General features: G+C 39.3%; 2 protein-coding genes across 8 annotated transcripts; one reads left to right on the forward strand and one right to left on the reverse strand.

The window, feature by feature from the left end:
* Nucleotides 1–20,416: 20,416 nt before the first annotated feature.
* On the reverse strand, nt 20,417–36,340 carry LOC127482470 (cytochrome b5). The gene is given in 6 exon segments (XM_051812834.1): nt 20,417–21,531; nt 22,400–22,434; nt 24,526–24,555; nt 26,265–26,393; nt 36,018–36,181; nt 36,184–36,340. Coding segments are annotated over 6 exon segments (579 nt in total). The 5' UTR covers nt 36,326–36,340; the 3' UTR covers nt 20,417–21,452.
* Nucleotides 36,341–37,357: 1,017 nt separating this feature from the next.
* On the forward strand, nt 37,358–59,047 carry CUNH18orf63 (chromosome unknown C18orf63 homolog). Of its 7 annotated transcripts, none has more exons than XM_051812714.1 (15): nt 37,359–37,631; nt 39,689–39,858; nt 40,514–40,592; nt 42,023–42,079; nt 43,449–43,560; nt 44,625–44,666; nt 45,520–45,596; nt 46,946–47,055; nt 47,670–47,766; nt 47,860–47,945; nt 48,501–48,678; nt 50,131–51,183; nt 52,170–52,286; nt 53,521–53,572; nt 57,582–57,629. In XM_051812714.1, the coding sequence occupies exons 2-14, from the start codon at nt 39,725–39,727 to the stop codon at nt 53,539–53,541; spliced, it is 2,163 nt and encodes a 720-aa protein (XP_051668674.1). In that variant the 5' UTR covers nt 37,359–37,631; nt 39,689–39,724; the 3' UTR covers nt 53,542–53,572; nt 57,582–57,629. The 7 variants fall into 7 exon arrangements, with proteins under 7 accessions (XP_051668677.1, XP_051668676.1, XP_051668674.1 ...); XM_051812712.1 differs by lacking the exon at nt 53,521–53,572 and adding an exon at nt 53,853–53,940 and having other exon boundaries at nt 37,360–37,631; nt 57,582–57,705; XM_051812711.1 differs by lacking the exon at nt 53,521–53,572 and having other exon boundaries at nt 37,360–37,631; nt 57,582–59,047.
* Nucleotides 59,048–72,089: the final 13,042 nt, after the last annotated feature.

The raw sequence follows: 72,089 nt of genomic DNA on the forward strand, positions 1-72,089 counted from the left end.
TTCTGCAAGACACAATTCTTTCTGCATTGTCTTTTCTCGTCAAGAGTGATCCTGCGTGCTTTCTCAAAGGCATCAGCAGCGTTATACATAGTGTGTCTCCAGACCTCCCGGTTGGAGGACAGAGTAGACCAGTTATGTTAATCAATATGACCAAGGTTGAGATGTTGTTTCAGGGAGTCCTTGTATCTTTTCTTTGGGGCTCCTCTCATGTGGCAGCCAGTGGCAAGTTCACCATAAAGCAGGATCTTAGGGAGGCGGTGGTCCTTCATCCTTGAGATGTGCCCTGCCCGTCACAGCTGTGTTCTCAGCAACATGGCCTCAATACTTGTGACTGCTGCTTGTTCTAGAACAGATGTATTGGTCACACAATCTGACCAGTGGATGTTTAGGATTGTACGGAGGCAGCGTTGATGGAAGCGTTCTAGGAGATGTAGGTGGTGGCGGTAGATGACCCATGATTCAGATCCATATAAGAGAGTAGACAGCACTATGGCTCTGTAAACACTGATCTTTGTACTTTTCTTCAGGTGTTTATTTCACCAAACTCTTTTATGAAGCTTTCCAAAAGCACTATATGCCTTTGCTAACCTGTTGTCTATCTCTCCGTCAATCTTACCATCTGAGGAGATGAGGCTACCTAGGTAATTAGACTGCTGGACTGATTTGAGCTCTGATTCACCAGTGGTGATATGGGGATGATGGAAGGCTTCCTGAGGTCCTGGTTGATGGAGAACTTCAGTCTTCTTTAAGCTGACTTCCAGCCCAAAGAGCTCAGCAGCGTCTGCAAAGCAGGATGTTAAACGCTGCAGAGCTGCTTCTGTGTGGGCGACAAGGGCGGCATCATCAGCATAAAGCAGCTCCCAGACTTAAATCCCATGATTTAAGGTCTTGGTGTGGGCCTTCAGTCGCCTTAGGTCGAATAGGCTTCCATCAGTACGATATCGAACGTAGATACCGTCCTGATCATCGAGGTCTGCCGTGGCCCTTTGGAGCATCATGCTGAAAAAGACTGTGAATAGGGTTGGTGCAAGAACGCAGCCTTGTTTCACACCATTAGTTATTAGAAAGGGCTCAGAAAGTGCATTGCCATATCTGACTTGGCCGTGTTGATCCTCATGGAGTGAGATGATCATTTTAAGGAACTTGGGGGGGCAACCTAAACATTCCAAAATCTGCCATAGACCTTTTCTGCTCACAGTATCGAAAGCCTTGGTGAGGTTGACAAAGGTTACATAGAGACCTTTGTTCTGTTCCCTACACTTCTCTTGCAGTTGTCTGAGAACAAATACCATGTCTGTGGTACTCCTGTTGGCTCTGAAACCACATTGGCTTTCAGGTAGAATTCCTTCTGCTATAGCAAGTATTAGTCTGTTCAAGAGTATTCTTGCCAGGATTTTGCCAGCAATGTAGAGCAGAGTAATACCACAGTAATTTGAACAGTCTGATTTAATTCCTTTCTTCTTATATAAGGTGATGATGACTGCATCTCGAAGGTCTGCCAATACCAAAAAGTGGTAAATGGCAATAAATTAAAGGGAAATGTGTTGTAACTGAAATATTTGCAGGATGTTTATAAACAACAGCCAGGGACTTTCCAGAAATGCAAAACAGGATCATCTTTTTCCTGAAGAAACTAATAAACAAGGGCAGAGAAAGGCTAGGGGATTCTTATGCAAAAGATACAGTGGAAAGTCACCAGAAGTTATTTAATTAGAATTTAAAGAAAAATTAATTTTCATAAGCAGAGGGAAAGTTCTTGAACAACCTCTGAATACAGGTGAATTATCTTTCACCCAAAGTTACCCTTACAGAAGTTTTCACCACATACCATAACTTTGAAAAAAATGGCTGAACAGTACTGTCACAAAAAAAAAAAAAAGTCATTTAGGATCACAGTATAATGCCAGCTGGATGAGAGCTCAGGGCACCTCAGTGGACCTTGTGCTCACAGCGGGACCAGTTCTGAGGTCAGACTTGGTTGCTCAGGGCTTTATCCTCTTCATCTCCTTGTTACCATCATGGATCTTTTCCCCTTCAAAGTAAGAGAAAGAAAAAACAAGAGAAGAAGCTGTACTGATTCAAAGAGAGGAACCATCTAGGTCAGGATCCTGTCTCCAGCAGCGTTCCATCAGCTGGAGCATCAAAAGCTGCCTTCATTGATGTTCTTCATGTGGGTTCCCAGGCATCTTCACCTGATACCCCAGTGCTATACTGGGAGGGAGGGTGGTCAGTCCCTCTGTAACCTAGTCATACCAGCCATGATTTTATACTACCGAGGTTCCTCCTTTCCTTTCCTGGATTGTTCCATTCCTTCTTTTGATTAATTAAAAAACATACAGTACTGGGCCTATAGACCAACGGTACCTGGTGTCTGATTTTTAGATTTCAAATATGACGAAAAACCCATACTTAAACATGACTGGATAAGGAGCAGACATGTCATTGCCTAACCGATAATAACACAGGCCTTGCAAAATACAGGTTCTTTTCTGACCTTCGGAGAGAGAAGTTTGCATGAAAGGACAACTTCAAATAAACATATTTTTCACAAAAATAAGATTCTATGAGGGATAAACATTCATACTACAGAAACTTTACATGATTTTACAATACGTTTGATCCTCCAGAAAATATTAACTGCCATGTTTAACAGAGAAAGAAGAACTTCTAACTTTAAAATGCTACTAATTTAAAATTAATTGGTAGATCATCAACTGCAGTAGCAAAGGCCCTGGCAGTGTTTAAAATAAGTACTCTCCAAGGCTGCAAGAGGGATTTCTTGCAGAAATCTGAAGAGAACTGCACAACAATGGTACTGTTCAGTACCTTCTCTAGGACATACACAGTGTGGAACAGACATCAGAATCTGTCTTGTGCAAATGCCAGCAAGCTTACTGCTTGCCTTGGTTTTGTGTAGGATATCAACTTCTGATGTGGTAAAAATGTTTACAGAAATGTTTTTTATTTATGAAAATTAGGTTCCAGGATTAAGGGTAACTCATTCTGGCTGCAAAAAACATGTATTTTTATAGCATCCATTTTCATAGCTGTTACCTTAAATATTTTTCATCTGCAGTTACAAACTGTTTTCCCCCTGGGTTTGAGAGAAAATGCTCTCTCAAAATCGCCATTAACTCATATTGATCAGCAGCTTATAGATGGGCCACTTGTGTGACTGAACTGCTGCCATGTGTGCTGCCATATTGTAAAGAAATTTTGATAGCATTTTTCTCGTCTGTGTCCTTGGGAGGTGATGGGTTGTCCTGGTTCACTCTGAGCTCCTGCCAAGGCCTAGGATGGGAGTCTGCTGCCTGCAAATAATGGAAGAGAATAAATCTCAAAGAGAAAGAATTGCTGGGCTCTTTTTTATGTGATTGATTCGATAGTTTGGAGCATAGAAATATATTATTCCTTTGTGTAAAAATTAATAGCCCCTTTCTTTTGCCACAGGAGTAGTAGCTGCTTGCCTCATGGATTCTGTCCCCTTTTTCAGCTTATTTGTCAGGAATGTGTTTAGATGAGGAGCACTTTGGATCCTAAACTTTAGTTGAACAAATCATGATTAATGCTTTTGGGACATTTCATCATGGTTGTGTTTTATACCCTCCTCTAAAACATACAGGGTATGTTCACCCTTCTCCAAAACATCTCTGATTCTGTCATGTGCAGTGATATGCCACTCATCTCTGGGAGTTGCTTATTTTTATAGTTTCGTATGCCTTGACTTATAGTACTCTAACACAATTAAATATCCACTGAAATGCATTTGACAGTTTTCTTCTCTTTGTATTTATCTAAAGCTTTTGTGGTTTGTTCTTCTTGTTCCCTGATACAGGAGTTAATCAACATGCCAAACAAAGCTGCTTTGGCTGCTAAAATGTAAAGCTGGAAAGCACTTAAGAGTTGATCCAGCTTTCCTGATTTAAGGAAGGCTATTGCATGCCTAAAGTCAAAATGGTTATGAGAACAATTCTCGCCTTAAAGAAACTGAAATCATGCAACATGGCATAGATGTAGTTAAAGAAAAGTACTGACACAGAATAGGTATTTTGGCTATCATTCAGCAAAAAAATAATTTGGCCAAAATCTACTTTTATATTTTTTTTAATTAGGTTTTTATATATACTTGGAGACATCAGTTTGTTTTGAACAGACAGGCTTTGAGCAAGTGTGAGAATGAGGCTTCATACCTGCCCTGTCTCTGTGATGCATTTTGAATCTGCTGAGTTTACAAGGTCAAATAGTTCTTACATAGCCAGTCCTGCAAAGCCTGCCAGAGAGCTGTCAAATTAGGGGTTTTTTCTTGGCTTTTTTTTCATCTTCACTAATTAAGCTTTCACAGGAGAGAAGGCTTCCATGTTCCAGCAGCAGCAATTGCATCCTACTCTTTATTAAGCCTTTTAAACTACACTGAAAACTGTGAAGTGGCTTGAGAGTTTTTGACTGGCTTCCTGATTGCAAATAACATCGATTCTTGTCCCAAGTGCACTTGCAGGAGAAAAATAATTTGTTGTGAGCACTTAGTTTATGGGTCTTGCCTACGTTAGGGATTTTTTAGACAAAAATCCCCAGTTGTTGCAAGTAAAGCTGCGAAGATACACAGCTAATATGCTGCTGAGATGCCCTTAAGTTTTGTATGGTAATATATCCAAAATTAATATTTGGAGATGTAATCTCATTAGAGGGAATGTAAAAGATCTAATTACAGGTGGGTTTTTTTACATCAGTATTGTGATGCTAACAACAACTGTAAAACACAGAAATAATTCATTTTAATTTCTAAAATATGCATAATTGACTTTGAATATAGCCTGTATGCAAATTTACTGAAACAGAAGACACAATTCTTCTTGTCACATGCAAAAGAATAATTGCTCTCTAAATATAATTAAAATTCTCAGAGAAACTAGTCCAAATATTTAATGATTTTCAGGTCTTGCTAAGAGATGCTGATTATATTTCAGTCTTCCAGCTTTGGGAGCTGTTTTTGCTGTGACTATTGCATGTTTGCATAGATATCTCATGACCACTGAGACTGAAATCTAAAATTAACAGGGCAGTGGGGGTTTTTTTCTAATTGTAATGACCACAGTGCACAGGATGTGCATAGTATCTGAAAACTATAATGTCCCTCCTTCTTCTACCTCCTCTTACTGGGTTTGCAGAAAATACATTTCAAAAACATTTTCAAAATACATTTAAAAAATCAGTAGAAGCTCTTTAAATATTTGTTAGCACTGTCTCTGCACATGCTGAATATTCTGTGAATAAAACCACGTTAAATAATAAGAGTATAATGTATGGAGAGAGAGATGGGGGCTGAGTGAGAGACAAATGACTGTAGGAGCAAGCTGGAGTGAAGAAATGAGGTGATGTATAATGTCTTCAGGTAGATATCTGGTCCCTGGCCCAAGCTAATGTCATCTATCTCAGCAGGACATGGAGAAATTGCTGAAGGTGACCTGAAAAAGTGATGGAGGTGAGAGGTTACAGTGGGAGAAACTGGGTTTCACAGCAGGCTTAGGGGAAGGTATGTGAGCAAGGGGCAGATATCACAGCTGATGTTTGCGTTGTGGACTTCTGGGTACCTTGTACCTTGCAAAGCCAAGAAAGGATGGGGTTCCACTTTGGTAATGCCCTCCAAAGTTGAGAGCATCACCAACAGCAAAACTGAGATGGGATGCAGTGAGGAAAAAGTGATTTGAGGCAGGCTGTTTATCTGAGTGGAGGTAGGGAGAGGTGGGGAAAAGGATATAAAAGGGAAGGTAAAAAGGTGATCCAGAAAGGAAAACAATAGGAGAGAGGCAGTTGCAGAGCAGCCCAGCACTACGCCACGGGCTCACAGGTCTGTTCAAGAAGTCTCAGCCCAACCCCCTGCTCACAGCCCTGAGATCAGGCCTAGTGGCTGAGGGCTTTGCCCAACTGGGTCTTGAAAAACTGGGGACTGCCAAAACCAGAGTGCTTAAACTACTTTGTCTCGCCCACGTCACATCTCACCTGTGCTTCCACGGCCTAGATAGCCGGAGGCAGTGAGGTGCTTCCCCCCACAAGCAGCTAGTGGTCCCAAACACTGGAACTCACTGGACATGGACTTCCCCTACCAAAGCTACATGTTATGACAATACAACCCTCTAAAACTGTGTTTCTCATGTCCCCAGTGACTATCTGTAAGCATCTTCATCCCTTCTGCCCCGCCTTGCCTCCCCTCTCTGGTCATCTGATGGACACAGACACAGGGCAGGGTTTAACCAGAAGTGAGTGGCTGTACAAGTCAGGATCAATGAAAAGTTTTCCACATCTCACCTCACTTTAGCACTTTGCATCAAGCCTTTCCTAAAGAACTAAGGATAGTATACAAGAAAGTGGTTTTAACCAGGATACAAGCCATTTATGTAAATCAGGCTGCCTATCCAGCGTTTCAACACTTAGTAACTTGTGACTAACTCATGATTTAACTCATTAAAAATTTTGGTACCTAATCATTTAATCACTCACTTCTTTGCATTTGTCAAATTAACCGAGACTAGAGAGGCCTCATTTCCTTAGTTTTCATTTTTGATTGACTCTACATGAAAAACTCTGGGACTGCAATGCCAACATCTCATCCTTAGGCAGCAAACTTTATGATTTAACCACAAGAAATATAAATGTAGCCATAAGGCAGTAAAAGACCAAAAGAGGTGATCAAGTCCATCTCCTCCTTCATGGCCAGGGAAAATTACACCTAAAAATAAACTATCTAACCTGAAGACCTTTGGCTGTTGCAGCTCCATAACCACCCATCCAGCCTCTTCCACCGTTTCCTGTTGTTACTGCAGCACTGTTGGACCTGCGATCCCCAAATATCTTCTGATCCTTTCCTGTGCAGTCACAGTACTCAGTGATTCCTGCCCAATTATACTACCTTTCTTTTATCATCTCACTTTTATCATGATAAAAGTCGTGCCTATCTCAACTTTCACAATATTTTTTGAATTCTAACCTTATTCACACCTTCAGAAGAAAAGAAGAGGAAATCTTCACAAGAGACACCTCAAGCAAGGTGTAAATTACCTACTCTCCGATCTGGCTTGAGACACTAGTGAAGGTGTGGCTGGGTTTCCTCCATGTCAGCCTCCCACAAGCACTCTGTGTCCACACAGACTGTGATCCTGCACTGCTGCCCTTCCGGGCATGTGTTAATGACTTTTCCTTTGTAGCTATCTAGTTTTTTTTACAAGTAGTGTCAAACTTAATATCTCCAAAACCTTTTTCCTGCTGCCAAATTTATTTGACAATAGCCAATAATTTCAAAATTGTACAGGGGAAATAATACAGACTTCTGATGCCAGAAGTGATACTTCTTTGGAAAAAGCACAAAAAATAGCAGAAGGTTGGTTAATGCATTTTGTGCCCACATTAATTAAGTAATTTCTTCATTGGTTTAGGAAAATTAGATGAATCAACATCTAAATCTAATAGTTTCAGCCCTGAAGCACCTATTTCTGCTATAATTTTAAAACCCTGTCATAAAATGGCAACTCTTAAAATAGTGTCTCAGGCTTGAAGAAGATGAGATATTTTCTAAACCCTAAGAAAACAACTGATGAAAGAGTTACTTGTTCCACGAGAAAATACATTATGATACTCAGTTTGGTTTAAGAAGTAGCAGTTTTTTACTCAGAATAACAACCCGAATGTGGAGGTGTATTTAGTGAAAAACTTTGTTTCTAATTTTAAGAAGTTGCTTTGGGAGTTTTTGGTGGTGTGGATTTTTTGGTGGTTTCTGCGAGGGGTTTTGTTTTGAGTTTGTTTTGGGTTTTTTAGTTTGTGGTTTTTGGTTTTTTGGTTTGTTTTTTTTGTTGTTGTTTTTTTGGGGGTTTTTTTTGCTTGATTGGTTGGTTTCATTTGGTTTTCGTTTGGTTGACTGGTTTTTGGTTTTTTTCATGGTAGAGAGTGCACTTAGTCTTCATAGTATTCTAGACACGATAAACTTCTGATTCTCTTTTCTTCCCCTCTCGAAGTGTCTGTTTGAAAGGAAGGGAGACACAACTACTCTTACTGTGCCAGTACTTTAGATATGTCAAATAATCTGTAGTTTACATATTTCATCACTAGAGGGAAATCCATTACAGTGCTCTCCTCAGTAATGCTGGTAAGCACACTGTTCTCTAGAGTTGCACAATGTGCAACAGGTTTGAGTTTGAATGCAAAAGCCAGCACCTTCCCCTGGCCCAGCTCCAACTCTCACATCCCTGAGGGTGATCTACATTGCTAAGAGAGAGAAAGAAACAAAACAGAAGTGCTAGTGAGGGAGCAAACCTGATTTTCAGTACTGGCTGTTAGGGATTTTATAATACATTTTATCTTTGACCTCATTTGGTAGGAGTCAAAGAGAGTCAACGAGACAATAGAAAAGGGTTGCATGAGCCTGTGCCATTTTGCATGACCATTTGGCCATTTCTAGTTCAAACATTTCATATTAGCATAATACATTGCACTTGTCTCCAGAAACACCATCTAATGCTATTTTTACTATGACCTTCTGAGGTCAAGCGCTACAGAAATAGGTATTGCGTGTGTATCTGACATTAATTATGTTTTTAATCAAAAACTCATTTTTAATGAAACAGAGGTACCACAATTCAATTCTTACTTTTTTTTTTTTTCCTTTTTAAACAGTGTTATGTTCCTTACCCATCAAATATTTCATCTGAATATCAGGACATTTTAAACTGTGAACTTCATGCTGTGAATAAAAGAAATAATAAAGAAATTTCTGAGTGATTTCTTGACAGACAAATCTTCACTTTTCCATCCATGCTTTCTGGGTTTTCCTTTTCTTTTGTTTTCCTCTCCATTGCAATACTACATACTAATAGCTGCTTCACTGCTCTGGCGTCCTACTCACAGGTGCTGAAAGATAGAGTAAACCTTTGGATTGACAGAGGGTTACATTCACTTATGCCAGGAACAACCTAAGCTCTGATCAGGCTTCTATATAATTTCGCAATTATATTGTTCCTTTAACCCATTTCAAAGTGATTTTCATCTTCTAACACAACTTTCTTTGAGTGCAGTTGAGCATTAGATTACAAAATTCCCAGGCTTCACAGATGACTGCCTGAACCTAAGCCTCATTAAACCCTCAGAGATCAGACTGAAGAAACACTTGCTATAAATCTAGTTTCAAACAGCTGTCAAAATTCATCTAACTTTCAAAGTTTCTTATTCTGTTTCAAAAACTGGAGTAGCTCTGTGTTTGCATATTGAAAAAACAACACACAGTAACACCTCATGTGTCCTAGGAGGCTTTTTTCTCCTAACAGTATTTCATCTCCTATACACAAATATTTTAATGCACGTATTTATCCATTTAAAAAGGACTTAGATGGGATTTAAGTGCTATTCCTAGATAACAGCAACTAGCAGAGAAAAGAAGATGATGAAGGGTAGCAGGAATAGAGGGAGGAAAAGAAAAAACTAGGGAAATCGCAAACAGGTTATCAACAAAGGCTGATCAAGTCATGTTGGTTGAGACTTCAACAACCTGCCTCCACACTGTCTTAGGCCACCACCTCTGTCATGTTGCTGCAGGTCACTTTTTGCTGTGCGGGCAGGCAGGACTTCTAGATTTGCCTGCTTTGGAGTGAGAAATGCCAAAATACCAATAATTCCGGACTGTTTCTAGATTTTTATTTCCTCCAGGAAACAAATCTCTAGGAAAAAAGAAATTTAACTTGCAGAAACCTATAAGTAATGGCCCCTTACTCACATGGGTTGGCTGCTCTATAGCTGACTTGCCATATTTAAATGCTTTAGAATAGCAAGATAAATTACAATAATTTTCTCTACTCAGTGATTTAGCCAAAATGCCCTATGACAAATTTAATACTGATGCTTTCAGTATGAAAATTATGTCCTTAGCCTGGAGCAAAGGAATAACCTCTGTCATATGCATGCACATATACAAACTCACAGAAAAACCTCAGTCAGAAGGATCTTCCTGATCTCTTCTAGTCTGATCCCTGCTCAAAGCAGGACCAACCTTGAAGTCAGAGGCAATGTTAAAATTAGATTGGATAGCTCAGGGTCATGTCTAGTCAAGTTCTGATTATCTCCAAGGATGGAGATATATGCTCTTTCCATAATAAACCCATGGCTTAGATCTAGAGCACAGGCAGCTCAAGGACTTAACCTTTTGTAGTTTATCTGCAAAATAAATTAAAAACCCTAATGGAAGGGATCATGTAAAAGCAAAGACACTTCATCCCATTTGCTAGACCCAGATCTGCATTTGGATTATAATCTACTGTTCTGTGATTAATTTCACTTTTCCAATTCCAGTGTTTTATCTCATCCTAATATCAAAAAAATCATGGATATTCTTCCCCCTAGGAGGAAAAAATAATTACATTATATACAGATATGCAATTTAAGGGCTAAAATTAAAATTGTATCAAGATATTTCCTTTTAGGTTCTCTCTCACCCACAGACTCTGCAAAACTTCTTTTACTGATTAATAGACTTCTGGCAATCAAACAGTCCAAAGTTTTACTGGCAGGACTGAACTCTTTTGCTCTTTAGCAATGATGAACCTTTTCAAAGAGCTGTAAAAGTAATTAGTTAGGCTTTTTAATAAATTACCTGGGGAAAAAAAATCTTTTTCACCAGCTCAGCATTATCAGTAAGCAAAATTATAAAATCAATTGGTGAAAATATAGGTTCATTTCAAGGTAAGATTTCAAATGTGGCATTTGATGTGTTCCACTATTAGTTTGGAAGGCTATGCAAAATGTTGACATTTTGCATTATAAAATACAATTACTTAAGAATATGAATTGTTTTGAGAAAAAAAGGCACAAACAATGTTTTAAATACACAAAATACTGAATAGCTACATGAAATTTTTCAGATAAGTAGGACCCAAAACTAGAAAACAGGAGCTGCTGTACATTATGCCAGAGTAATTTCAGATGTTCTTGACCCTGCTAAAGGTCTCCCTCTTCACCACCGAAAGTTGCTGAGCCCATAAAGACATTGCCCTGTCTCCATTCTTTATCCATCACAACCACGGGCCACTGCAGAACTCTCACCCATCATGAAGATGGGCTTGTACTAATATGCTGATTTGTAAACTGAGTTTTATACCAGCTGCCATTGGCATAAAGATGACACCTCTAGCAGAATGGGGCTAAATCCACCAGTACCGCTCTGTCAGAGCTATTAGGATTAGCAGCACACATTACAGGATTTTTCCCCAAATGAGAAGATTCCAGATTCCTTCTTCTTTTACCTGCCTTTCATCTCTTAGAAGAAAAGTTTAGTCCCACCTACTGTGCCAACAGGCAGGGAAATGGAGAGAGACTGCCCATGTAGAGCCCAAATCAGTTCACTATCTCCAAGACAGTCTCAGTATTCTCTTGGGTTTTCTGCTCTCTGGTGTCTCTGGACTTGGCTTAGGTCTCAGGGAATACATTATTCTGAACGTTTTTCCTTCCCGTTTGGATACTGGACCATGACAATGGCTCTTAGGCAACAGAAATAGTTAATTAAGCAGCAAAACTCTGAATGGAGTTGTCATGTAACAGGGTCAATTTAACTCTTTTGCCTTGGACTCTGTCCTGGGACCGTTGCCTTCACATAGTCCAGAAGGACATAAAGTTCAAGTAAACAAAAGATTATTGGTCTGCTTGGGCAACTGTGAAGGAGAGGAAAGATAAATTAAACTGCCTGTATAACATAAAAAGATTGATTGTTATTACTAGTGCAGGGCAAGGATAGAGAAAGGGTAAGAGGTTTATCCGAGTTCTGCAGTGACAAAAGATAGAAAAGGCACCAAGAGCAAGCCTTTCCCACTTACATTTATATCAAAATTATTCTACACATAGACACCGAGTTAAAAAGATTACTGAATGAGTAGGAAGATAAAAGTTTTTTATAATTTATCCCTTTTTTTAGAAGAAATCAAAACCAAATGTAAAGACCACACTTAAAATCAATATCCTCATGTTCTTTTCTGTTATTACATTTCATATGTACAAATAATTTTCTAAGATTAAAAAGTATTTTGACCTATCATTACACTGAAAAAAAAAAGATTTAAGGGTTTTTTCCACTTCTTTCCTCTTTAAATGTTTTAGTAAATGGTAATTTTTACAGAAGAAAACACGACACTACTGTAATTCAAGATGTCAGCTTCATTATATCTCTACAGTTAAGCCCACAGCCTGACATAACTATATTCCTCATCACGGTAGAAAACCTTTTTGACAGTTAATGAACTTAAAAAGATTCCTGCAAGGATCCCAGCGTATGGTCCCAGAGTGCAACTTTGTGATGCCTTGCTTCTAAGGCCATAGCATTTCTCCTCATTAACATTCGCTTGCGTGACACAGCTGATCCTGGCACATCTTCAAAGGAACCCCTCAACAGCCTCTCAAAACTCTCAGGGAAGTGTTTGCACTGAGTGCTTAGCAGTCTTCAGAGGTGCCTGTGAAAGGAGTCTTGCAAATAAAGCCATACTAACAGAAAAGGAAGAATTATGGAAACACAATAGGCAGCCCTGAACCATCACCTTTTATGACCCAATATACTACAGCCAGACATGTGTTTAAAAACCATCAGCTATAGCTTCTAAACCCTTGGCCACTGTGGGAGTCAGCAAATGCCTTCAGCCAACAAGCCAGCATTGGCAAGCAGTGAGAAAACACACAAGAATACGAAATCTCCTCTTCTGTGCAGCATTTCTTCCGCCTCTGAACCCTGAGCACTTAATAAAATCCACTAAGAATGTAGGAATCTTCCAAAAGCTCCCCTGGGCACAGACCAAGCCCCTCCATGGCTCAGAGCCCTGTTATTTCAGGAAGGTCAGTGGGAGTTAGCCTGAACTTATGCTCAAGCAGCACTTGGCCCAACATTTGCTAAAGGCAGAGTTTTCTTCTGCTTCTGCCTGACTTTCAATTTAAAGGCACAGTAAAACTGCAGGAGTGGAACTGAGTGGGGTGTTTATACCAATCCCTCAGCTGCCCCTGCCCATGGCATGCTCTCCATCACTCATGCTGGTAAGGGAAAGGCTTTGAAAAAGAAGAAAATACTGCAGCAGAGCTTACAAAAGACAGGTAACCCCATATGGTACAAATTTCTGTAATTTTATCTGGACAAGGAAACAAATTAATGGATCACCTCAACCTCTATAAACATCTTTTGTTCCTTATTGCTGGTGTTGTCTGGCAACAGAGTAGTTCTGTGTCCAGACTGAGACCACTGTCTCGGCTGTATTTTGGCAACCTGCAAAATCCAGACATAGGTCTTGCCCCATAGGAGCAGGCCTTAAAGACTCAAGAAAGAAGGTGGAAGAGAGCTAATCATTCTTAGATAAAAATTTGAGCAGAAGTTTTCAAAAAGGGCTGTTCAGTGATCACTATTCACAGATGAGACAAGTCTGAGAACTTGATTTATGAGAGTTTTCCTTTTTCTAGTTGTTGACATATATCTATATATATGCAGCTAGATAAACAACTGGGAAGATATTTAGGTTCTTTCAGCAGCACAGAACAATAATCCAACTAGTTTTGGGCATTAAGCAACATTAAGACTGACTTAAGCTCAGTAAATCTGTTTAGTTTGCTCAAGTGTTTCTCGTAAATACTGTCTCTCTTTCATGTTTGTGACTGAGAAATGCAGCTACTTTGGCACTAGGTTGCAAAAGGCTTGGAGTATAGATGGAAGAAGTGGGTGAAGGTGACCTTGTTTTAAATGCAAAAGGCATCTCATGAATGCAGCTTCACTGGTACAAAACATCTTTAAACAGAGCCAATGGTGCCCATTTCAGAGGGACCAGCCAGGTCAATGCAATAAAGCACTGCTGAAGCACTCAGCATAAGGACACACCCTGATGCCTGAGGAGGCTTCATCAGCCAGAGCATAGTGGCTTAGCAGAGTACAGGAGCTGCAACATGCAAGTAGCCAGGCAGGAATACTGTCACTACCCAAAGATAAGTCTAGAAATCCTCTGCTTTTGAAACCACCATCAGTGAAGTGTTGCAGGACACTCAAAAAGTGGCATAAGAAGAGCAACTATTATTTATTGAGAAGAGTTTATGAGAGTTTTCATAACTATGTGCTTTGTCTTTGATGCCCATTGCCTGGGGCAAAACTTACTTGTGTTTTACCAATTAAAACCTGTTAAAATTGCACTTACCTTTCTTATTCTTTTCTATTGCCAGCATTTAAATAGATCCGATGAGTACCATACACTATTTCTGTTTTACTATGATACTTCTAATCACTGAACTGCTTAGTGACATAGTAACTCACAATATTATTAAAAACTGGAGGAATTTTTAGATGCAAACTTCAATATTTGAAATGTTGGCAAACCTCCCCTTTGTCTTTTAGAGTAGAAATCAAATCAAGTTCTCACCTTCTGAATTCATTGAATGTACCCTATGAAATTTGTATCACTAGGGCAGAGATGTGAAATGCCTGCATCCTGACTTGGGCACATTAACTTGTAATAGCAAGACATACTATTTCATGAAATGGAGCAACTGGGAGGAGGATGATAACCAGCGTATATGGTGTCCCTTTCATTAATGTCTTAGCCACCTAAACAAAAGCCACTAAAACTTGTTTTGATACTACTTTCTGCTTATACTGTTTATAATGTAACACATTGATAAAGAGGATGCTTATTTTGTTATACTCATAGTAGACAAAATTTTTCATATGCTGAGCAGCTGCTTGAAAGGATTTGTGGCCTACCACATATCTGATTTATGCAATAAGATGCTAAAAAATACATATACCTAAGCAAACAGGTTTATGGAAGAAGACTATTCTTCTTCCAGAGCATTCTGACAGCATTTTGTTGCATAGGCTGGGTTGATTCCTCTGAAATGAACACTGCTGCCTGAGTTTAAAAGTTATTTAAAGTTTTAAATTAAAAAAAAAAAAAGAAAGCATGTTTATGATTTAGCATCTAATTTCTGTGGAAATTCTGTTTTGTTCATGATATTCCTGGTCACTGATCTCCAGAGTGAACGTCACAGCCAGGACGTGATCAATGAATAATAGAACTCATAACATTTATATGACACTTTGAAAATCTATGTCCCTTCTCATTATGTCAATAAAACAAGTATAAAAGTAAATTTAGCTATCTTCTAATAGCATTGTACGAAGGTTTCCCAAAAGACAGAATTACTAGAACACAGTATGCCAGAAGAAATAGGATGCTGACACACATACTCCTCTTGCTTGCTTTTAAGTAACACTCTGTAGCACAGCACACAGTCACTGTGCATCACAACCTTCACATGTGGTGTCTCATTTTGTGCTTAGTTTCAAGACAAAGTTTTTAGTCTTAATTCATTCCATACATCAGATTTTTAATTGCACTGGTAGTTTACATAGTAAACAAAAGAAAATCTAACATGGATATGTACAAATTTGTATTTATAGGGGAATTAAAACTCATCCATTTGCTTGCAAGTCCCACTACTGATACTCCTTTCAGCAGCGTTATTAGAACTCCTGAGCACTCCAAACAAGATCAGAATCCATTTGCATACGTTTTTTTTACACAAAAGAGTGAAGTCCTTGCACCGATGGATTTAAAATATGTGGATTTTTAGAGTACAAAAGGACTGTAGTTTGGTGATTTGTTATTAATGCTAACCCTATGCTGCTTTTTTTATTTTTTTAACTGCATATTAGCAGTTGGAAGTGGGAAGGCCATCTATTTTTAAGGGATTCATAACGATCTTGTGATGACTTCAAGAAGAAACTGAAAGGTTCCCACATGAAAGTGTGGGACAAGTCTGGAGCTGCATTCTCGTGCTTCATGCAAACCAGAAGCGAGGCCCAGCAGAAACCAGCAAGGTTACGCCTACAGGAATGATGCAGACACATCCAAGCTCACTCTAAACTAGGCCAGAGCCTGCCCAGGCTGTAAAACTTTGTCCAAGAACCAGGATAAATATTCAAGCAGTTCTTCCGTTCCAGTAGAAAAAACAATGCCGGATTCACAGCAGAGAGGAGAGAGTAAAAATCTCTTCAATCAGCAGTTAGGGCACAGAGCTCAGAAAGAAAATCCTGGACAATAATCCTTGTTTCACAGGCTGTTTCTCTTTTCTTCAGTGACTGTTCCTGCTCTTCCTCACCTGCTGACATTTATTTGAAGACACCAATTTACTGTATAAAAAGTATAATTTGTTTTGAAAAGCCTGATAGTGTTGATGTGTGTTGCATGTGACCTGAGACACCATCCTGGATCAAGACTGTCAAGGGACCTTGAGGCAGGAAAGTCTCGTTTGCTCAGACTGGCACATCTACCAGATGCTGAGCTTCTCAAGCCTGTGACCATATTGCCTTCAGCAACGGTGCAATCAATTATCTTGCATGCAACTAAGACAAAGAGCAGCCCACCAGCAGCAGCTGCCTGAGAGTAGCTAGTTGGCTCCAAGTCTGTACACCCTGGCTTTTATTCTAGTAAGTTGTCCATCCATATCCTCACATCTGAACATCTCACCATGACAAGAAAGTAGATAATAACCTGCATTCTCAAATGCCTTTGTTACTTCAATAGGGTCAAAAAGTAGTTCTATAGAATCACCTAAAAATAAAACAAGTTTTTCTCATTCCAATCCCAGAAGCCATGACTGCTCAAATACAAACTTTCCTTTAATATTTTTAAATTGCTTGTCCTCCTCAGACTGATGCAGAGAATGTTATCAACTGCAACACTACTCTGAAAATGGATCCAAACAAATACAAGTTGGGATCCACTCAGTTTACAAATGAAAGGACCTATTTGTTTGTTTCCAGTTACCAGCCTACCACCCTGCAGGCTTCTAAGCAGCAAGCTAAGCTTTTCTTTCATGTCTACCTTAAGCACCTACATAGAAAACACACATTTTATGGATATCCCTACAAGCCATGTTAAGACCAGATGAGTGACGCTAAAAGGATCAAATGGCTTCAGAAATCTGTGACAATTGAATGTGACAGGAGAGTGATCTTCCCTTTTTTTTTTTTCAAGAAGTCATTTAGGAAAGTACACCTCTTGCTTGGCTTACCTTTTTCTCTCTATCCATACCCTCCTAAACCTTGAAGCAGTTTCCAGAACTCATTTTCCACTGCTGACAGCTAAAAAACCTCTTAATTTCAGACAATAAAAGGCTGTATTTATCTAAGACCTAAGTAGGTGGAACTCCAGAAATACAGCCGAGTGCTCTCATCCTGCAATAGGACCAATCAGCCTTTTCCACAGACCAGGGCCTACGGAAAAAGGTAACATTTTTGTGGTAATTAGGCTACTGGGTAACTGTGGGGATCTGGACAAGTTCTCTGGTGTTCTGTCCAGAAAACCAAAAAACCTTCCCTAAGGCTTTCCAGTGCATAACTCTTCTTGCCTGACAGTACTTTCCTCTCAGTGAATAGAACTGACAGCTCTGGGCAGTATGCTATTTGCTGAAGTGCAGTAAACTGTTTAAATACAGGCAGAGAAATTATACCACAAAGGACAAAAGTAAAAATCTATTCCTTATAAATGAGACTGCAGTGCAATCATGTCTATTCTGAGCTTTGTTTTAGCAGCTATCAATATGGACCAGTAGTCACACTGTATGTCCTCAGTTTTAGAAAGCTTGTAAAGAAAATGTCAAGGATTGTTTAATGCACACCCTTACATGTAAGAAGATTAAGAGCAAGTCTAACTAGTTTTCAGAAAGAACAGAAAATCCAGCATTAATCATCTACTGAGATCCAGTGTTCCAACATTTCTCATTAATTCATGTGCTTGTCTGCCCACTCACTTATAAGCCAGGTCACTAAAAACTCAAAATATTTCAACACATAATGAATTAAACAAAGGAAGGAATGTAATGCACTATGAAAGTAAAATTCAAATATGTCATCCATCAGTCACTAGCTTCACCACAGATGTGAACAGGCATTAGAGCTAAGCATAGAGGAGTATGAGCTTCCTCCTGCTTCTTGTTCCTTCTATGCTGTTTCTGAAATCCTTTTCTATATTCAGGAGAAAATGCTGTAATAATATTAATATCCTACATGTTTTGTGCACCAGTGATACAGCTCATTCATCTTACCAAGTTTTCATTAATAATCATTGCCAGCCTTGCAGAATAGTTTTCCTCCAAATGGCCAAGCACTTGGAAGCAAGCTTTCATTTACTCTTAGTAGTCAAACATTCAGAAAATAACACCTTTGCATTTTTTTGCCTCTGAAGAAAATTTGTGATCAGCTTCCATTTGCCTAGCTTTTACCCCCTTGCCAGCTTCTCTCTAGCATTCTGCAAAATCCTGACTGCAGTGCACCACTGAGGACTAGGGAAAGGCATCAGAGCAGCGTGCCAGAGTAAGTAAGCCAGAGAAAGGACAGCATACTATTTTTTTCCTTGTCATTGCAGAGGGAGCAAGTGAACAAGCTGTGCTGGCTGTACTCCCCAGACACCAAGTAGCCACAGTCATCTCCATTTAAGGGGGTGCTCTCTGCCACTGTGCATTCTTGTGAACAACAGAAGTCAGGCAAATAAAGGACAAAAACATGATGCTCAAATAATTTAAGGCAGTATAAACACTGAGGTGAGGTTGTACCAGTAGACAACATAAGATCTGATTTAAAGCACTGACCACCAAAGCCAGCCTCTTCAAACAAAAATTAGTATTTGTTACCAGACAATTAGAGCAAATACCTTCAGATCGGATCCATGGACAAAGGATTTTGTTCCGAGAAGAAAGCACGCTGTCAATTCTTTTCTTTTTGCTGTCAGACTGTAAAAACATTGACTGCCCTTAATTCACTTGGTTTTTCAATAGCAGAGTCATTCATTCCTCAACACACCTATATACCTTTTTCTCTTCTTCTCCTTTTATATTCAAAAGCTAAACTCATAAAAATTCCTGTATGACAACCCTAAGGAAAGCAACTCTAACCTTAGTATATTTAAGAGGAAAATAAGACTTATAATTTTTTTTAGTTGACACACTTATATCAGTTTACAAAACCAGTTTACATTTAAAAACCTGAAAGGAATGTGTATCTCTGAGGAACAACTTATATCTGCACCAGTAGAGGGGAATACAAACAGACCCACTACAGGGAACAAGCTGCGCATTAGCATTTTAACTCGTATCAGTTTTTGAAGCATTGCCTATTTACCTCCACTCACAATGCTTTTGGTTCACACTGTAGAAATTCCCTGCATATGCCAGCTTGACTACTTTTAGATGGGATTGAGTTTGCATCATTACTCCAGAGGACTGCATAAATGAATATCCAGTAAGTGGGATCCAAACAGAGCTGTATCATATTAAAACTCCAAAACCATACACAGCATGGAAAAAAGGCCTTTCACTGCAAGTGTTTTGCCTTATGGATCCACTTTGATTACACTACCCTGTCTGCTGATGCAGACATACTTATCCCAGCCTAAAATTCTTGGCAGGGTGAAGCTAAGCTTTCTAAAGTTGCCTTTTTTCATTTTTTTTGCCTCACTTAGGAATATGGACTTGAATGATGTTTTAAAACCACAGAGAATTCAATACTTGAAACTCGATTTGTGATTCTATATACCACCTGTCAGTTACTGTATCCTTTCTAAAAGTTATCTATAAAAACATCAATAAAGCCTGAATTTTTAAACTCTTTTCCACTACATTCAGAAGAAAAGCTAGGGCAAAACCAGGACAAAATAAGTTAATGCTAGACACAAAGCCAAACACTGCCATTTATACTGCAGGTTAAAATTAGCAAAATAAAGTTGATGGGATCTACTGTAAGTGCACATCTGTAACTGTAAACCAAATCTGACAGTACACATGAATACCAGTGTACAAAATACTTAATGCTTTCTAGTTGAAGCTATTTGATAACCTTTTTTGCTATAACAGTAAAGGAATTCCCACAAAAGGAAACCCACAGTAAGAAATTCTTGACGGATTCCTGTATTGACATATTCCTGCACATGCAAAAGACAATCTCCTGAAGTCACAGCACTTTCCCTCCCCCAATTATTTATTTATCTATTTTTTAAAGCTCATGTTTAGAATGTACTATCTTCCAATTTGATTTGGCTTGACACTGGCCCTGAACTGCACATATCTTCCCTGGTGCTGCAAGTAGCAGCCCTTGGAATAGTGCTTCAAGTCCTGATGAATATCAGTGAGGCAGAGCTTGCAGGGCCAAACCACTGCTAAGTCACTAGTTGGTGTTAAGGTCATGCTGATGAAAACGCCTATCTATGCCACTGTTCCATGATACACTTTTTCACTTCTTACACTTCCCTGAATTAGGAACTTATCCCGACTTTGAGGACTCACCATCAAAAAAGTACTTCTGAAAAGTGTCCCGATATGACATCCCTTTCAAGGCCTTCAAAAAGTTTGAAATGAACGCGTTTGAGCCAGCAGGTGTAAGTAGTTAAACTTTTATTCACGATCATTTACACATGACTAAAAATGTTCACCACAAAATGCAAACTTTCAGTTATCTTGTATATTGAGGGCTGAAAATAGTCATCTCTTTGTAGTAAAACACCAAGGAGCACATCACAGAAGAGTCAGAAATAGATTTCATCTATCATTTTTTTCCCCGCTCACAATGTACATGACAAAGTTAAAGATTTTACCAAAGCCTGAAAGTCCCAGAACAAATTTTACAGTCACCTGAGTGTTTGGCAGGAGTAGTACTATTTAGTAGCAGTTACTTTTTTCTGCCTTTTTTGAAAAAAATATATATTTTTCACATAAGTGAGACAGACATAATTGGGCCAAACATTGAGTTTCACATTTCACCTCAATTTTTCAACAGGATACAAACAGAACAGTTTGCTAGCAGGAGTATCGACAACAACTATAAGAGCAGATGCCAGAAGAAATGTAAAAAAATCAGCTCATTATAGCCTGACTGGTAGGGCCCAACCGCTTACAGGCACCTATAACCACTACTCCACTCAGTTTTATTCATTACATTTAATTTGCATTTCATTCAAACATACTACATTTAAGAAGACAACATGATTTTTTAAGTTAATTTGTGTACATAGACAAATACATGTACACAGTTTTGGTAGTCATTTAAAGCTGTAAAATGTATATGTAAAGAGAGTCCTATGGACCCCATTACAGATTAAAGAGAAATAACCAGAATCAGTGTTACATATAAAACAATATTCTAACATAGAAACCAATACAGTTATCCAATAATTCATTAGAGAATAAAATTGTTATACAAAAAGAGAAATGCTGCCTTTTTATCACTTCAGAGCAGCACATCAGAAGGCAACATTAAGAAAAGTGCACAGCAGAAAAGAATTTTTCAGTTTTCTGAAAAAGCTGAATTTTTCTTCAGACACGAGGCTTTCGTCCAGAAACATATTGGGTTAGGATTGCTTATATTCTCTTCCAGAGAATGTATTCTCTTCTTGCCTTAGTTCTCCATAAGGCGCTTACTCTGACATGTAGGAACGGTACATCAGGGCCACAATAATTGCTGCTATTGCTGGGATCACCCAGTTGGACCACGAACTAGAAGGAAGTTTTTTAAACATCAGTTTAGGAAGTGACAACCAGCAAGTTAGAAAAGAAAAAAAAAAAAAAATAAGTAACTGCTTAAAGAAGTCCTTCCTCCCCACTCCAATAAATACTTAAAATTCAGGGCAACAGAACACCTGGGCTTGCCACTAATACTCTACACAAATAAAAAAGTTTGTACTGTTAAGGCTTTGTACTAAAGCTTACAAGAAGTTTGCTTACTAAAGAAGAGTAAAACCCTAGACATGTTTAAAGTCATGGCCTGCTGCCCAGAATATCATTCATTCAAAAGCGATTTAAGTAGTAGCATCACATGACACTTAAAAAGCACCCAAGCTCCTCACCCAGAGGGGCATGGAACAGTGCTCTGAGGTTTCAGCAGTAGGCAATTGTCAGCAGGATATAACTTTACAGAGTTTGATTCAGTGGTGTTCCAAAGTGTTTTCCAACCCCCTCTCAATTCTGAAACATTCTTCTTCTTATACACAGAATCCTCTTATTTCCCTCAGATACAACAGCAATAGCAAACTTTAAAAGCAAGGCATCCACGTCAGTAAAATAGTTGGCAATGGCACTAAGTGTCTTCCATTCACGTAGCAGACTTCAGAAATAAAGGTCTGTGCAAAATAAACCATTTGGTAGATACTGACACATGTCAATATGAGAAAAATATCTACCTAGTAAGCTGACATACTTGTAAAGTGGTACATAGATGCCAGCTTGGACTCTACACAGAACATAAATTTTCATGCACCATCCTCTGACATCTAAGCTTCCAGCAGTTAAAAGCTATTCAGCTTTCTAAGCTTTAGAAACACAGTCACAGGGAACTTCAAGATTGACATAAGGTGTCATACTGTACCTGGAAGTAGACTGAACAGTGGTAATAAGAGTTTCCTGGAAAGCAAAGCATAAAAAGATATTTACATCAGGCAGACACCCCTCTCCATCTTAACTAGTCCCTCAATTTCTCAAAACTCTTTAAGTAGGACTAATTTAGAAACAACTCAATGTTGCATCTGGAAAGCATCTTCTCATAATTCCTGTAACAGTTCTGTTGTATTAGAAGCTAGCTAGCAGCAGTTTCTACAGCCAACATTGCAACAAGTTCCTAAACCAATATCATCAAGAAAAATTTTGCTGCAAATTTTCCATGAAGCTAACTTCAACCTCAGGTTACATTTGAAAAGTTTTAGTCACTGAAAAGACAGAAATCAATTACTTGACTAAAACCTAATGGAAAAGACTCTGAATTAACTCACAAATATTTTTTTATATTGAAACTACATGAAAAAAGCTACTAATTTACATCTAAAGGCTTATTAAACTCAGGTATTTAGTGTCAGTCAAATTGTTATAGCTGTTTCTGATATTGCCTTGAACTTCTTGTTCAGTTTCCACAGAGAAAGCAGCACTACAAGATCAAATCCCAGATGGGTACGTCTGCACAATTTATATGAAGGCTTACTAATTTGAATAATTCTAATTGAACACGACCCTAAGTGCATTTTAAAGATCTAAGCATTAAAACTCTATTCAAATTTGGTGGCACAAGATCCATCATTGAAAAATGAATTACTTCAGTATCAGAACATTAGAAATTGATTTAAAGAAAGATTCTCAACATCCTCCCAAAGGTCCAAGCACACTACTTCTGCAAGCACTCAAATCTTCCTAGGTTTACATGTGACAAATACCATATTTAAAAGAATATGACTCAGTAATTACATCTATATTGCTTTTATGAACATCTCAGTGAAAAACCAAAGCCAAACAGCATGGAAGAGCTTGTGTCCACACTGTCAAGGCTAACACCTTCTACAAGAGACTTGGCACATCCAGGGTCAGGGGATGGCTCCTCCCTAGAGGACACCAAGACAGTAAGAGAAATAAGGCCCAGCTCATAAAAAACTCTTGTTTTACTCTATGACACTGGGCACGAACACTGAGGGTTACTTCAAATACAGTGCAAGGGCAAGCAGGACATCTGAAAGCCCAAGGCCTTCTGACAGTTCCTAGAGAATCAGGGCACAGAACCCACCTAACCTGTCACATTACCCACCCAGAGTACAATGCAAAATGAAACTGTCTTTCTACAGCCACACATCCTGCTGGAGAAAAGCACCTCAAATTCCTTCTGGAATGACAGAAAACAAGCGTAGTGTAGGTAGCTATTTGGATACATCTTAACTCCCAACTGACTATGCATTGGCCAAATTAATATTCTAAGTACTTGTTCGGTGAGCTTACTCAAAGGATTATCTACAACTTGCACTGAGCAGTCTGTTTCTCATTTATCATTTCTCCTTTTACAGCTTAAGTGAAACTGCCCTGAATTTCAAAAGAAATCTGAATAGTAGATGTTATTCTTGAAGAGAAGAAGTTCAGAATTCCAGCAACTACTCCATTTCTTATTTTTATTAGTGTACTAATTCCAGTCCTTAATTAATAATAAAGTTAATAATTGCTACAGTGAATGGTTCAGAGTGTGTATACATATATATATATTTATATATATACAATTTACTTTCTTTCTTTTAACCAATTTATATGATTCGTAGATATTCCAAAAGTGATTACCTTTAAGAATCAATCTCTCAAACACAAGAGTAAGATCCTACTCTTACTAAGCTTCATTTAAAAATAACCTTTAATTATTTCCTAAGCACACTGCCGTACTGGTAAGCCAGCCCTCAGCAAACATCCTCTATAGACACAGCAGCAGCAATTCTAGAGCCACCTTTTTGCTATGGTAAAATATCATCACACTTAGTAACCTCCTGGTTTGAAGCCACACAAATTAAAGAAAATAACATTTAAAAGGAAGAATAATCTGAAGCCATAACAACAGGTTTAAGAGATTAATAACCTGAACTACCACACTTAAATCAAGCTGAATTATTTTTATTTCTGGGAGTATACCATTTACACAGGCATTGTTCCTATTGCCTAAAAGAAACAATGTGGCATTTCAAGAAACACACTTACTGTTGGTTTCTGAAGCTTCGGTCTATCATCCTGTGGGGAAAACAAGCAGGAAACATTTAGACAAAATCCAAAAGCATTAAAAAACCCCCAAACCCACACCATTTATCACTAAATTCCACTGGCAATTTATTCTGTTAACATGTAAGTATTTTTCCCTAGACAAAAGCACACTTGCAAGAGAGCAGATGTCAGTGTGTGATTTTGAGCTACCATAAACAAGATTACTTCCTTAAACAATACTTCCCAGTATGCAATAAAGAAGTGAAACCTGAGCCTCCAACAAATTTCATTATTCTTTGTGCCCATGTTTTTGCCTTTCCTTTGTCTCTAGAGAGTACACATAACCTTAGCTTACACACTGATTGCAGTCATATTAGTTTACTTCTACCTAGTCTACTGGTATCATCGGGCAAAGTCAACTAAATAGTTTTGGTCCAATGTCCACTGGACCAAAGGTCCCAAATTCTACGGATCTTTATTAAGTTTGTGAAGTTTTACTTGGCATAGTCACATTCATTACATAAAAGTCCAACAGTATATAGTCTTGTCAGTGCTGCATTTTACATTAAACTACCAAACTGTTTGTTTCATATCAAATGAAAACAGGCACTTGCCAAACAAGGAAGAATTGGACTGATAGCCAGGTTAAGAACAATGCTACTGGCATCGACTGCCATCTGAAATACGTGGCAAGTCTGCAAGGACACAAATGTGCATCAGAGCTGAGTTATTTCTTATTAAGAGAAGCTACACTAGTAACATTTATCAAGAGAGGACATAAGACTGAAACAAGATCAAGAATCTTACTGTGAAACAGGCTACTCAAGACAGTGGTATTTACCTGGAATGCAAGACAAAACACACACAAAACAGAAGAGGAAAAGAGAAGAGGCAGAAATGGGCAGTAAAGTAGAGCAGATGGGCACACTAGCAGCCTAAACCTCTAGCCAGTGGTTTTCAACTGTTAAGAATTTAACTGAAGGCCTAGCTGAAGGAAACCAAGGCAGCAGCTCTGTTAACAGAAATACATCCTTCAAAACTTGAGACAGCAGAAAGGTGCTTGTTAAAAGTACAGGAAATGGTATGGACAGTACAGAAAAGAGGAAGTGACAGATGATCCGGTGGGAACTGATCAGAAACAACCCTGACAACCACAGGTAGGGAACGCTGATACAGTTTAAAATGGGGGGAGCCAGAGAGAAGGAACACAGAGCCTCAAACTAGAAGTACAGCGCTTATAATAGCCATTTTCTAAACATACATACAAAGAGCCAGGGTTGTACTTTTAGATCCAGATGGAAGCCTGGCAGATATATATTTAAAATGATGAAAGTGTGAAAGTGGCTGTTAAGTAGTCACTCTGCATACTGACACAGGAAAAGGTCTAGACATTCTGACACATCACCTTCAAGGGTTACAGAGTTTCATTATAAAACTGACAGGGTACACCAGAAATAGCATGATTCCATATTCATGGAATATAGCATGATTCAGTTTATTCAAGAACTAGGCTGTAAGACAATTTAAATCAGCAAAAATGAGACCATCCTTACTCTACATTAATCAAATGCCTTCACACTGGGGGAACGTGTCTCCAGCCCAGGTCCATCCACAAACAGCTGCAGGCCGGGCATCCAACCAAACTAGCAGTTCTTCTTAGAAGTAAATTATCAGATAAATAACTAGATGGAAAAACACTACAGTAAAAAAAAAAAGTAATGATACTCTCACACACTCACCGGATGAAGTTCCCCAATAATAAAAGATTCTGACATCGTCCTTGCATCTGTGGAATGCCCAACATCTTCAAAGTTCTCAGTAGCATCTCCTCCAGCTTGCTCCCTGAGGACCTCTTCACCTCCTGGGTGCTGCAATTTGTAATGAGTTTGAATTTGTTACTAAAATTTTCACATTCTAGAACTGGAAATTCTTCATTTTTACCTTTATAAAATTAAAAGAAAAGGGCAAAATCCTTCTAGAGAAAACATAAGTCTTTCTAAATAACTAGAGAGTTTTATGTACTCTCTGAAGCCAAAATCAAAGAAGCTAAGTCTTTATTTCATCAGCAGCAAAGTAGAAAGAGGTATTACCCCTTGCAACTAAAGCATTTAGACTGTTGTGTGGGGATCAGTCTGTATTTTAATAGCCCAACTATTATCCAAAGTTATATTCTGCGTTCTGACTTCCGCAGAAAATGTGTATTTTTATCCAAGCAATGCTTTATACAGCAAAAAGGATAAAAGCCAAAATGTATAAGCTGCAGCAAGAATATCCCAGGAAGATATAACAAAAAAAACTATTCACAAGAAGTGCAACCAAGTATTGGCAAAACAAGCTGGCAAGGTAGCACAGAGAATCTCCATCCTTTGAGGCTTTCTACACAAGGTGCTAAGGAACCTGACCTTCAGCTTAATTCTAGTTTGTGCTGGGGGTTGGGCCAGATTACTTTCAAGGGTCCTTTCCAAAAGAAATTAATGTATGAATATCGAGTAAGCCAGCTACGTTGGAACTCTTTAAGCACAATTGAAAGTCATATGAGACACTAGAATAGCAATTTGGTTTTCATAGACTATGGAATCCCAAGCCCACAACGCTGATAAAACCTTAAGACGTAGGGACATCATCTCCCAGTACCTTCTAATACCTCACTCCATCACCATTCCCTTAACCTAAATTCCTGTTCTCCATTAACTATTATTCTGCCCCAGGATGCACTTTTGGGATTTTATGAAGTTCCACATTTCCATCCATCAAATAACTCTGCCTGTATATACAGCAAGATATAACACATGCTGTTAGCGAATTTCCTCAGCTTCAAGTTATTCATATAACAGAAAAGTAACATGCCCAAAATTCAACACTCAACTTTCAAGTAAGCAACTACTATATAAACATAGGGAATGATTAGGTAAGCAAGTTAAAAACACTTACTAGTACTGCCTTGGATTAAGGCAGCCATGGAATAGATGTTAGCACTTTACCAATGGCAGAGGAAATAAAAGGGTTTGGAACCTCAATTCAGTTTTTAATACTTCTGACTACAGGATCTAAAATTTCTACTATTTAGGGTCATCTTGCCTGGAGCATAGCTGACCAGAAAGGCTATGCTTAGCCAGTAGATTAAAATAAATGGCATAAACATTCCTGCTAGTCTAGCAATTCAGGTTAGCATTTACTTCAAATCTCATATCAAACTTTCTCTTCCAATAAATATAAGATTTGTTCATATAGATGAAGAAAACACTACTACTACCAGTTTCCAGGAGTACCAGAACTCCAAAACTTGAATCTTTGCAGTAAAGGCAGACGTTTATTTTACTAGATTAAGAAAGCTGAGGAGAAAAAAAAAACAAAACAACACACAAAAAAACCCACCAAAACCCCAAACCAACACTTTTTAAAGAGCCAAGATACCACAGCTATTAAGTTAAGGGATTCCTACCATGACTAAGCAAAACCAAGGTTAAGCAACTGATAAGAGAGATTAGACACAGGAACTGATCCAAAAAAGGTTAAAGGAGTGCATGCAGAGTAAAGATTGTGCAAGCAGATATGCAAATATGGCAGGCTTACCAAAATCCTGCCCTTGAATCCATTTTGATAAGTATTCAGGAAAAGAACTGGAGAGAAGTTTAGGGATCACTCAAGTTCAGTGCTTTGAAACAGTACTTAAGAACTTGGGTCTAACAGGCTCTCCCAGGTATTGACACAACTAAGTCTTCAAAGAATTTCTTCAGCAACATGGGTTTGGAAGGTTTGTTTAGGTTAGGTTTTTTAATACCATTCTAAAGAACTGTGCTCCCCAAAATAGAAAAATATACGTAGCAACTTCAACAAAAGAGGTGGCACAACTCCTTGGAAAACATGCTTAGCAAACAAGGTATCAACTAGCAGCAAAAGGCACCAAAGTTAAACATCCCATAAAGCACCAGCAGCATGTAAACTCATACTCATGCACTGCAATGAAACCAATCCCTATTCACACAAGCACATAAAATACTACTTACCCCAGCAAGTCATCAAGATCACATGGTTTATACTAGTTCCCCCCAAAAAATTCACCAGCCAACTAAACAAGTGGATACCTACCAATATAAGTGCATCTAAAATTACTCCACAGAGTACTTTAACAAACTGCTTGCAGGTTGGTTGCCAACTACAGAATGATCGTGTACTAACTTGTGTTCCCAAATTCCTCCCTTGTGCCACTACAAAGCAATCACGTAGCTTTGGGCAGCATCACTGAGGCACTCCAGTTCTTCTCTGTAGAACCAGTTTTTGGTGTAACTAGTAACTCATCCCTCTGTTTACAAAACCACAATATTAGTGTCACCACAGTGACTGCAACCAACCCTCTCTACCAACCCTCTAAATGTCTATCACTTATCAGCTGAAGGGGACAACTTCACCCTGACCTCTGCCACCAGAGCTGGAAAACGTAATTTTTTTTTTCTGACGTAAGCAAGGCTAAGTACAGAGAATCACACACAGAGTTACAAACTTAAGCTATCTACCAGATGATGCTACTAGTAATCTACTAGACATAGATAAAAGTACTTTGAAACTAAACACTTTTGCTTTCAGATGGCATCTCTGCTTAAGGATACAAACTTACAAACCCTCTGCAAACAACTAGCACAAAATACAAGCAATTAATGAAAATATTTCACCTCCCCTAATGAAAGCGAGCAACTGTAATGTCTCACACAAAGGGCAGGAACTGACTTTTCTATCAAAAGCTGAGCATTTTCCACGGTTGGATGAGTTTCCCGAAGTTTGTTTATACAAGGCCTTTGTTCATGCTTCTGCCGGGTAAACAAAGCTTACTATTAGAACCGTTACTTTAATGAAGATTCTCTGGGCAGACTCTGGAACGGGAAAGCCCACAAGACTACACAGATAGTGACTCCTAAACCAAAATCCTGGTGATAAAAATAATTGAAGAGTTCTTGCAGGTAAAACTGAGGTTCAAGGGGAATGAAAAAGCTTTTGATAATAAATTAAGATAGCCTAGCTCATTCCTAGGACATTCCCAATATACTGACATAAATAAGTTACATGCGTAGCAGATGTCTGTATAAATCCAGCGCTAGTACATAGCATAAACTAATTCCTAACAGCAGCACAGTAGAAAGTTTTAGATAAAGCAAGTAAGCAGTTAATCTTGCTGCTCTCATCTGGATCAAAAGTCTGAGTTACTTCATCCTGAATGCTATCTCTCCTCCCCCTTGCTACAGTCATGCAGATTTCTCAGTGTCATAGTTCAAGACTATTAAAGCATAACTACCTTAATTTGCAGTTCCTGTCCCCTTTCCCTTCCTGCACTGGAGGAATAAAATCTAGGGTCCAATTTAACTTACAGGGAGATTAGCAAAGGTCTCCATCAGTGGCAGTCACAAATTCATGTTTCACTTTCTGCACTACAGGGATGAGAAGCAGAAAGGGGGCAGGGACAGAGCCAGAAACACCCAGAGAACATCAGCTTTATTATGCAAGACAGACGGACAAATGCTTGTTTGTTTCAAGGGCACTTTCCTGTAGTCTGAAAAGAGTCCTCCAAATTATTTCCATCACCCATTTAAGTTACAGGACAGAAATTGTCTGCTTATGTAAAATGTTAGGAGCCTAGGAGAGAAGATCTCTCTCTGAGAGTGTATTTTTGAAAACCATCATTAGGGTTTTAGATGAAGCGCAAAAGAAATACCCAGTAGCTGGGTGCCTGTCCTGGCTCTGACAGAGTTTCTTTTTTTTTTTAGAGGCTAGTACAGTCCTGTGCTTTGGATTCAGTACAAGAATAATGTTGATAACACACTGATGGTGTAGTTGCTGCTAAGTGGTGCTTACTCTAAACCAAGGACTTTTCAGTGTCCCATGCTCTGCCAGCAAGCAGGTGCACAAGAAGCTGGGAAGGAGCACAGCCAGGACAGCTGATCCAAATGGCCAAAGGGCTATTCCATGCCATAGAACACCACACCCAGTATATAAACCATGGGGAGCTGGCTGGGAGCTGCAGATTGCTGCTTGGGAACAGGCTGGGCCAGTGTCATCATTCCCCTTTTTAGTACAATTATTATATTATATTTTATTTCAGTTATTAAACTGTTCTTATCTCAAACTACATGCTTTACCTTTTTTTCCCCTGATTCCCTTCCTCATCCCACTGGGGGGGGCCAGGAGAACAGTGAGCAAGGGGCTGCAGGGTACTGGGGCTAAACCACAACAGTGCCCATTTCCCCACTTACAAAACAGTTACAGCTTGCTGCGTTTTGCAAAAAGAGTGCTATTTCTCAAAGCATTTTCAAATCCTCCTGCAAGCTTCATCAGAGCTTAAGGAAGTGATAACATCAGGTTTAAGCCTCGGACTACAAGGTTCTGCAGTAGCAATTCATATGGTACACTGGCAGACTTCAAATGTGCTAACACTGGCACCTTTCAATGTAAGCTGCTCACTATTTTAAACATGGAAGGCATTATGCTACTCCTCCACAATACCGTCATACTGAATGAATGTAACTTATTGCCACATAGGGGAAAGAACATTTTTCATCCTGACACAGTAAAACAATATTTGCTTTTTGCACTTTATTTTATCAGCATTACAAAACACATTTAGTGAGAGCTGTCCATGCTGTTTAGAAAAAGTGCTGTGAAATTACAAGTTCTTACCTTATGGAAAAAAAATAAATTTATTGACCAATATTGGTTTTTGTTGAATTCCGAGACCACCAACAATTGAAGTAATCTAAAAAAAGTCTGTATTAGATTAATATTAAATGCATATCACAGTTGGTTTCCAGAGAAAAATCTCCTCTCTGGTAGAGATGTTCCTATACATGTCAGCTTTTTTGCCTAGCTTAAAGAATCCAATCAAGTTCCCACAAAAACCTCACCACATCAGCAGGCAGATCAAGACACCGACCATTCATTCTTACAGGCCCAGTTACTCTTGTTTAGCTCATTAGATTGATGTCAAAGCCTGACTAGAGGGATTACTTTATTAAAATTATGGGGAAATACTGCAGGGCATTGCCAACATACTTAGTCCTTTAACTGATATTTAACGTTATTCATATATGCAATTATCTGCAATACAGATATAGCCATGAGATCCTGCTGTGATTATACACGCATTTCTAGTAGCTATTTTCCTTTAAGTGACATCGGACCTTACTGTGGTTTCAGCTGGGATATAGTTCATTTTCTTCTTAGTAGCTGGTACAGTGCAGTGCTTTGGATTTAGCATGAGAATAATGTTGATAACACACTGATGTTTTGGTTGTGGCCAAGCAGTGCTTCCCTAAGTCAAGGACTTTTCAGTGCCCCATGCTCTGCCAGTGAGCAGGTGCACAAGAAGCTGGGAGGAAGCATGGCCAGGACAGTTGATCCAAATTGGCCAAAGGGATATTCCCCACCACAGAACATCATGCTCCATCCATAAACTGGGAGGAGTTGGCAGTGAGCCACCAATCTCTGCTCAGGAATAGGCTGGGCATCAGTCAGTGGGTGGTGATCAGCTGTATTGTGCATAATTTGTTTCTCTTAAGTTTTATTTCCCTCTCTCTCCTTTTCATTACAATTATCATTATATTTTACCTTATTTCAATTGTTCTTATATCAACCCACAAGTTTCACCTTTTTTTGATTCTCCTCCTCATTCACAGGGCGGGAGGGCAAGTGAGCTGCTGCATGGTACTTAGGTACCATGGGGTCAAACCACAAGACCTGAAACTATGAAAAGGCTTCCCAAATTTTCTGTAATACAGGTCTGACAGTCTTCGAATGACAGAGGTAACGTACAAGTTTCCATTTTCAAGCATAGTCTTTCATGCCAAAGAAATTAAACCTTTTAAATACTGCACTCCAAAAGCTGAGGTCTCTTGACTTCCTCTCCTACACTTTTGATAATCAAAGAAAATTCAGAGATGAATATTCAAGTTATGAATTTTCCCCAATATCTTCCATTTAAAAAAAAATGATAAAAGAGCAGTTACTGGGATCTTAATCTTCAGTAACCCCAAGGATAAGGTGTCGAAGTACACAACTGTTTCCTCCTTCAGCACTTTATATTTCAAGTGATCTTTCTGAAGCCTTGCCAAGCTAATATGGGTCACACCACGCGATGCTTCTGCTCCTACTCAGCCTCACCACTCTCAACACATACACATCACCACCCCCAGTCTATTTACTATCTAACTTCAATCAAGTGTTCACAGAGGCTGATGGTTCCCAAAAACCAAACATTCCACTAAATATCTACAAGCTCTGTGAAGACACCAGCTCGAGAGAGCTTACCCTTTAAGCACTGTAATGGAGTAAAAAGCAGCAGTACACTTTCACTCATTAAGTGTGAGAACATCCAAGGTGTCTTCAGGACGGAAGTACAGTAAAGTTTTCAACTTCTTTATTAATATGAAAATATTTCCATAGGTTAATGCAGTAGCTGAAAAGATTGCTTATTGATTTAAGAAGTGGGATTGGTGAGGTCAGCTTCTGTTCCCATTTCTTCACTCCCTTGTAAACTGATACTTTTACTTATTTACTACTTGTGAAGAGAGCATGAGTGAGGGGATGCTTTAGCAGTGCATCCTTTTTAGTGCTACTAGACTTGAATTTCAGTGGCCCACATTTAATTCTTAAAATATATTAAGCTCTTCTACTCCTGCAAGGAGCTGCAAGAAATAAATAAACCTGAGTTTAACCAATAATGCTATTGAAACAGCTAACATAATCCCCACTTGGAGAAGGGTTTACTGTACTCTGGAGTGAACCAGCAAGAGGCTAGCTCCAATTTCTCCTCAGCTGTCACATGTAAATGCCTCGGGGTGTCTGACAGTGTCAAAAGAATTAGCATAACACTTAATAAGTTAACCAAGTATCGAAAGCATTCAAAGAAGGCGCCCTTAATCCAAGGGTTCCATATTACAAAAATCACCAACACAATGAACATTAAAATATTCAAGAGCTTTCCCTAGGAGTGTAGCTTCACTTAGATACTTCAGGTAACTATTTTCAACAATCTCATTGATTTATTATCTCAGAATGACTCCAAAATTTCAGCTCCAACACCAGCCATGTTCTATTGCAAGGTGTTTAGTGTGAGGTTAAAGTCTGACCCTTGTGTACCAGAGTGTCTTAAGACCCAACTCTTTAAATGCTTACAAACTGAATTCTTTTGATATGCTGATGAATTATCAATGTTTGTCCTGAACACTGAAATTATGATCTTCTTGAAAAATTTACACAAAGTAGTGCCTCTTAATATTGCCCAGTTTCACCTCATGTACTGAAGGAAGAGGCTGTGCAACTACTTAAACTAAAAAGCTCATTAGATCCTCAATTTTTTTTGTCAAGTGTTTTTTTTTTTCTTGTGTTGTGTTAGGTTTGGGGTTTTTCTGAGGTGTGGGCTTTTTTGTTTCCCCCTGCCCAATATGGACATTATACAATACAATAATGTATCAATCAGAACTAATCAAGTTTCAAGAACAACTACACATGAAAATCTTCATTCCCCTCCAGGGCTTCTGTAATTAAACTGGCCCTGCCTGGATAACCGGAGATTTCCATAACAAAAGGATGAAGAAGACCAGGGCAGAGCTAGATGAAAAATAATCAAGGAAGAGTCAGTAGATCAGTTTCACAATCCACCTTGCTGAAAAGCCAAACAATGTGCACTGACACACAACATAAGAATGAAATACTACCTGTGTCAACATTGCCTTTGAAAAATTGCTCGTCAGCCCTTTCTTTGCAAAATGCTCAGTTTCTACTTTGAATTGCAAGTGTTTACAAGCACAAAAATAAAGACAGTGCTACAGAACTACTGAGGCTTGAAATCTGTCATGTCTCTACCCATCTGAACTGTATTTTCTAAGAAATTAATATAAGTCTACCATACACTTTTTAATTGGATGCTAGGTCTTCTTTAGGAAGAATTTCTTCACAGAATGGGTGATTACACATTGGAATGGGCTGCCCAGGGAGGTAGTGAAGTCATCATCCCTGGAGGTGTTTAAGGAAAGACTGGATGTTGCACTTAGTGCCATAGTCTAGTTGACATGGTGGTGTTGGGTCATAGGTCGGACTCAATAACCACAGAGGCCTTTTCCAACCTAATTGATTCTGCGATTCTTTGCAAATTGGGAATAATGGGAGCAAGGGAGAAAACTCAAAATATCTAAATCCCAGCTCCATTTATTAAGGAAAAAAAATTCTCGGTGGTTATACTTCTGCATCTCTACAGAAGAATGTTTTAGTCCAATAACTAAAATGCTGCTGGTTAATAACCATGACTATCAATCATTAAACCAACTGCTCATTGTCTGCAAGAGATCAAAAATGTCAGCTGCTAACTGGGGAAGAGAAAAACCCAGTAAAACACAACCAAAGGAATTCAACCTGACTCTAGTCCTCCACACCAGAGTCTGAACTCGTACAACTCTGCAACACCCCTCTGCCTGTTGGCACTGAACGGATTAGGGTGGCAGTGAGATCACAGACCCTGGAGCAACACTTGAGTTAATTTTCTGAACCTGGCTGCCTGCATGCAATGCCAGGTCTACCATGTCCTGCCAAAAAGACAGGACTAAGGACACTCATGATGTATTCATTTGGCAGATATGTACACAAGCCACTGTGACCAAGTATCTTTACCAAGAATTGGATATATGGAAAAATTTTTTACAATTACAGTAGTGAGGTATTGGCATAGGCTGCCCAGAGAAGTTGTGGATGCCTCATCTCTGGAGGTGTTCAAGGCCAGGTTGGATGGGGCTGGCAGCAACCTGGTCTAGTGGAAGGCATCCCTGCCCACGGTAGGTGGGTTGGAATGGGATGAGCTTTAAGGTCGTTTCCAATCCAAACCATTTTGTGATTCTGTGACTGTTAGAGTATCTCCAAAACCTGCGATATTCTGGATGTTGTGATACTTTCCTTCCACTTTGAGAAGTTTCCCTCCTGTTCTGTAATACAACACACACTGTAAAAGTGTGAAGAGAGGAGTTGCTGACCTTTTCGTTCACGAGATAATATGGCTCGGGGTCCCAGCCATATTTTAAATTCCCACTTTAAATCTTGCTCTCAGTCGGCGCGCTAGAGCAAGAGGCAGACAGATACCGCCCCACTCCTGGCACCCAACATTGACAGAGACAGCCTGCTTGTCTGAGCCCTTAAGACTGACTCCAGTGTTTTTTCTCGTTGTCCTCATTTCCTGCTAATTCACCTTGAAATTCGGAAGCCGAAGGTTTAAGGCAGAGAGCGGGCCACACGGGAGCGGGACCGGCGCGCTCGGGTTCGTGCCGCCCGAGAGGCGCCCGGAGGCCGGGGGCGCCTCGGGGCTCTTTCCCGAGGGCGCTATCGCGGCTCCGAGGGCGGCTCCCGCCGTGCCGCACCCGCGGGCCGGGGCAGGCGGACGGGAGCCCGGCCTGGGGCAGCCCCGGCCCCGCCTGGGTCACGGCGCGGGCTCTGGTAGCGCCCCGGGCAGCGCGGGCACCCACCTCGTCCAGGAACTTGGTGACATCGTAGATGCGGTGGTGCAGGATGATCCAGGTGCTCTGGCTGTTGTTGTGCTTCTGCACCTCCTCCAGGCGGTAGTAGCGGCCCCGCCACGACTCGCCGCCGGTTTCGCTGGAGCCCACCATGTCCTGTCCTGTCCCGTCCCGTCTCGTCCCGCACCGCAGTCCCCGCACCTCCGCAACAGCAACTCGCCGAAACCTCCCTCACGCACGAGCCGAGCCCGCACCGCAGGCCTATCACCGCCCGCCGCTGCCGCCGCCCCGCCCCTCCCTCCGCGCCGGCTTCTCATTGGCGGAGCGAGATGCCACTCAAGGAAGGCGCTCGGGCTGGCTGCCGCCCCGGGGGCGGGACTTGCCCTCGTGCCCCGCCCCCTCCCGCCGCCGCTCCGCCCCCCCACGTGACGACCGTCGGTCACGCTACTGGTGCGGGGGGTGCGGGGGGTGCGGGCGGCGCGGGCGGACAGGGGTAATGGGGCGGCGCTCGCGGGTCATAAAGTGAGACACGAGAGGTTTACCCTCAACGTGAGGAAGAGCTTTACGCTGAGGGTGACAGAGCACTGAAACAGGCAGCCCGAGGGAGGTCGTGGAGTCTCCCTCTCTGGGGACGTTCCAAAGCCACCTGGACACGTTCCAGTGTAACCTGCTCCAGGTGACCCTGCCTTGGCAGGGGGGTAGGACTAGATCATCTGCAGAGGTCCCTTAGAACACTAGCAGCTCTGAGATCCTGTGATGGCGCACCCACAGCTTCTCTGGGCAGCCTGTTCCAGCAGCGCTTCACCACCCTGGCAGTAAAGAATTTTTTCCTAACATCTAATCCAAGTTATCCTTTATGCCACTGCGATAAAGCCGGCTGGCGCCCCGGCTGTGCGAAGTGCTGCCCGTGCCCGGCTAAGGCATCCCTGGCACGGGCAATGCCCACACCGCCGTGCCGGGCTGCCTTACAGCGCACACACGGCCCGGCTGTGCCCAGGCTCCCACCGCGCCGTGCCCGCCCGGGCACGCCGTGCCCCGCGTTCTGCCTCGGCCCGGCTGCCGAGCTTCCCTACCGAGAGGTCGCTTCCCACCTTCCCGGCGGGTCACGGCCGCCGAGCCCCGCCAAGCTGCGACCGCGGGACGGCGCCCGAGGAGCTGCCTTTCACCACCCTCTGCAGGTGCGAACGGCAGCCTGCCGTGCCGATAAGGAGCACCCTTCCCTCTCCTGCCCGGTGTCCCACCAGGCCAGCCGCTGGTCGGGAGGTTACCCTCGCAGCCCACCCCGCCCTCGATTATCCAGGCAGGCGGGAGCGCCTGGAGGCGCCCGCGCGCGTTTGCTACTGTTCCCGCGCAGCGCCGTGAGGTGATCCCGGCAGAGGCGGCTCCAGGAGCCTCCCTGCCTCGGCTGCTTCCTCACGGCTCCTCAAAACCCCCGGCCGTCGCAGGAGCCCCTCGCCGTGCCTTGGGAGAGCTCTCCCGCGGGCCTTGGAGAGAGGCTTCCCTGTGACAGCGCCCTGCCTCGCTGCCGGGTGGGCTGAGGGCTCAGGGAGCAGCGCCTTCTTCTCCTCTCGGTCAGGCTCTGTCCCCCGCCCAGCACCCTGTTTCCCCTCAGTTTTCTCTGAGGTAAAACATGTTTCTTTAGCTCTGGTCTCGGATGTGTTTGATGGCTTTGTATGTCGGTCCAATACGGGTTCCCCCCATCCCCATGTCACGTCCACACACAACTTGGGTGCCTCAACAGCAGTAGTCTCGTGGATACGCTCCGACGTGATTACAGGCTGGGTTGGATTGGGTTTGGTTTGGGCTTTTTTGTGGCATAGGATTTACCCAGCATGACCTGTCGCCTTTCCTCATAGCTGGTGCTTACAGATGTTCTGTACTCTGTGTGTGTGTGTGCAGGACAGCTTCACTGTACCCCACCAACACCTTCAGGCCCTGCCTCTACTTCTTTACCATCAGCCTGACAGTAAGAGTAGCCACTGTCTCTCAGATTGGTAGTATTCTCAGCTTTAATAAGGAAGCTCTTCATCTTCCAGGTTGTTACTGAAAATTGCAAATATCACTGCCCAGCCCTGAGATTTACCTGCCTTTTCTGACAGAAAAACAGCAATAGTCATTCTCTGACTTATGTTCTGTTCAGCTTAGTAGGAACTCAGTGATGGTTTCAAGTTCATGTGTTGTGATTATTGGCATCTAAAGGTGTAATTTCTCCCACACACATAAAGTTCTCTTACTTGTACAGAAGGCAATTGGGTTTATTTCCTGTGATTTATAACTGGTAGTTCTTTCTTAACTGGTAGTTCTGTGTTAACTGGTACTCCTCTGTTTATCCTCTCCCCTGATGGGAGAAGCCTTTTGCAAGCACTCTGTCCCATTAGCTTTTAAGACGTCTGGGAAGATTTAACTTACGCATTACACAGCGAGTGATTCCCGCAGGGGAGTTGGCCTCAAACAACAAGCAGGGCACTGTAGCATTGCAGCATGTGTTTTATAGCATTGCTGCCACAAAAATCCCCAATAAACATTATGAAAGCAGAGGACTTGGGCTTTCTTCTCTGGATTTGCAAAAAGACAAGATTTTTTTCTCATTTGTTTAAAATGGTCCTTTCCCTTGAGCTGTAGCTTTCGGAATTCCCTGATGAAGTGATAGTCTTGGCTGGCATCTTAAAAAAATCTTCTTTTCATGCTTGTTGAAAAAACTTGAAATGTGTTTTCCTATAAGGGTAAGAAACAAGGAAACATGCTATTTTCTTTTAAATTACAGTTATAAAACATTAATCTTGTGATTTTTCTAGGATATGACTAAGGTTAATTTGTTCAATGTGTTACAGTGTAAGCAAAGCAAAATCAGAACAGTGGAATTATCTTTGACGTTGGTCCTCAAAATATATTTCCAGTTCATAATTTTTTATCATGCTTTTCAAAATAGCTTTTCAAGGGAATATCTGGTGATTTCATAAAATTTAGAATCAAAATATTTATTGCTGTCTTCACTGCAATGATGAGACCATTTTCCAAAAGTGTTTAAGGGTTTGGAGAGGGAAGAACTATTAAAACATCTTTTTCTGGTGTGCAGTGTTTGTTCCTGGCTTTTCATGACAAGCAGACTTTCTACCTGTTTGTCTTTCGTTGAAACACTTTGATTGAGAAAGGTGCTATTGTTAAAAGGTGTCTTTTTATTCAAATACTGAAATATTAGATTATTTTTTTATCTTGAATATTACATTACACTGAGCTCAGCCTGTGCTGCAATACATAGAAGCACACAACAGGTGTCCAGCAAGACAGGTAAGAGCTATAACTTCATATTATTCCTACTGACATGAAATTTGTTTGTACTGTATCAAAGGATCACATTCTCAGTCTGAACTTCTGGTTCCTTTTGGTGCTTTCTAAGAGGTTCCAAAAATGACAAACATGTACATGCATGTACTCTGTATGCTTTTGTCCTTGCCTCTAGTCTGATTATTTTGGCTTTTGTAAATAATGATTTTTTTCAAGTACGATGCACTACATATAACAAAAGGATATTGAGCTGTTTTAGTCGACTAAATTTTTGTATTTCCTACCTGCTCTTAATCAGAAGGTAATTGATTATTCATTTACTTAATGCCATATACTTGTAAAGTTCTGTAAACAAATATTCGCCTTATAAAAATGAATTAATTTTTTATTTTAAGACCCAGGCGCTGCCTTGGGGCAATCAACTATATACCATGAATAAAACCAGGCACCAGTCTCTCTTCTTTGTCAGTCTACCAGAGCTGCAAAAACTCTGTGCTGCTACAGTAACACTGAGTTCTCAGATACCGGAAGCTGAGACAAGGAGTACACAGATAAAAACTTGCAGGTAAAGAATTTTGTGGGCTATTATTTTCAGAAGCTGTTGGTGGTTGCTATTCAAATATTTTATTAGAAGTACTAGAATTAACTGTAATAAAATCAGCAAAATTCTTATCAGCGGCAAGCCGTACAAAATTATTTAACGTAGAGTTTTTTTCTTGGGCAGGGGCCTTGCTAAGTGTTGGGGAGAAAAAACAAATTTCCATTAGGTTTTAAATTTCATCAGCTAAAACTAATAGGGACCACATACATCAGATTAATAAATGGTTAATCTGCGTTCACCTGCAAAAATGGAATGCTTTATGTGGGTTGAGACTCAGTGAAAAGAATATTTGGAAAGCAGAAGTATTCTCCCTAACATTCACCATGCATTATGTCATTCCCTTTAATAGAAAAGAGGAGAAATGAGAAATTCTGCCGAAAGTAATGCTTTTGGAGTGTTCTGTTTATGTGCCCAATGCCTGTAGTCTTTGTCTTAGACCACTGTGGGTCTTCTAGAGCAAGTAACTCGGACTAATCCGATTTATTATACTGAACCACTGGAAACTGATTAAGAGTGGAAAGTATTATATTTGCAGAAGGTGAGGAAAATAAATTTAAGCTGAGAAAATCAAGTGAGTAAAACTATTTTTTAATTTTTTTCTCTCTTTTTTTTTTTATAGACAGTTATTATTCCTGTATCAAGAGATCCTTTCTGCACCTGTTATTGGAACACTGAATCAAATTTCAGTTGTAATGGCGGTCAGTATCACTGCGTAAATAAGTATCTGTAGTTACATGCTGCTGCAGATGTGCAGAATGCACCTCACTCAAAAGAGAGAAGCCACAGTATGCTTTATTGAGGTAAAATAATAATTTGACAGCGTTCGATGAGTTTGATGGAATTTAGCAAAGTTTTAACAGGGGCTTGACAAGGTTCGGTAAGTTTGATGCCAAGGTTTGCCTCAATAATTACTACATGGAAGAAACATACAAAGGAAAATTGTGTTAGAATGACTCAGAGGGAGACTAGAGGTGCAAGGAATAACATGTCCTCCAGTTGAGTCATAGGTTCAGAGTGGACCCCCTTGCTTTCTGAACTCCTTTTTGGAGCCTAGGTGTGGCTGGATCCAGTCTTAGTCTTGGACTTGATCAACTGTTCAGTGGAATTATCCATATAATGTTTATAGTATCTGAGTAGCTGCATGGATTGGTAATGCTTCATAGTATTCATTCAGCATGCTATCAGTCACTTACTGCAGATCACAGGTAAGGGATCTCCTGGCCTTGAGTAAGGAAGGATCTCTTAGTCTCAGGTATGAAATCTCAAAACCTGAGAGGGGTCCCTGCTCAAGGGGAGAGTCACCTGCCATGCATGCTAGCTGTTGTATAGGCTGGCATTCAGGGAGAGCTCAAATTGAGTCCATCCTGACCTTATTATTAAAAGGATGAAGGAGTTGGCTCTTAGTCAATAGTATAGATAAGACAAATGTCTTTGATTTAGTGCTGATATCTTGTTCTGTACTTTGGTTATCGTGTACTTTTGGGTTTCGAAAACACCTTTTGAAATATTTTTCAAGACACCTTCACTCCCCTGTACATGAGCCAGGGACTTTCCAGCTTGCAAGTTCATCCCAAAGACGTGAGACCTGTTGCTTCTTGATCAGCCTGAACCAAACTACAGCTAGGGGTCAATAGTATTCTTATACATAGATGTATGTTTCTCTAAGAAGTGTTTTGTTTGAGGATCAGGGATAAGTAAAAATATTTCATTTAAAGGAAACTTTTATTTTTGTGCATTAGTGATGTAGAGAACACCTTAAGTCCTCTACTCTTTTGACTGAAATGACCTTTTTGGATTGTGAACCTTTTTGTGGAATGGAATGGACTCAACTGGTAAGATGCCACCGAATTTGCAAGAAGAGGAGCAGAGTTCCGCAATTGTGTTTTGGGCAGACTTGTCCTTGTTTGTTAATGTATCTTCAGCTGGAAATGAGACTACACTATGACAGATGCCTGAACTAATTTTAGTTATCTCCTTTAAAATACAGGATAAAATGTTTGCTTAACTATTCCGGAGCATGTTTCTCAGAGGCAAAGTCACTGTTGTACCAGAATTTAATTTACGATTTGGTAAAACACCTCTTAATTCCAGACACTTGGTTTATTTTTTTTTTAATTGTTATTTTTAGATACCGTTTTACAACTCAGGAATATGTCAAGCCTATGTAGAGAGACAAGGAGCTACTGTAAGTGCTGAAATATAACAGTTCTTGAGTCTGTTACACTTGCCTGCAATTGCTGTTGCCAGAAATGAGTATTTTTCATAGGCCATGCAATTTGAACTGAAACCAAGTTTCAGGGTGAAAAAATCTGCCCCATAGACAAAATGCGTTTTATGAGTCTGGGTATAGTAAGTATACTTTGTCAGAGTCAAAAGTTTTTCGCAGTTCTTGAACAACTTCCCTAGATTTCTCAATTGCAATTCTCAGTTTCTCCCCTGATCCTGCATAGAGGCATTGGCAACATGCCCTTTGGGCCAGAGCCTTTGGCTCTCCTACTGATCATTCCCTCCACCAGTGCCCCATATATTCCCCAGCAGGGGATGTCCAGGGAGCTGAACTGTCTACCCATTCACCTTTGGGTTTACTCAGCCTGTACAGGAAAACAAAGCAAAAGCACAGAGAAAAAATGGAAACCCTGAGCTTAACAGCTGATATATTTTTAGAGCATTATGTGTATAATTTACTGCAACATCTGTGGGGTTTATGAATGTATGTGTGGATGCACTAGAAGTGCTGAGTCAAAAGACTGATTGTAATCAAAGCCAGTAGCTCTCATAATTCATTGGAACAGCCAGCTGGGTGTATTTTTCTTTGTTCCAAGAAGTGCAAATGCTTATCTGGATTAATAAGACATATACTGTTTGAATATGCTTATCTCACAAAACTGCTTTATGTTGATATATGCAGCTAACCTGTCATTGTTAGATTTTCCCACACCAGCAGATAAGAAGCATGAAGTATAGTTAATAACCAAGATCTGCAAGTAGTTCCTTGCAGGGTCTCACTAGAAACATCCCTCTGGAGATGTATTAGTTAAGTCTTTTTAAGCCATTATAATTCGTTTCTTGACCAACTCTTGAGCAATGCTAATGGTCAAGAGAAAGCTCTGCAGGACAGACAGGCAAGTGGTGCTGCTGGGTGAGCAAAGCTACGTTTATCTGTTGTGATTGCAAGAAAATGTCTCTGGTCTTGAGTTTGACAGCAGAGGTAATGTCAGGTTTGGATGTTGTGCCTATTGTCTGGAAAGAGTTGCATATCTAGTAAAGTACTCCAGATAGTTCAACTGATCTTTTCCCCAAGTCTATTTTCAGCCCTGTGAAAATATTACAGGAGCTGTAGCGCACCTTACTTTGACGCATGAAATCTAAATGCCTACATCAAATATTGTTATTATACTTTCCTCCTACAGCTAAGTAGATTATGTGTGACATACACTAGGATTTGACTCCAAGGTGCAGTAACAGTATATTTGCTTAAATTTTGACTGAGGCTTTTGAAAAAATCTGTTAAATTATTAATAATGTATGTTTCTTTTTTACACTTTTGTTATTAGCTGGAAGGACCACAAACAGTTACTCCAGCCATCCTTCAAACCTGTCTCTCCTATACTCTTACAGCCAGACTTGCACCCAACTGGAACAAGGCTGGCCATCTCTTGGTGCAAGGTATTTGGCTGACCTGGGTCACAGATCAAGCATTTAGTTTCCAGTTTTTTATTGTTGCATTTATTGTCCATAATTTAATTTCCGTAATTATTTCATTCATTATAATAAATTGTTTTGTTCCTTTGACTTTTTTTCTTCAATTGCATCTTTATTGTTCCTTTGTCTAAGTTCAATGATTCATGTTAATAAATGGAATGGACATGAATGGACATACCATTCACTTTTTCATCTTCTTCCTTATTTTTTTAATAGATAAAATAATTATTTGATGATTGCAATGTACCAGATTAATAATTTCCAAACCAAATATTGTTGGACAGTGAATGTCTTCCAAAAATTGGACCTGTTTTTCAGATTCGTGCTTTCAGCAGTGGCATGTGTTCTTCAGATGCTGTGGTGTGCTGGTAATAAGTAGAGCAATTGTATACATAATTTCAAATGTACACTGAGAAAAGTGTATACGGTGTTATCTTATTCCCAGCCACAATAATAACAGTATCCTATTCTCAGTATCTTCAAAATATATGGCTCTCAAAATGAAATCAACTGATTCAGGAGTAGCAGCTAGAAGTAGAGGGCTAGATGGTAGCTGATACAAAGCTGATTGCAATAAAGGCATCGACCAACAGCAACGTGACCTTGATACATGCAGCTTGTCTAATCCTTTATGTTGCTAAAGCTGGGCAAAACATATTTGGTAGAATACATAGTAATACTATACAGATTTGCTTTTGATCCTGAGAAGTGAATTAACTGTTAGTCAATTAAAAAAAGTTCTATGTTCCTAAGTCACTTAAAAATAGTTGCTTCTTATTAGGAGGAAAAAGCAGTGTATAAATTGCTGTCCACTAATATGCTTTTACACATCTTTCTTTTTTATGTAAGATGTTCATGAATCAGTGAAAAGTTAATTGATAGAGCGAGTTTTCTCTCCTTAAAAGGAACACACCTTTCAGCATTCCTGGTGCACACAAACAAAGCTGTGTGATTCCTATTTTTTTTTTCCCACAAAGACTTCAAACATACAGTTTAGAAAATAATGCCTATCTATTTTATTTGTTAAGGAAAAGACTTTCTATCTCATTCAGGAAGGCAAAATGCTGTTGGTAAGTACAAATTCTGTTAATGGTAAACTTGAGAGAGCAAGGTATAATTAAGTACTTTCCTACTGCCACAGTCTTGTCATTTGTGTCTTTGATTTTCATTTTGAAATCACTTCTGTCAAAATACGCTTGATGGCAGATGATGCTCTGACTGTAATAGCTGTCAGCTCAGCTGAACCTTTGAAAAATTGCCCAGAAAAAAGGTAATTTTAATGCTATTAATCTACAGCCATAGATTGAAATTTGCCCATTTAAAGTTATGATTATTGCAAATAAATACACTTACCCCAGATGATGAGTCTTGCAAGTGATGTGAAAGTTTTGTAATAATAGATAGGAAAATGAGCTATAGTGACTGTCAGTATGTACTATGTTTGCTGTTCACAAAAGTGAAGTCACAAAGCATGGTGTTTAGCTACTGCAAAAATTACTAAGTAATATTTTGATTCCTGTATAAAAGTTTACGGCTACATTTGGGGATATTGGAGCCTAAATTTGTAAGAGGGATGTATATTGATGAACTCAAAGCTGGGTGAAAGTTATGGAGGTGTGCCCATAAATGCATGCCTTGTTCATATAGTCTTTCCTATTGAAAGATAAGAATATGAGGCATCCAGTTGCACATCCAGCCTTGAGTTTCTAGGGAGATGTATTGTGCAACGGTAATTCATTATTATTTTTACTTTCATAGTTAAATGCTCTTGGTTTTAATTTCCATGCTGAGAAAGTCTAGCCTTTTGATTTTCAAATGCAACATTTTGACTAACAATTACCTTAAATAAATACCTGGGTTAGCTTTCTGCCTAACAGATGAACTGTAATTCAAAACAAGGCTTTGTGCTTTTTTTAATTTTAGTTGTAGACCTCAATGTGTCAGAGAGACAGCTCTGCATCAGTGTGGAGGCTTGCTCTATTCGTTTGCCACCCCCTGAGGTATAAACCGGTTATATTTTCTATGACTGTGTTTGTCTTATTAATCTCCATCTTCTGTTAGGTGACTTCTAATTAGCACGACAGGGATAGAAGTGCTTATTTCTGATTGCACTGAGGCATTAATCATAGTCATTGACTACCTGCACCTGTTATAAGAGCATAACATCCATATCATATCTATATTGATACATTCTAGCAAACATTATAAAATTGAGATTCTATAAGAGACCTTTCAAAAATGGAAACAGAATATAGTAGTGGAGTGTTTTGTAATTCTAGATTTCCTTCTGGCAGTGTTTTCTAGAAAGCATTTAGTCTCACTGTAATACATAGACAGTTTTTGAGTAACAACATTGAAACTACAGGTGAGTTGTCAGCACCATGTTTAAAGTCCCTGTATATGATTATGTATATGATTATTACGGAATCTGTTTCATATTCTTGGCAGCCTCCAAAGTACTGGAGCAACTGGGACCATGCTGCTTGTAAGCATAATGAACAAATTGTTTAAGAAATCATGGCTGAGGTTGAAAACTTACCATCCATTGTGACAGCCATGTCACCGTTGGTGCATATGTCCATGTAGGGTCATATTTGTCAGGCTTGCCAGTTTCTTCTAAAATTCTTTCTTAGAATAGAAGAACAGGATTTCTTCTAAGATGTGCTTGGGACAGCACAAACATTAAAGCCATCTATAGGAATCCAATTCCCAAACGACACAGACCAGTGATGGACGTGATCATGATGTGGCTTCATTATCAGTTTGATCCTTTCAATACCTTTCTAAAACAGAAATGTCCAGATTTTCCTGTCAGTGAATAAATGCAAACCCTGGTAGACCATAGAAAGATAAAATATTTCTCAAATCTCAGTCTTTGATTGTCCCATAGAGTCAAATATTGACATTGTGAAAATGTGTGGTGTTTTTTGATTTCTCAGAGGACGAAACTGCATGTCCCATTAATTCTGTCGCTTGGATATTTGCACGTGAATAGGCAAAGTGACATACACAGTTACTAGAATGTCAAACATGAGTTTCTGATCTGCCTTTTAAAAACTGTGCATGGAAGTAAGACAGCTCTCAGTTTGAGAAATTCCTGTACTCTTACTTATTAAAGCATCTCAAATAAAGTTTAAATATCACTGTTTTAAATAAACTTTAAACCTTGTACTTGTATAGCTTATGGAAGTGTGAGCTCTAAAATAAGATAATGTGCAGTTTGATAACAGGAATATCTTCTAAAATAATCAGTCTGTGAGAGCTGATAAAAGAAAAATTTTTGAAAATTTTAGTTTTGGATGACTGTAGAAATATTTCAAAAGAACTTTTTCTTTTTTTCTTTTTTAAGCTGGGAGATTTCGATATTTCAGAAAACACTGTAAAGCAGTTTGACAGCAATGAAAATGCAGTTATTCACCAACATTCCATATTAAGTAACTGGTGCTATGTTTTGCCAAGGTAGGAATCTGTTTACATTTCTGCAGAAATCAACACTTCCTGGAATGCTTGCCCTAAAAACTGTGAACTTGATACTACTGATAAGAACACTTCTGTTTTGCGGTCAGGAATCTATTTTTTTCTTTTATTATCTAAATGTTATGGAAAATGAGAAAAATTAACCAATGAGTCATAAATTACACATTTAAGTATTATTTCAATTTTGTGCTACCTCTGTGGTATGCAAAAGCATCATTTTTTCTCAAATATAATTTTAGCAGAAAGTGTCAGTTTAAAGAAAAAATATTTCCATCCTTACCACAAACTATCTTTATTTTTACCTATGCTTTTTCATCATAAAATTATGAGAAGCAATGATATATTTGCTTTTTTTCTCTATTCACTGGTAGTATTACGGGCAAGATAAATTAGACTTGTAGATGCCAAGTTCTTTTCCACACTTCAGGAAGTATTGCTATTGTTATGTCATAAGCTTATGAGCTAAATGTCCTCAAAACAAAAATAATCTGTAAATACTTTCAATGCCAAATTATTTTTTTTTCCAAAAGACCAGTATATCTTTGGCTGGATTTTTTGGCCCTCATTCTAAGCATCCCTTCTTTACCTGTGCACAGCATGAAAATGGGTCAGATCATAAACATCAGCCATATAATTCCTCCAGAATCTCCTTTCCGTTCATATAAAGAATTTCAGGTGCACTGGAAGAGTTTGGTAAGAAACATATACAGTTTTCATTTTTCGCTTCCTTCTTTGTGCCTATTGAGTTTGTATTTGTAATACACATTTGTGTTTGGTTTTTTGCAGTATGGTTATATTCTTCCTGAGGATCTTGAAGAGACAAAAATATACTTGAGTGTTTACTTCAAACCAATAGGGGAAAGGTTCTTCACGTATCCTTTCAGAGTATATTTGTTACATTTCCTCTACTACATTTCTAGCAAAGCTCTGCTTTTCATTTTTGAGTGCACCACATTTTCTTCTTCGTAGTTTTATAGAAGCCAGTAGAGAATTGTTTCACTAGACAAATTGAAACAAAATATTTAGTCAAGTCTCTGTTCTGGTGTTGAATAACAGTCAAATAGAGCCATTTATTTCACGGCTTCTGTAAACATGATAATGCCACTCTAAATGGTGATGTAAAAGAAAGAGTTAAATTCTTGTAAAAACATGGCCAACAAATATTTGTTTTAAAGAGAATTTTCCTGCCAGGAAAGACTGGACTAAGGATTACTTCTACTGAGTAATCTTTACTACTGTAGGTTAGTATGGTATAGTCATGCTGAAGTCCTGTAACTTTATAAGCTTCAGTCCTGCAAGAAACTAAATGCTTTTTTTCACCTTTTTAAAAAAGCTTTAGGCCTATTCATGCTTTCTTCTCTACAAAGATGATTAGTAATTATAGAAACATAAAGAAACTTGTTGTGTATTGCTTAACACTTATTCAGGTATCCTTTAAGTTGCGTTCGTAGCCAGCCAGTGCAGTATTTCCCTAGAACAGATGCAGAAAGTGTAGTGAACTCTTTTGTTTCTGACATGAAGAGCAATCTTTCACAACTGTGTGGATTTCCAGTGAAGATGACAAGTAAAGCACTTTATGGTACACAAGAACTCTCCAGGGCTCTGGTGGGTGTAAGGCTTTTTTATAAACATATTGATGCTTTTTCATGGTATGAAGTGGTCTTTATCATAATCAGAGCACAGTAAGAGCATATAACTGTGCTTTTCACAACAAATAACTATCAATCCTGTAACGTTTAATTAAATGTGGAAGGAAAAATTACATTGTTATTCGCCATTGTTATGTTATTATTCATATCACAAATACATTAAAAAATTGGACTTGGTGTTATCAGTATTTGCAATTCTATAGATGCTTTTTAACAGTTGGATATCCAGAACTTTCTCAACTCTCTTCCATAACAATAATAACAATATTGTTATTATTACTACTGCTGTTACTATTATTACTATTACGAGGGCATGTAGTGACAGAACAATGAGGAATGGCTTTAAACTTACAGAGGGTAAATCTAGATTAGATATTAGAAAGAAATTCTTTACTGTGAGGGTGGTGAGACAGTGGCACAGGTTGCCCAGAGAAGTTGTGGATGCCCCATCCCTGCAAGTGTTCAAGGCAAGGTTGGATAGGGATTTGACCAACCCAGTCTAGTGAAAGGTGTCCCTGCCCATGGAAGGGGAGCTGGAACTAGATGACCTATTAGGTCCCTTCCAACTCAAAACATTAATAACAATAACAATAGCAATAATAAGTGCATAACATATCTAATATGTAATTATATATAATATATAATATGTAATATACATTAATTATTGTTATTAATATAGCAATATTCATTTTTAAAAAGAAAGTTCTGTGAACTTAAGCATTTAAAACCAAGCTGTAAGATTTGCTCCATGTCTGGTGATGGAAAGGAGGTAAGTAATCAAAACTCCTTTAATTTGAGATTGTGACAAAGGCTGAGACTCAAATTTCTTCGGTAGTAGTGAAAGAAATGAAGTAATTAATTCTGAACAAAGAATAGTGACAGAAGTTGCAGAGTTTCTAAAATGCTATAATCCTCTTTCAGAAAGCAGTTCCTGTTTATGTGTCTTCAGTGATCAAAGCCAGAATGGCTCCTCTGTGTCATCTGCATTTTTTATAGACATCCAAACTGTCTTTTGCTCAGAATACAGATGCTTTTAGAAGTCTTAAGAGACAAGGAGCCCTGCCAATCAAACCCTGTGCAGACCACCTCAAAAGGGGTAGACATTATCCAGTTGGAAAGCACTAAACCAAGATAATGACTGTAATTTAAATTTAAGTGTTTCCTTCTGATAAATACGACATTCCAGCATAGTTTATAAACAAAGAACCGGAGGAGATGAAAAAAAAAACCCTTAATTTATAGTGACAACTAAATGTTGTTTAAAAATATAGTCTTTCTGATTCAAAACAGGAAAATGTATGCTTATATCTTGTGATATGTATTAGGTTGATATCGTGATGCATTGTGTGGCACTATCAGGCTTTTTAAATCCAGTTCATTCAGTTTAACAACTCTTGTTTTATTGCAGGAAATAAAATCTAAGCATATGAAATTGGATGGTGAGATGGTTTGTGTAGTATCTCTAACGCAGGCTCCTCCAAGGAATCCGACTTTGCCTAGACTTCCTTCCCCGTGCAGTACGGAAAACAGCCACTGGATGGAGCGTTTGCTCAAAGAGCCGGGAACACGCAGTTTTTCGAGTAGCAGCGAGGGCGCAGGAGAGGTTAGCACTGAAGCAACAGAGAAATCAATGAATAATAAGCAAATACCAGGAGTACCGGAGTTACCAGTTGCGAAATCTTTAGGAATACCCGTAAACTCAGCCTTTGAACTCCCTCCCCCAAAAGTCAGCAAAATTATACCAATTTTCAAAGGAAAGTTGATGCAAATGAACGGGAAGGCCACAAATCAAATGGATAGGAAGAAAAGGGAAAATGCTGAAAGACCAATAAAAGTTATGGGTGTTTCATCTTCTGTGCTGACTGTGCACAAGTCCAGCATAACTCAGGTTTTCAAACAAGATCAAAATTTGCCAGTCAAAAATCCTACTGACAGCAGCATATTTCAGGTGATGAAAACAAAAACACACACAAAACATGGTACACCCATATTTCGATGGAAAACAGAGTCTGGGGGACAAATTACTAACTCTGATTTTTCTGAAAACTCAACTTCAGGTGGGAATTCAAGTGAAGTCAACCACAAAAAGACAAATTCTTCTTTCTTTCTTAAGAATGTTGGGCCAGTGCTTCAGAAATCCAACACCAGTCTGAGTCTGAATGCATATGAATCTCCTATTTCCAGTGCAAGAAGGGGAAAAAAGTTTGCAAGTCAAAATACCCTGCAAGTTCTTCAGGAACAACTCCAGTCAGAGGAAGTGCGCTCGCAGATTTGTAAATTAGACAATGAAATTACAAATTCCGGTTTATCACTGCAACAAACAAAGAGATCAAATAAAGGAGTGGGGTTAAATATTCATGAAGCTGTCTTCAAAGGTATAGTTTGCATTGCCAGAAGTGAAGAATCTAAGGACTATATCGCTAAGACAACCAGTCATCATTCCAAATCTAATTTTGAACAGGTACAGTAAATAACAGGGCTCATTCTTACTGCTTCTCACAAATTCAGTATATTCAAAAACAACGTTAAGCAATAAAGAGCATGACTTTCATCATGTTCTGCCATCATTCTCAGTATGGTTTTCTAAAATTCTACTAACTTAATGTTTTCAGCCACTGCTGGTTTTTTTCTGAAAGGGAAAATGATTTACTGTGTTACGTGAGACACACGCTTCTATTATGTGGGACTTTTAAGGTGGGATAAATTTTTTTTCTTTGTTTAAGACAGTTTATCAGTTTATCAAGATCTGTGTGAGGTTAACATGGTAAAATTGTTTGGTGTTCAGTCTGTCTTCAAATGAAATCATAATAATGGAGTAATTCCTTCCTCTCAAACTTCAGTTGTGTAATGCTGACAGCAGTTGTGTGTAAGGCATTGTGCCATTAGACAGACGTGGAAGTTTTGCAAACAGAAGTTTAATTACAGTTTCACAAAAAGCACAGGTTGCAACAGGAAAAAATCCTGCTGGACATAAGGAAAAAAATTTTCAGAGTGAGAGTGGTCAAGTACTAGAACAAGTTGCACAGAGGTGTTTTTGAGGTTGTTAGTTTTTCAGGTTCTCAGACCTTGACTGAATAGGCCCAAAGCAAGGTGATCTATTTTTGAAGTTAGCTCTGTTTTGAGTAAAAGTTATGATTACATGACAGTCAGAGGTACTTTACAACCTATTTTTTCTGTGATTCTCTCTGCATTTCAATAAAATAAATAGCTGAGCTGATTGCAGTACAGTTTTAATGAGGATGATATCCCATGTATTGGGCACATGGATGAAATGTCCTGTGCTTATCACTTTTTTCGTCCATAACGTAATTTGGTAGGTCATCTCAACTTCATGTTATGAGGGCACCTTTTGAAAACATAGGTAATTTTAACAACTAGAAAACTTGTTCAAAATTTTGTGCATTTTTTTTTTTTTTGCTAATGAAGATATAAACTTGTATACTTCAGATGATTACAGGGAACAAGTATCTGACATGTGAAACACTGACCTCAGAACTGACTTCATCAGTCAAGGAGAACAATATGGAAGAATCTGTAAAGAAAGGTTGTGCCAGAAGAAGACAGGTAAAAGCCCCACACACATACACCCCTTGATCCAGTCCAGAAGGACCTAATTTCAGCATGTTCCAGGTAAAACAGGCAAACTAAGAAATCTTTTTGAGCTGGTTCTGAATAAAACAAACCATAACCAGGATAAAGCTAACATTAACCATTGGTTATGTTACTTCAGGCCTTCATTTAAAATGTTTGTTTCCAGAAAAAGACATTACTAAAATGTTTAATGATGTTACTGTTTCTGAAGCAGATCTGATTCTACAGAAAACATAATACCATATAGTGCTAATATAACTATGGGCATTGTCAGTGGCTCTGTAAGTATCTCATCTGAAGGGCTTGATTTCAGCAACATTCTGTAGAAACTACTTTTTGTTCTGTTAAGCTTTTAAAGCCCAGTACAAGACAATTCTGGAAGTTTTAACTGTAATTAAGAGAGCACACTCTGTGCTTTCAGTGCAGTTCCGAAAAGGGCGGTACAGCAACCCCAGGGGCCTGCTGCAGGAACACAGTCATACCCTGGAGCTCAAGCTACAGCAGGGAAGAGAGGAGTTGGTGTGGGAAGCGCCAGCCCAGCTGCTCTGAGCTGGCCCCATCCAGCTGCAGCTGGGAAAGGCCCTTCCACAGGGCCACAACTGAGTCACTAGTTACAGGCCCAGCACTACAGTGCTACAGCAGTAGAGTCAGTCTCACAAAGAGAAGAAAAGCAGCAACTAAAAATAACTGTGGTCATAAGAATAGCAACCCCAGGGGTCTGAGTACTGAAGGGAAACTTCCACCACAATACAAAGGACAGTGCTCCTTCCCCATTCCACCAATACTGCCAGACCAGTTACAAGTTCTCTGCTTATCTGGTCTGCCCAAGTTGCAGAGGTAGTTCCATGCTCACAAGCCCTACTCTGAGTCATTCCCAGTGGCAGGCAAAGGACTTCAGCACTGTCCTGTCCTAGTCAGGAGTCAGAAGTGCCCCATGCATTCCTCACTCTCCAGGCAGGCTGTGAGTAGCACAGGTACCTGCCTGAGCCCTGCAAGCTAATTTTGGAAAGTGTCAGGAGACAGCAAGTTCTCACTGCCTCCCTGCCGCAGTCAGTGCAGCACTGCCACTGCTGGACTCAAGTGAGGTGGATGCACAGCTCTAGGGAAATTTCAGCTGGAGTCTCAGGAATAGGAGAGGGATTCGTCTGTTCACTGGGGTAGGGATGGACTCTCTGGTGCTCGTCAGTCTGATTCCTCCTCTCTCCAGATTAAACTACAATGGCACTAACTGGAGACACTGCTAAATACTTCTCTGAAGAGTAAGCCTTAGTCATTATTTCTCAAGTTTGGACAACCAAGTTGGTTTTGAAAGTCATGGTTGCCAGCATGTAAAAGGGTATTTTCCCAGTAGCTCTGGTCTTAATTATTTAACTACTTTAAATTATATTTATATTGAAGAATAAAACCTTTTATTAATTACTTTGCATTCAACTAAACATTTCATGAGAAACAACTTTTTCAGTTGAACTGTTAGCTTAATATTACTGCTTTGTTTGCTTTACTGGTTTTTGCCTCTTTTTTTTGTTTGATTTTGAGCAGAAAGAAGAAGGTTATTCAAAGTTAAGAACAGTCAAAAGAAGTAAGCCTTCTACTTAGGATGTTCTGGAGTACTGAAAGAAAACTCTGGGTATGCTTACTACAAATTTTAAATATTTTTCTTTTATTAAAATAATATCACATGTCTGTAATAGTTCCTACTCTTTTGGATGATATCAGCTGTCTACAAAGGAATCACTTTACTAAAGAAATGGCTTCTAGAGCAAAATAATGAGGCAACAGAAGCTAAGTTTCATTGGGCACTAACAAATAAAGTTTTGCCTTTTTTTTTTGTGAAACAAGCAACGTTAAAAAAAGGGATTTTGTACTTACTAGTACTTAGCATTTGGATTAAATTTATTTGTATTGGCTTATTTTCTCTCAGACTAAAATAAACATGGTTTTTGTACTTTGATGTTTCATTTGAATCTGAGCTGCAGTTAAAACCATAAACCATGCACGTGAAGCTATGTGTATCATTTGATATCGTTTCATGAAATGGAGTGTCTAAATGCTTTTGTGGTGCTGAGATCTAATCAAAGGACAAAACTGTCTGTCATACAAACTGAATAAATATAGTTTTGTGATGAGATATTTCAACCTACATCATGAGTGGTTGTTGATTGTAGTCTTGCAAGATAGCACAAGCTTGACCTTTGGATGTTCCTTTGAGTATTAAGGACATACATAGCATAAGAGTCGCACCAGTTTTAATGCCCTAACGCCTATCGCAAGTTATCAGTAGTAAAACATGCAGGAAGGAGTAGCCTGTACAGTAACTGTTTCAGAGATAAATAGAAGTATATTTATTCAGAAGAAAATATTGATGTAAGCAAGATGGTCACACAGACGCAACTGCACAAAAATGTACGTTATACAAAGCAAATAGAAAAACAGAGCAATAAAGAAGCAAAATATAACCTGTGCATCTTTTAATCTGGCTTTTGTCTTCAACATATGTCCTTCCTTTCTTTACGTGAATGTATTTCTTCCAGTGAACATATATATCAGTTGTCTTCTTTTCCTAGAGAAAGTACATTGTATGGATGGAAACTTTCCATCTATGACCATCATACTTCAGTGTTCAGCATATTCTACTCCTGGGTCTTATATTTCACCTCTTCTGCTTCAAGCCAGGTGGTTCAGGCATGGTCCTTCTTCAGAGGTGATATGTTTTAGTGATCAGCATAGATATCTGTAGGTCCAAAGTCTGTGACTTTCACTGAGGACTGATGAACAGAAATGATGTCTCTGCAAATGGTCTGAACTTTACTTTTTTTTGCTCTGATTTTTTTTTTTTTATTTATGAGTTAAATGCTGCAGGGTCAAGTTGATATGGTAGGTGATGCTTAAACCCTTAAGAGGAAACAGTGTCTTCTCTAAAGGGTTTAAAATATGATTTTTAAAAATTCCTCTGACAGGAGTTCTTCATTGGTGTTGATTTAAAAAGAAAACTAGAGCTAAAATAACTTCTGCTGTTGGGTGGATACCTACATATTTGATTCTGAAAAGCTTTGCTCTGAATTCCTCTACTATGTATTGCTGCACATTCTCAGAGTGCATGTTTTCATTTGAACACTCGAGAATTACTTGTAAGTTTTCAAATTTATTGTGTACTAAGATTTATGGGTGAGAAGGCCTTACAATGGAATTCCATGATGTAGTCAGCAGAAAGGACTTGGTTCTATAATTCATGACAACAAAATTATTTTTACTATTATCTTGCAGCAAGGGTCAGTTTTTGTGACTGATGTGCCAGGTTGCATAGCCTCATGACTTATCCAGGAAATCACAGCATAATCCTAATTTTCTTTTTTTTATTTTGCTGGAATGTGTTAATAAAGCAATGTGAGAGAAGTACTTAACATTTTAAGAAGCTGAATGTTTAATTCTAATACTAAATCATCCTCATTCATTCTGGTTTTACCCATATAAAGACAATCCCCTACTCTCTGGGGACCGACTCAGACTTTTCTTTGGCATAAAAGGAAGTAGCCAGATATTAAGAATATTTAGGGGCCTGGACTATGCTGGGTACATTGTTTTTTTCCAAGGCCATGCAGATTGGGCCACTGGAACCTCTAAGGCTGTTGAAGTGTTCAGGCTATGGAGTGGGGGCAGGGTGTCTGCTGCTGGCTGAGTTCTGTAGAGTCTGTTGGGTAAGTTGTCTAGATTTTCATTGAATTTAATAGGAGTTTTGACATTTAACACATATGTAGAGTGGTACAGGTAGGTGGTCTAAATCTGGAGCTCAAACGCACCACAGGAGTAAGACTTGAATAGTAATGCAGTGTGAATAAAGACCTGCATGAAAACAGAGCTTGCAGAAAAGGTTTATAGATTCTTTTTAAGCTGTTTTATATTTGCAGTCAGATTTTTTAAAAAGTCTCCATGCTTACCCCTTTATTCATGAAAGTCATCCTATCATTTTCAAGGCCAAAAACTACTGTGAAAGGGAAGTTTGGCTTCTAAAACCAATCATAAGAGCAGAGCTTCCAAATGACAGTATAAATGAGTACAGAAAGATTTTTTTAGAAGAAGGATTTGCATCATCACAAATGTTGATGCAAGAACAGACATATATATCACTGAAGGTTCCAAGCCCTTTTCCACTGATCTGCAATTCTTCCTGTTGTTCTGCTCCTTCTATTGTAGTGAGATACTGACCTTTGGTTTTCATTGCCAAATTTAGCAAATGAGAAGATGCAAATTCGTCACAGATAATAGTAATAATAGTAGCATTTCACCTGAAAATATTTGCTGCCATTACCGGAAGAATATTGTATGAACACAAGATGAAGGCAGGAGATCCACACAACTGGAATTACAGAAAAATTCGCAGTAGTTCTGGCCTGAGAACTGTTGCACTGTTTCTTCTACAAGGTGTATTCCCCAAGGCAACATTTAGGAATTTATCTTATATTTTGAAGGGCACTATACAAACATTTCAACAAAGCCATCTTTCAAACGCGTTCTTGATGTGAAAGAGTAGGCTAAAATAATCCCTTTTGTACATAGCGAAAATATTTGGGGTTTCATTGAAACAAGATTCTGAAAATGCTCAGTCTTTTGATGAAAAAACAATTTCTTCTATGATGGGGGAAAATTTCCTAATCAAATCTAGTAGCAGAAATAACCTTTAGACTGTTTTCATTAGTAGGTTGTTGGTACCTAAGTACCTGACACATAGTTCAAAAAAATAGGTGCAATCATAACATTATTTCTGTTATCCTATCCATTTTTCATTACTGCAGGATTTTTCCAGGTTAGAGGTAATCTCATTTACTATGTGGTTGACCATTTATAAGTGCTAAATAACAGTTTCTTAAGATTCTGTCTCTTCCTTTCTTAGAGAGTTAAGAATGTAGTTTGGCTACCTGATCTCAGCTGGTGAGCTGTGGTTAAGAAGATGTGAATAGACTTCTTCAATTTAAGTTTCTTCTTCTGACTGTAATATTTTGAGGGATTTAAATTTAAAAACTCAGACCTAAGAGGAAGGATAAAGCTGTGCATGGTACCATAGATTTGTCAAGAAGAGAATCCTCTTTTGTTCTGTATTAAAAATGCATGCATTTAATGTGGATGCCCTAAATCCAGACTTTGTAAGCAGAATGCAAATACGAATGTGGAACTACAGAAACTTTTTATTCCCTGCATATTAACCATACAATTCTGAGTTGTCTTTTGGTTTCTTCTATGCTCTAAACTTTTTCTATGTTTTTCTTCATTCAGGTTTCCAAGAGGGCATACTTGAGGATCTTCAAGCTTTGTGTATTTAGCTCTGTTTGTCATTGGTACCTGTTTCTTCATGAAAAACTGAGTGTTAAATACAGTTAAGTGAATCCTTGTATCAGCAACATCTCCAGACAGTTCAGGTTAATAAGATTCTAATGAACTTAAAAATTTAGCTAAATTGTTTAGTTTTTGAATCACATTATATCTGTCCTAGTACCTGCTTACACAGTTAATTATTCTTTCAAGTTATTTTGATGTTTCAAGTCTGATTTGTAAAGATATAATATCTAATTCTTTCCTATAATGTCTGGACCACTTTGTTTCATCAGTAAAACATTCTTAAATAAGTTTGCCTTGTCAAGTCAAATGCTTAGAAAATAAAAAATAATTTTATTCTTAGGGGAATGATCTGAAGGCCAGGTTTGATTAAAGCTTCATTAATTCTTATTGTAATTTTTGACAAATTTTCAGAAATGAAACTGCTCTGTAAAAGACTTGTTTTAGGTTTAATTGACAAGCTATTCTTCAGGAGTTTATGCAGAATATGTAGTTGCTCTTTGGTTAATTTTATCACCATAAGTGTATCTTCAATGACCTACTCAAAGGTGCAGTTACAAATATAAACATATATATGGTTGTTGCCCCATAATCACTGTTTTAAAGTGAACCTTATTACTTTACCTGGAACATAAGAATTCAATGTCACCCTAGCTCCTAAACTCAAGCATTATAGAACTGAAGTTTAACACTTGTTTTAGATATACATTTGCAAATCTTTTTTTCCTAAAGCAACTGATACAGTAGAACTTTATGTGCTTTATGAAAATTTTTAATGTTTATATTGCCACATCTGTATTTTTATTTGCCTCATTTTTCAAAGCAGGATTTTGCCCTACTACTATGACAACTTTTGGTTTGTTTTGTTGTGGAGTTTTTTTGAGTGGTGACTGCTAACATAGCTTAAATTTCATGGTGCAAGTGTTTAAAAGGAAGTGGGCACTTCAACAATATGTCATTTTCTCATACATAATATAAAAACATACAAGCCAAGACAAATATCACAAAACTTTCAGCAATATGCAAGAAATCAAATTATATTTACATTCTATCCGGAAATTTGTATACAAAGCTAATTTTCAAATTCTGTGGATTAGTTACTCTTTTATAGATTTACCCTTATGTAATTGATCCTTTACTTGTCCTACAACATGGTAAAGCCTGTAGAGCAGTTGCACTTCTACCATGCTATATAAATTAGTGCTTTACCTAATCTGTTTCCTGTTGTTGCTGTTAAGATGCTGCTGGTTGCCAACATTTGCCTTGTATTATCACAGAAGTAATTTTGTGCTATTCTTGCATTTTCAAATGTTTACATTGTTTTGTATCTGTTATAATACTCAAAATACAGAGTATTTAAAATAAATATTTAAAATAAACTATTGAATTACCCGTGCGTGCTAAATTGGCAGCTACTTCCTAGTCTAAACCGTAGGGGAGAACCCTGCTATTTCACCCACCCACCCACTCCTTGTAAACACGTGGGAAGGTGTTGATAGTGAGTAGAACTGTGCTGGGTGCCAGAGTGGTGCCGATGGAAATGACACCAATGAGGAAGAAGGATGAGCGCTGTGACTGCCTTGGGAGGATTTGGGGATGCTGAAGGGACCTTCACTGCTGCCCTACCCTTCACTGTTTACATGGAGGGGTTGTAAGAGCTCACCCCACTTTCTGCTTTTAATCAGTTCTTACTAACAGGGCAGAATATCCTCACTTCTGGCAGGTATATGAACGTGCCAAAGGAACCCTCAACAACTAGGACCACCTGGAGCCCCCACATGTGATGTCTGCTGGCTTGATTTCTCAAGATTTAAGAAACAGACTCCTCCACCCACCCCAAAATATATAAACGTACATTAGGAAGAAGTGAAAATGTAAAAGGTTAAAACAATCCCCAGGTGTGAGATGCTGGTAAAGAGATCAACTGGAAGAAGCTATCACCTGCCCTTTGACATCTGCTGGGTTTTACAGTGTTTTATAGCTTTTCCATCAGTTTTCAAATCATCTGATTCTATATCTAAGTCAATTCAGATCTATATTCACAAGAGCTTTCTTTGGCCACTGTATTGGAGGATTTGTCGAGTTGAAGTATTCGTAATGATTTCACAATATTTAGTAAATATGCATTTCCAGAGATATTTTCATAAGTTGACTGTTCTTATCCTCTCTCATCTTCACAGATGTAAGCCAGAGGGACTTTTTATGTGCTTTAAATTGGCATATGCACAAGTGCTCTGTCAAATATGAACTTAGAAGCTTGCAAATTGTTTTATAGGTGCTTATAACTGCAGAGAAGCTTGTTGTTTAGCTCCTTTGGTGCCAGAGTCATACCAGCTTGTGGTTCAAACCAGATGGTTTAAAAATAGTCTGATCAAGACCCCTGAAAGTACCATGTTCACTATATCACAAAGGAATTAAGTAAATATGTCAATCTAAGGCCCTCGGGCTGCATGGTTTTTTTGCATCGATATGCTCATCATATCTTCCCTGAATTGAAGAAATGTGGCATCTCCTGTGCTAGTTCAGGAAAACATCACATCCCTTAAAATGACAGTGTGCTGTCTCTTTGCAAAACTGTGTGGTTCTGCTGGCCCGTGGACAGCACAGAGCAGCAGCTCAACCTCTCACCTAAAAATTTGCAGCCAGGATGAGCAAGTATGTTTTCCCTGGGATCTGTGCAGAACTTGATGCAAACTCTGAACAGCTTAATCCCCCCAGGGTAGCATTAGAATCTGGGACAAGGCAGTCCAACTTTGCTGGAAAATATGTGAAAATTGTTCCCAAAGAGCTTACAGATCCACCAGGAACACACGTAGCTTCTTGCAACAATTTTTTTATTGTTCAAAACCGTGACAACAAATTTCTTATTTAACCCAATATGTAAAGGGATTCAAGCTTGTTCAAGCAAGAGCAGTTCAAAAGTACTGAAGACTAATACTTCTGATCTTCTTGCAGGAAGCTTTTTGTCTGGGATTAAATAATTGCTTTTAAGAACAGAAAGTTTCGTTCCAGTGAGAGAACAGCCAAATATGTGTGTGTATATATATATATATACATATATATATATATATTTACACACGTATTTATGTGTATTAGCGCATGTGTGTGAATACACACATCCATACATATAGCTGTGCTTCATTACAGATTTTTTAAAAATATGGTGCGGGTGTGTAATGTGAAAATTTTATTTCTAGTACAGACAGTTCAGATTGGGCAGCAGTATTTGGTAGTTCCCTGTTGCCAAGCACCAGAGGGTGGTGCAAGAGAGAGAATTTTCATTTAGTTGTCCTGATTCCCTTGTCCATGATGCAGAATTCAATTTACATTGACAGGAACAGGCTACCAAAGCCTAGCTGGTTTTAACTGTGCTGAGCTTAGTTAAGTACTATTAAACCATCAACTACATAAATAAATCAAGAGTTAGCCAAGTGTGCTGCAGCTTGCAGGGTGGCTATGGTATGAAATCTTGGGTGATGCCAATTCAGTAATGAAGGTAAAACTTTCACTCTTTTCTACATGCCAAGGACATTCCAACCTATTCCAACATGTTGGTCTGTGCACTGCAGGTATGCCTGCGAGTTGGTCACCTGGGTTGATGATCCAAAGTTGAACTTTAACATAAATATACACAAAGTATATTGTGGTTATGTGCTTCTCAGCTTCCACAGTCCAGTAAAATGCATTTCCCTTATTTATGCATGGTACTGCAGCACAGATTTGAGAGAGAATGAACATTTGTTTTACAAAGCAGCTGGCAGACTGTCTCAGCTCAGCCAGGGAGTAGTGCCGGGGAATGGAGGCCGGCAGGTCGAGGGAGGGGATTCTCTCCCATTCTACTCTCATGAGACCCCTCCTAGAGTGCTGCATCCAGCTCTGGGCCTACCAGCATAAGAAAGACATGAACCTGTTGGAGCATGTCCAAGGGGAGGGCCACTAAGATGATTAGAGGGTGGAGCATCTCTGCTATGAAGACAGGCTGAGAGTTGAAGCTGTTCAGCCTGGAGAAGAGAAGGCTCTGGGGAGACCTCAGACCACCTTCCAGTACCTAAGGGGGGACAGTGAGAAAGCTGTAGAGGGACTGTTCACAAGGGCATGCAGTGATAGAACACAGCATAATGCCTTTAAACTGATGGGGGGGGGGTAGATTGGATACTGGGAGGAAATCCTTCACTGTGAGGGTGGTGAGGCACTGAAACAGGTTGTCCAGAGAAGCTGTGGGTGCCCCATCCCTGGAAGAGTTCAAGGCTGGACTGAATGGGCCTCTGAGCAACCTGGTCCAGCAAAAGGTCTCCCTGCCCATAGCAGTGGGGTTAGAACTGGTTGGTCTTTGTGGCCCCTTTCAACCCAAAGCATTCTATGATTCTATGAAACCAGCTAAAACCGCTCAGTGCCAAAGTGTTTTCCAGAATAAAAATAAGAAGGGTTATTCCACTGGGAGGTGCTAGCAAGAAACCCCTATGCCCACACATCCAAAAAAGATGTGGATACCTATTTAATTTTTTATGTCACATTTTGTATTACATTATGCTGCAGAAATATTTTTATTGCAACTGGAGTTTTGTGGCTCTGGGATATTTCAAAGCACATGAGGTAAATGAAACTAAATTAAGCCTCTACTGAAGAGGGAAAATAGGGTAATAAATCATAACATGGAATGATAAGGTGGTTCTAGATTTTCTGATTTTTTATTTTTATTTTGAAGACAAACTTCATTTATTTTCCATTCATACAATGGAAAATAGTATGGAAAGAGTTAAAATGGACCCTCTGTAAAGCAGATAACACTCTGCAGTTTACTGTGAAGCTTTTAGTGTATGTGAACAGCACCGTAAATTATTGAAATATGTGTAAATTCAAGCATTTGTTAACCAGGAAATTTCTGTAGTGCCCTTTGTATTACAAGAGAGACTTAAGTAAGACTGAGTTTCATAAGTTTATATTTTCTGGGAGTTCAGACTCTTTGAAGGCTGACCAAAACTTTTCATTTTATACCCGATGTCACAGCTCCTGTTGGAACGCCCTCACTAAACTGTCACCCAGACAAAGTGAGCACACTGTCCTATTGACCAAACTTGGGTGATTATTTTTCAGCCTCACGGTACTATTGCATATTCTGCCTCTGCGGGATTTTTTTCATTTAGAAAGAATAACAATAAAATCCAAATTCTGCACATCAGTGAAAGTAAATGCATTCCAGTAATGGAAAACTCATAGCTCCTGACACCTGGGCAGCCAGCCCAGCTTGGTATTGAGCACACATATTCACTAATTCTTATTTAGAGGTGAATCAATTGATGTTAGCAGCATAAGCACACACCGTGTGAGCCATCATTCAGATGTAAAGGGAAAACCAGCACCAGTTACAGGATTTCATCCGTACTGGGAATACTGGCCATGCATATATCCGTTGGCCACTGGCATGCCTGAATCTACTGAAATCTGAGGCCGCAGCTGGGTGAGGGATGCTGAGCTGTACTCTCTTGTGTCCTGCACTCCCCTGGCACAGCCAAGTCTGCCATCCTTGGGTCAGAATGCGGCTTTTACCTCTTTTCCCAGGCCTTTTCTGGGCTGGAGGGAGCCAATTGGATGAGAGGGGGCAAGAAGTTGTGTTAAATCACAAAGACACTCCTCTGGAAAGCTGGCTTGCATGTTTGATATATGACTATGGAGATTAACTAATTTTAAATTAGTTAAATGGAAAGGCTAAAAGCTACTTACTTTCTGCATTGTTGGTCAGTGATAATAAACCCGTGGGAATTTATTATAACAATTATGCTGTGAGTTTCAATACTCTGAGTATTGTAACTTTTGCAACTTTATGGAGAAAAGTTCTTTTCTACTGGGATCTTTTCAAATATTAATGGAAATTTTAACATGTGCTATAGGAAAAGGTGTTCTTTCTGCTTCACAGATTGAAATATTCGGTGTGTTTTCCAAACTTCAGTTTAAAAAGCCTTATTTTTATGCTATCATGTGGAATTTTTAACTCAAGATGGAGATCTAAAGCAGTCATATTGACAACTGAAAAGGCGAACACAGAGTAGAAGATCTCCCAGAGAGTCTCTGCAGATAAAGTAGAAAAAGATATGCAGAAGGAAAGCTTTTTGGTGAACTAAGCCAAATCCCCCATACTGCAAGGGTGTGTAGCCTTCTAGCTGGAATCTCATCTGAACCCACTGAGTTGTGCATCAGTAATAAGGCAGCATGGAAAGTATGCATCATTAATTTTTAAGAGAGTTACTGTTAGAAGAAAACGATCAGACTTGTGAGGAGTGTAATAGACCTGTCAGGGCCACATTTTAACGCCACAAGATTTTTATTTTCATGTCTCCAAAGAGTCAGTATCTGTTTAAGTTACTGCAACACTCATTTATTGTTCAGTTTCACACAGTACCCAGGGGAAATTTGATGGAAAGTTTAGCTCCTTTCAAATCAGCTGCACATGCCTGCTACTGCATAATCAGGGCACGTATTTTCAGAATAATAACACAGCAGGCTTTTAACATGTTAATTAAAAAAAAAAATGTTTAGCATAGAGTGAACCAGGTGGTATTTTATATTTTTGTGAACTTAGGATAAAATATTTATGCAATAACTCACTATTTCATTAAGATATAATATGTTGCATTATCAGTTTCAGATATAAGAGTCACATAAGCTCAGAAGGTCTATAAAAATTTAGAAGTCAGATAGCATCACTGTATGTGGCACTTGCTCTTTTGATCAGCAACAGACTCAAACAGACAGGACAGATATAGACACATATTTGGAGCCACAGGCTACAGGCAGGAACAGAGAGCTGTTAAGTATCAAAATGTACAACTGATTCTATGTTACAGTTCCCACTGAATTCTTTGCACATTTAGTTATCTCTCCCTTTATGATTATGATAACACTTCTATTAAAGGTAATTAATGAATCATATTGAATATTTTGTGTAATTTTTTTCACTCCTTTCTCCCATGAGTTTATGCTTGCTCAGTCCAAAGGTGCAGCTTTCTACCTGTATCCAAATGAGGGTCTTCCCACCTCTGCCTCTTGAACTGCAATGTGCTTAGGACTACAGTGTGAATAATGCACTTTTGGGAATGCTCCACAAAAAGTAATTAATGGGACTGGCTTTCGTTCCTAGTGAGTTGTGTTTGGGCCAGTAACAATTTTCAAATGGCTTAGGTTGCTCACTCTTGCTTAATAGGAAAGATGTGACTAAATGCATTCAGAGTGTCCAAGCCAGGTGTCTTTTGAAAAGGAAATCTATCAAGAGTCGAAATAAGCTTTATTTTTCCCACTTTGGTCTTTTGAGATTGAGGTATTTCATTCGTATCCATACACGCTAGATTTCTTTTACCTTCTCTGTCTAACATTTTTTCTTAGGGGCAAAAATTATTTTGACTTAAAACAAAGCTGTGAGCATAGGTATTCAGCTCATATATTTGCTCACGTCTTTTTCATCCTTGTCCTTTCTGCACCATCTTCTGTTGCTTCTTGGTTGTGCTTACAATGTGCTGTCTCACAAAGCTGCAAACTCCCATTTGTGATGATGTTTTACTGCTCTTTGCTGTTTGCTGCTTTTCCTCCTGCTCTGTTCCCGAGTGGGTCACCCAAGGCTGCAGTGCCTTAGGATGTCCCTGCTCCAGGGTCTCTGTTCTTGCCAGCATCCCCCTGGCCAGGAGTGTCAGCCCAGCTGAGCAGCACCAGAACTATCATCACTCGTGGGCAGACATCCCTGGGATGGCAGGGCTCTCAGGCACGATGATCTGGCTGCAGCCCTGGTTGGACAGCAACACCCTCTCTTCTGCCCCCGCTCACACTTGAACATGGTTCCCTGTTCCAGCTTGTGTTTGCCCGGTGCTCTGGAGTCAGCAGCTGCAGCAGGCAGGTGCCTGCTGTGCTCCCATCCTTGGACTATGTCATTTTTGAGCAATCCAGTGCTTCCCACAGCGCCTTTATACAACGGCTGAAAAGATCTTAATGAAAATGGTCTTTGAATGCAAACTCTTTGCTCTAAGATGCTGATACTTCTTGGTACCCACATTCTAACCAGCCAGATGCCTCTTGTGATGCCCTGACACCCATAGCTCTGCTTCTCCATCCTAGGCTTGAAGTGTTTATGCAGTTTGGTTGATGGCACTACATGAGTTGCATGGAAATTATTCCCTCCTGGGCCAGGGACCAGATAATTCTGTCTATGAGTACACGCCAGAAATCTATTTCTGAGCAGGCCGGTGTGTCCCAGAAAATCAGACAGTGCCAGCTTCTCCCACTAGACTTGCTCTCTCCCACAGTCTTATTCCAGTCTGATGTTTTCTTAGTTTCCCAGACAGAAATCTCTGTCACTAATCAATGTTTTCTTACCCCTGCCTTGGCTTCCACATTTGTATCAGCCCAAGCAAACATCCAGGGAGTACAAAGAAGTTTTCCAGTTATTTACTCTTCCAAGATTTACTTTGAAGGGACCTTTGAAAGAGGCACCTTGAGAACTGTCTTTCAGAGCAGCAGCTTTTCCAGTGTGCAAGGTTGAGAGAATGTGCTGTTGATTTCAGATGGATGGCGTTCCTCCCCTGACTGCACCACTATCTTTCTTCCAGCTCCTACATCCTTTTGTGCACAATAATCTGTGATAACTGCCAAAAAATATGTTCCTCCAGTTATGCATCTGGAAACTGATCCTCTAGCATGCCAAGACAGGGTGACATACAAAACAACCCTCCCCATCCCTGCCAGGGCTAGTGCTGACACAGAAGCCATCTGACAAGAATGTTTGTGATGGCTGTGCCGACTGCACAGCTTGGTTCCCAGAACTGCCCAATGAGTACAAAACAGTCCAATGGAAGGCACAAAGGCTAAGAAAACACAGAGAAGGTGGATCCATGACTGACACTGAGCAGGAGCCCTGCAAGCAGTCAGTTTTCCATATGTAAGATTTGCCCCCAAATTATGCTTAGTACTTGGGGAGAATATTTTATTGCTTAGAGTTTGTGATTAAATGGGAAAGTAAGTTCTCATGCCCCTTTGTCTCCCATTCATCAGCATGGCTGCATCAAAACTAAAATAAATGACCTTAGAAAGGGGAACTTTATGTTACCAAAATACTCTTACAGTATGTATGGGAAGCATATAAATATTTCTGAAATACGATCAAAACAGAACCCAGATGACTCTGAGAGGCTGAAGTAACATTATCTTTCCTTTATTCAACCCAAGCAGAATTTAAATTGGCTGCAGGCAGTCTTTAGAAATAGCACTTAATGCAATGCCAGAGCATCCTGCAGAAAAGGTGCAGCACATTAATGTACATGGATTGTCTTTGATTCCCTTTAGCTCTGTGAAAAAGCATAATTGGACAACTGCACTAATGGTAATTGTGTAATTGATTCATTCACAATGATTCGTTAAGTGCAGTGTTGTTCTTTTGTGGTGGAGAACAACAAGAAGTTAGACCACTGTCTCAATTGTTAAAATAAATCTTGACTTGTTTGTCTTGCAGGGGTCTTTGAAACTTCGATTAAAAAGATGACAGAAACTTTCTAGAGTAGTTCTTTGCAAGTTGTTTGGGCATTTTAAAAACTATTTTTATTTTTGCTGCTCTTGCCCCTGGGCTCTCAGCCTGATTTTGCATCTCTGTGGGCTTCTAGTTTGGTGGATTTTCTCAGGTTTTCATTATGTCTTTATGCTGCCATCCTTCCAAACCCAGCCTGTAAACGGAAGACCAACGGACCCATCCCTACAAAGGGACATTGACAGAGGGGGTGACATTAACAGTTCTTGAATCTGAGGGAACTGTGTAGCAGAAATATTTCAATCAAAGCAGTAAAGCATTAGCACTGAGAGCAAAACTTCCATTGGTTTCAACTGATGCAGACTCAGATTTTCTTCTCTCTGCTGTACGTTTAACATTTTTGAGTAATTCCTATTTCTTCTGAGTATCTGAGGCCTCATTTTCTCTGTCCATCCTGATTTCAGGGTAGAGTTGGCAGAGAAAAAACATCTTTCTAATGAAAATATAGCTATTGAATGCTATAGCTGGGTCTTTAAGATTTTTTTCTTATGAGCTTTGTTAGAGAGAGGTGAAGCTTTGAGTTTCATTTCATTCTCTTTAGTTAGCCAGATTGTCATCTGAAATTTCTTTTGAGTTTTCAGTACTGTTCTGTCCTACTCCTTAAGTGGTGCATTTCCTTAACTTCATAAACAGGCACCTAAGGTAGACAAGAATGCAGATGTTCATTATAGCAGAAGAACAAATACATAGGTTTGTTTTTTTTTATTTTTGCCAGTTCTCAATAATACCTGCCTAGAGAAACAGTAAAGTAAAACCATACACTTGCATAGCACTCAATGCCTTTTAAAATGCTACATAAGACATTAATTCATGGTGGGGGGTTTATTTTATTTCAATTCATTTATATAAATATGCAAATAGCTTTTTAATTAAAAATGCCAACAACCATTCTTGCAGAGCATTTTCCTTGAGTGGACATAGCACGCTAAGGCCTGACCCTGACTTACCCGACACTGTCTTACTTCACGAGAAAGACATTGGAAGAATAGATGGCTGGAAGCCAGCATCAGGCAGACTTAATAGAGAATTAAGTGAGAGTGATTAGCCACTGGAACAAACCACGAAGAGAAACGGAGGGCTTTCCACGTCTGGATGTCTTCAAATCAACAATCAAATCTCACATGGAAGAAATGAGTAATCAAACAAACATTTTTGGGGCCCCAACAAAGGGTAACTGTATGAAAGCCTGTGATCTACAGAAGATTACAATATTTAATGATTCCTCCTGGGTTTAAGTATGAGTTTGGGGCAAATTAAAATACTGATAACGTGGGTGTGACTTTCTGAACCCTGAATTCCCTTGCAGATATTTTGCTCCAAGTCTGCAAAACTCTAAACATCCAACTATTGAGTAAGTATGGAAATAATTTTGGGAAAGCCCAATTTTGAAAAGTTGCCAAGAAAATCATGGTCCCACATGCTACAGTAGACATCTGTGGGTGAAAAATTCTCACAGCAGAGAGAAGCTGTTTTGATCTTGATGGGCTATCAAAGAGCCCAACCGAGAGATGATCTGCTTGACTCTTTTGCCCAGAGAAAACCCCTCGATGACCCCAAATGTCAGACTGAGATAATTCTATGATTCAGTAAGTTGTTCTAGATGGACACCAAATACAAATGCTGCTAGGATTTTACTGTCTTTGTGCTTGTCAAGTCCAAGGACAGAAAAATGGTTTGATCAAACTGACTCGTAAGTCATCAGCAGTTCTCCCAATCACATTTTCCATTTAAACATTGATATCATTTGGTAAACCTGAGCTGTCAGGGGATAAGGTACAAGAACAAGCTATTACATGGGAAACAAGTCATTATAAGCACTCATTGCATTAGATGTTTTGGGTGGTAGGGTCTCCACTCTGAGACTGGCAGACAGACACCACTCAAGACTGCTCGGGGGGGGCTGCAGCGAGCGCAGGGAGCACCTGTAACCCACTGCAATCACTCTTTGTGACAATAACTTTGACAACAAGCATAAAACCAGTATTTAAAATGGCCACATCAAAGGCGGCACATCTTCTGTCCATATGTAACAAATTATTAGTAATTAGAGGAGAAAGAATTCAGTAGCTTTTCTCTTTACAATAAATTATCATTTGTGTGATACTAAAGGAGCTGCAGATCTTTCTACCCATTTTTATACTATTTCTCTTGCAAAATAAGCAGATCCGTGTTTTAATTTCAAGCTAGCACTCTAGCCAGTAGGGTTTTTTTCAAAATTAGAAAGAAAAATTTGTTCCTTTGCCGAGTGGATTCCTGTGATCTAAAGTGCCTGTTATCAGTATGCAGCTGCTTGCTTTAAACCGCTAACTTCTGAAACACTTTTTCAAGTATTCCTGAAATAGAATATTTCATGTGGAAATAAATGAGTTTGTGAAACCCTTTTAATTATTTTACTTCAGTAAAAAGATTAAAATCTAAGTCTCTCTCGCTCCACATCCATGCTGTAACTTAAAAGAATATAAGAGAGATTAATCATTTTCACACCAAATACAAAGTCTATTTCTTCCTTTCCTCCACACAATCTGAAAGCCATCAAATTCTCCCACCCACCTACTGTGTGTATGAGTTGAACATTGTCAAGTACAAATTAAGTATCTGATCTAGCAATTGCTTCTGGGCGTAGCTTTACAGAGCTCTGTTGGCTGCTCTGGGGAAATCACAGGCTGAATTCAAAGCCTACAAAGTGCTTCCCTAGTACGCTGGGGAATAAAAAGGTTCTGAATCTGCAAATATGGTCCATATCTAATTGTAGCTCTAAAAAAAAAGTTACTGACTCAATTTTGGAAAATCCTTTAAAAATAAAATGGCCTGATGAGTTTTTGGAGGGGAGGATGTACTTGTCTTGAGGGGTCGTTTCAGAACCAGGTTGATGGGAAATGAGATGTCAAGTTTTGAGTTCATATGGTCTTGCAGTGGCATTTGCTCCCAGGGAACATAGTAAGCCTCCTGCCCCGCTCCCAAGGAAGCCGGTCGCTGGGAATAAATTAAGGAACAAAGGCTTATATGTGGCCTGAGCTACAGCTGGTAAATGCCACACCACACACTGCAGAGCCATGAAAAGCTTGATTGCAGTTTGGTTCACTGTAATTAGCACTTTGTATCTGTACTATGCATTTTAAATCAGGTGCGCATTAATGCATCAGACATCAAGAATGAGCAGCAGAGAGTGTGGAGATTTTTATAAAGGCTTATTCAAAGCTAGCTGATTTTTAATGTGTGTGATTAGTTGCAACCAAAATTACACTAATCAAAATAAAATTATATACAAAACAGAATAGGAGGCTTTTGCATAAGAATGGGACAAATGATACAACAAATGCCAAATTGGTTTCTAATGCTGGTTCAAATAAAATGTTTATAGGAATTGCTTATGCTTTGATCTCAGTACTGAAAAATGTGAAGATTTTGTTTAGTAAAAAATACTTTAAAGCTAATAAACTCTCTGTTAATGGAGGGCATTCACGTATTTGTAAATGCCTTAAAGAGTGACACTAAAATTGGGAGTTTGTTTTATGCAGCTTAGTGATGTCATTCACAGCAACAGAGGAATCCCAAATGTTATGGAGAGTTCTTTATCTCAAAGTCCCCTTTTGGTCAAAGTCTCCAGTTACCAAATGGTGAGTCTGCTCTCTGAAAATCATTATCTGAGTTGGGACTTCTACAATGCCTATTCTGCAAAAGGGTTTTGGAAACTGTGGGGTGGTATCCTTTGAGGCAGATCAAAACTTGGGGCTATTCCTAGGTATGAAAATTTTGGCATTTAAAGGACTGCTCCTTTTGCTGAGCAGCCACAGAACAACAGATTCTAGACATTAAGCCTAGAAGATAACTTAAAAAAAATACACTAGTTCAGTGCCATTTTTATACTCCTACGGATATTTGTCAAAGCAGATACCATTTTTTTCCCAAAAAAATATTTTCTTTGATTAATTGGTATTTCTCAGTCCTTAAAGAGTTGCTAAAAACATTCCCAAGCAGCTGACTGTGGAGGTTTTACACTAGAAATAATATTTAAGTACCCTCGAATTGAATCCTAAGAAGCACTGCACTTCTTGAGAGCAATTTATCCCCAGAGTCTTCTGTAGTGTCTGGCTGTTTTCTTTTTTCCCTGGCTCTGCTCCACACCTTGGAATAATTTCTGTCACCAGCTCACTCAGTGGCTTCACTCTGAACAGATTTCCTGCTAAGTTTCAGATTTTTCTTGCATCTCTTAGGTATTCTGAGTTTCTTAATTGAATTAGTCTGGGCCCCCCAGCCGTGATTTGACTGATAGGAAAAAGGGTTTCTGTTCTCTGTATTCTCTATTTGATGTTTATTCACCTGTTTCTCCATTTGTGCCCACTTCAGACGTGTTTCAACACATTTCATCACCTGCTTCCCTCTGGAACACTGCCAAGTGCTGTCTCACCTTTACAGCCCACAGTGGAAAGGAAATGAGCCTGCACTAAGCCTGTTCCTGACTCCAGGGAGGCTGCCTTGGGTGCCTGAGATGCCTTGTCTACCTCACCTCTGGTCTCTGCAGCTCTAGCAGAGGCTTTGCTCAGAGTCCTCTTCCCCACTTCCAAAAGGAGCAAAGGAGAAAGGCACAGAGAACTCCATGGAGATACCCACCACTTGATTTCTTTCCAGTGCTGCAGACCATGGACATAGTTGCTGCTTTAGGGGTGCCAACACCAGCACTAGCTTGGGCTTCTGTGTGCTTTACTGAGCAGGCAGGATGCCAGCCCAGGGTGGCAATGCAAGGCATGGTAATGCTGGCAGTTCACGATGAAAATGCTATTCCAAAACTCAAGGTTTTGTTCTTACCTTTCCTCCAAGCATCTTGTGTCCTTCAACATGGCAGTTCTAGCCAAGGTTAAAAGATACTTGTGCTGGGCGATGTAAGT

This window comes from Manacus candei, unplaced genomic scaffold (assembly GCF_025592945.1).
Source record: "Manacus candei isolate 608988 ecotype Guabito, Panama unplaced genomic scaffold, ASM2559294v1 h1tg000088l, whole genome shotgun sequence".
NCBI lineage: Eukaryota > Metazoa > Chordata > Aves > Passeriformes > Pipridae > Manacus > Manacus candei.

What these genes read in the sequence shown, in the direction of transcription:
- CUNH18orf63 (XM_051812711.1), top strand. Translation starts at nt 39,725, where the DNA reads ATGAATAAAACCAGGCACCAGTCTCTCTTCTTTGTCAGTCTACCAGAG. An exon ending in TAGAGAGACAAGGAGCTACT is followed by an intron (nt 42,080 to 43,448) that starts GTAAGTGCTGAA and finishes TTTTGTTATTAG; the next exon opens with CTGGAAGGACCACAAACAGT. An exon ending in TTCGTTTGCCACCCCCTGAG is followed by an intron (nt 45,597 to 46,945) that starts GTATAAACCGGT and finishes TTCTTTTTTAAG; the next exon opens with CTGGGAGATTTCGATATTTC.